A 64195-nucleotide genomic window follows, 5' to 3' on the forward strand; every position below is an offset into this window, starting at 1 on the left:
AAAACCTAAGAAAAAACCACTTTCTAATAATCGTAGTGGGAAGATTGTTAACATGGGAATGATTTTTCATTACAACCAGCAGATGGCAGTAGTAGTATCTGTGGTCTCAGTGTAGGGAATTTTTGCAAAAATCAGTTCAGTTCAGTTCAGTCACTCAGTCGTGTCTTTTTGACCCCATGGACTGCAGCACACCAGGCTTCCCTGTCTATCACCAACTCCCAGAGCTTGCTCAAACTCATGTCCATCGAGTTGGTGATACCATCCAACCAACCCATCCTCTGTCGTACCCTTCTCCCTCCTTCAATCTTGCTCAGCATCAGGGTCTTTTCCAATAAAACGTCAGTTCTTCGCATCAGGTGACCAAAGTATTAGAGCTTCAGCTTCAGCATCAGTCCTTCCAATGAATATTCAGGACTGATTTCCTTTAGGATGGACTGGTTTGATCTTGCAGTCCAAGGGACTCTCAAGAGTCTCCTCCAACACCACAGTTCAAAAGCATCAATTCTTCGGCGCTCAAAGTCCAGCTCTCACATCCACACATGACTACTTGAAAAACCATAACTGACTAGATGGACCTTTGTCGGCAAAGTAATGTCTCTGCTTTTTAATATGCTGTCTAGGTTGCTCATAGCTTTTCGTCCAAGGAGCAAGCATCTTTTAGTTTCATGGCTGCAGTCACCATCTGCAGTGATTTTGGAGCCCAAAAAACCCAAAAAACTCACTGTTTCCCATCTACTTTCCACGAAGTGATGGGACTGGATGCCATGATCTTAGTATTTTGAATATTGAGTTTTAAGCCAACTTTTTCACTCTCCTCTTTCACTTTGATCAAGAGGCTCTTTGGTTCTTCTTTGCTTTCTGCCATAAGAGTGGTGTCATCTGCATATCTGAGGTTATTGATATTTCTCCCGGCAATCTTGATTCCAGATTGTGCTTCATCCAGCCTGGCATTTCGCATGATGTACTCTGCATATAAGTTGAATAAGCAGGGTGACGATATACAGCCTTGACATACTCCTTTCCCGATTTGGAACCAGTCTGTTGTTCTATGACTAGTTCTAACTGTTGCTTCTTGACTTGCATACAGATTTCTCAGGAGGCAGGTCAGGTGGTCTGATATTCCCATCTCTAAGAATTTTCCACAGTTTGTTGTGATCCACATAGTCAAAGGCTTTGGCCTAGTCAATAAAAATAGCAAAAGGGAAATTTTAATCTCAAACCATCATTTCCTCATATCCTGCCCAGCCCTACTTTAGCATAATCTTTAGCCTGCCTTCCATTATTCCTATGAACTGTGTATGTAAATACTGCAGTACAATTTTTATCTTAGATCATACAAAATGAAATTAGAGGAAATCTGTTTTTAAAAAACAAAGCCAGGGACTTCCCTGGAGGTACTCTGGTTAGGCCTCCACACTTCCCCTGCAGGTTCAATCTCTGTCAGGGAACTAACGTCCCACAAACCCTGTGGCACAGCCAAAAAATAAAAGACAAAGCCCGTAATCCAGAATTTCACTGCTCAGAAGCCCAAAGGAGTTCTTTTCTGAGATTCATATCTTTCTAGAGAGGAACAGTTCATTTATAGACAGGCAACTTGGATTTTAGACTTAATTCTACTAATTAGCTGCTTTTGACTTGGAGCAGTTGACTTAACCCTGCTTTAGGGAAATCCTTTGGAGAATTATTGTGAAGGTTAAGTGGGAAAATTTATGTGAATCTTAATAGGTTTAACTCGTGACTTCTTGAAGGGAGAGTGGTAAGGGAAACTCTGGCATCCTTGTTGAAGGAATGAAAAGTGAAAATGTTAATTGCTCAGTCATATCTGTTTTTCAACCCCACGGACTGTAGTTTGCCAGGCTCCTCTGTCCATGGAATTCTCCAGGCAAGAATACCAGAGTAGGTAGCCATTCCCTTTTCCAGGGGATCTGCCTGACCCAGGGATCAAACCCATGTCTCCTACATTGCAGGCAGATTCTTTACCATCTGAGCCACCAGGGAAGTCCACCTGTAACTAAATACAGGAATGTGGACATGTTGGTCTCCACTCTGGAATCAGCTTCAAGAGCCTGCCATTTGAGTTTGCAATGAGCCCACCAGTGCCATTTGACCTACAGTAAAGCTGTGTCAAGCTCATGAAACACAAACACAAAACAGAGAAAGGGAGTCATTCCGTCTGTCTCCAGACTCAGTGGGTGTACTGATCTGTATTGTACTTTGAGGGAAATTTTTAGTAATTTTTTTCAGTATGTAATTTTAGTCTGGCACACTGACTTTAGAACTTAAAATCCTCCCCACCCCAATAAGATTCAATTCTATTTGTACTGAGTTCACTTTGATGTCTTTTCATGTTTTATCCAGTGTGTTATACTCGGCCATTCCATTTAGTCTGTGTTAAATAATAAAATTCTTAATAATATCTTCATAAAACCTATCACTTTGATATAAAGATAACATTTAATTCACTTTGAATTTATTCAGTTCAGTTCAGTTCAGTCACTTAGTCATATCTGACTCTGCGACCCCATGAATTGCAGCACGCCAGGCCTCCCTGTCCATTACCAACTCCCGGAGTTCATCCAAACTCATGTGCATCGAGTCGGTGATGCCATCCAGCCATCTCATCCTCTGTCGTCCTTTCTCCTCCTGCTCCCAATCCCTTCCCAGCATCAGGGTCTTTTCCAATGAGTCAGCTCTTCGCACAAGGTGGCCAAATTATTGGAGTTTCAGCCCCAGCATCAGTCCTTCCAGTGAACACCCAGGACTGGTCTCCTTTAGGATGGACTGCATATATGCATCTTTAAAGAACTGGTATAGTTAAAAATAAGATGCAGTAAAGTAGGTAACAGGATTCATGCCAGTTTTTTCAGTATTGAACCATTTTGTGATTTGGGGGACAAGTCCCTTTTCTCTAGGCCTTGATTTTCTAGACATCTAAATTTTTCAATTCTTATATGACAGGTTCTTGCTCTTAATTTATAATTTACAATGCATTCAAAATGATATAATTACATGCTAGATAAAAAGAAGTCCCAAAACAAAATGCATGTTATAACAAGTGAGGAAGAAGTAGGCTCTATAAGATCCTGATACCTGTTAATTAACTCTGTATTTAATACACAATGGAATATTACTCAGCTATTAAAAAGAATGCATTTGAATCAGTTCTAATGAGGTGGATGAAACTGGAGCCTATTATAACAGAGTTAAGTGAGTCAGAAAGAAAAACACCAATACAGTATAATAATACATATATGTGGAATTTAGAAAGACGGTAATGGTGACCCTATATGAGAGACAGCAAAAGAGAAACAGATGTAAAGAACAGACTTTTGGACTCTGTGGGAGAAGGTGAGGTTGGGATGATTTGAGAGAACAGCACTGAAACATGTATACTACCATATGTGAAACAGATCACCAGTCCGGGTTCGATGCATGAGACAGGGCACTCAGGGCCGGTGCACTGGGATGACCCTGAGGGATGGGATGGGGAGGGAGGTGGTAGGGGGGTTCAGGATGGGGAACACATGTACAATGATGGCTGATTCATGTCAATGTATGGCAAAAACCAATATTATAAAGTAATTAGCCTCCAATTAAATAGGTTAATTTAAAAAATATATACAGTAATGTATATGCACTGGCAATGACAATTTTCAGTGCAGACTCAAACTGCTGAGCTTTTGTTACTGCTAAGTTTAGTTTTTAATGCCTTATGGGTCATTTCACGCTGATAGATTGCCACTTCTTGGGAAGTAGAATTGGAAACTAGATAACTGCATTTGTGAAAATTCCATGTTAAAAATAAAGACAAATGGAATAACTTGTGCACACATAGCTTGGGTTGATCTCAAGGGAATTAACCTTAAGTGAAAAAGCCAAACTAAAAGGTTACATTGTGTAATTCATTTATATTGCATTCTTGAAATGAAAAAATTACATACATGGGGACCAGGTTAATAGTATCCAGGGGTTAAGGAGGGAAGGGACAGTGATGGAAAGATGATAGGAGGGAGATTTGTAATGGAATTATTAGTGGTGATCATATGAATCTTAGCTTGATATAATTGCCCAGAACTAAATACACAATGAGTACATGTAAAACTGGTAAAATATGAATGAGGACTGAATTGTATCAATGTCAATTTCCTGGATTTGATATTGTACTATAGCTATACAAGATTTTCTTTTTTTTTTTTTTTTTTTACAATTGGAAGAATGGAAAAACAGACTGGTTCCAAATAGGAAAAGTACGTCAAGGCTGTATATTGTCACCCTGCTTATTCAACTTATATGCAGAGTACATCATGAGAAACGCTGGACTGGAAGAAACACAAGCTGGAATCAAGATTGCCGGGAGAAATATCAATAACCTCAGATATGCAGATGACACCACCCTTATGGCAGAAAGTGAAGAGGAACTAAAAAGCCTCTTGATGAAAGTGAAAGAGGAGAGTGAAAAAGTTGGCTTAATGCTCAACATTCAGAAAACGAAGATCATGGCATCTGGTCCCATCACTTCATGGGAAATAGATGGGGAAACAGTGGAAACAGTGTCAGACTTTATCTTTTTGGGCTGCAGTCACAATCACTGCAGATGGTTATTGCAGCCATGAAATTAAAAGACGCTTACTCCTTGGAAGAAAAGTTATGACCAACCTAGATAGCATATTCAAAAGCAGAGACATTACTTTGCTGACTAAGGTCCATCTAGTCAAGGCTATGGTTTTTCCAGTGGTCATGTATGGATGTGAGAGTTGGACTGTGAAGAAGGCTGAGCGCCGAAGAATTGATGCTTTTGAACTGTGGTGTTGGAGAAGACTCTTGAGAGTCCCTTGGACTGCAAGGAGATCCAACCAGTCCCTTCTGAAGGAGATCAGCCCTGGGATTTCTTTGGAAGGAATGATGCCAAAGCTGAAACTCCAGTACTTTGGCCACCTCATGAGAAGAGTTGACTCATTGGAAAAGACTTTGATGCTGGGAGGGATTGGGGGCAGGAGGAGAAGGGGACGACCGAGGATGAGATGGCTGGATGGCATCACTGACTCGATGGACGTGAGTCTGAGTGAACTCTGGGAGTTGGTGATGGACAGGAAGGCCTGGCGTGCTGCGATTCATGGGGTCGCAAAGAAATCAGACACGACTGAGCGACTGAACTGAACTGAGGTGAAGAATATACGGGATCTCAAGAAAAAGAGTTTTAATAAAATGAATGATGGGTTTGAGGAGCACGTGGCTTTTGTGATATATTTTGGGTTATCAAAGAATTTACTTTTGTCTGATGGTTCTAGAAAGAACAAACCTCAAAATATCTGGATTCTGGATAGAGAAGCACTGTTTGTGTTCTATCTCCCAGAGGTGAGCCTGTTTATGTTAGGTTCTGTCAGGTCTCTTTGTATTCACAATATTTTGCTTAAGGCCTCAAAGAAGTTTTTATTATTAATGATTGGTCAGAAAATCTTCCTGTGGGGGGTGAGTGGGAGGTGGGAGGGGTGAGAATGTGGAAACTTAAATGTGCAAAATCGGAGGTACTATGGCTGATTGTAGCTGTAACAGGTCTTTGGAAACAGGTAAAATGCTTTAAAAGAGTGACTGTCAGTCTCCCTTTATGCATAAAAAAATTTAATCTAGGTTCTTCTAAAGGATCATGAAAGGGACCGTTACTAAACAAAGACCAGAAATCAAAACCAGTGCGACTTTGATGTTCAAGCAACTCCAGCCTAACCGCAGAGGCAGAGGCGTTAAGAACTGAAATGGATCTTCATACAACTAGTGTCTCTTGGAAGCACTGAAGTTATTTCCTCAAATTGTATTTAGTTACTTTCCCAGTTTATTCGTGGGTGAGCTAGAAAAGGGATTCCAGCTCCCAGGATAGCATTCTTTCCCACTAGGCCATCAGTCCTGTGAAATGTTCTTGAGTCCAAGCACTCCCTCTCCTCCATTGGCTGCTGTGGAGTTTCTGGCAGAAAATACAATTTCTAAGTAGTGTTTAAATGACCTCAACGCCTAATTCAGGCTTGCAGGGAAAACTTAGCTTGTGTTTCCAGTGTCCTCTTCGGCCTAAAGCAGCCGACGATAACAAAACAGGAAGAGGCTTTTAAAGTTCCTTTGGAACCAGAAATGCTTGCGACGTACTCGGAGCGCGCAGGCGCAGGACGGAGAGGGCTTGTCCTCTCTGAGTTGCCGTAGGGTCTAGGTGGCTGCGGCCTGGGTCGGCTCCCCACCCCCTTCCACGTCAGCGGAGGACTCTGCGGGTCCGCCGCCGCCGCTGTGGGTTGAGCCGGAGTTTACGGTTCCGCGGTTGCCCCAGCTGCTGCCCCTCATAGTCAGGTAACGGCCTACAAGCCCCCTTATCTTGGAGGAGCTCCCTGGGCTGGGCAGAGTCGGAGGAACCGGGCTCTAGCGGGGAGATGAGGAAGGGGAGCGACTAGGCCGCTAGCGTCCGGGCCTGGCGAAGTGGAGTGCAGGGTTGGGAAGCTCTGAGCGGGCCGCCCCATCCTGGCCTGCCTACTGGCCGGGGGTCTTCTCCCTTCCAGGCCCCCGGGGCTCGCCATTCCCGGCCGGGGCTTCCTTTGCAGGAGGGAAGGAACGGGGAAGGGGCGTGGGGGTGCAGAGCACCAGTTGAGGGACTCCTGGTCCACAGAGTCGGGTCGCATAGGTGAACGTATTAAAGCGCTGTAAGGGTTTTAAGCAGAGTATTTTTGCATGGGATCTTTTTAACTTCAGAAGTTCAGATTGTGTATTATGTTTAAAAATCACTTTTATATCGTGATGGGGTGAGGCTGGGGGACTTGTCACTGTATTGTGGGCTTTAATTCTGCAGTACAGCTTTCTAGACTCTGGGCGGGGTTGTGGGGTGAGAGATAATGTAACTTAGGCTAAGGCTGACAAGTGTGTGTTTTAATACATCAGGATTTATTTCTATGCAACGTAATATAGATGGACCCTCCCCGTCTAATGCTGTAAAATTCATAAGCCAAGCTGAATGAACTTTAGACAGAAAAGATCACGATAGTTGCTGGTTCTGTTTTTGTTTTTTCGGTTGTAATATCTTTATATTTCTTTTTCTAGGTTTTTTTTTTTTTTGTATCTGTTATCTTTAAATCTTGTATCGAGAGTAGGCTGTGACCGGGAACCATGACGGCTGCCGAGAACGTATGCTATACGTTAATTAACGTGCCAATGGATTCAGAACCACCGTCTGAAATTAGCTTAAAAAATGATCTAGGTAAATGTTGGTAATATTTTGAAAATGAAAGTAAAAAGTTCACTTGCATTTCAAGTTCCTTTATAATTAGAAATACTTAATTTTTTTTAAGATCTCTTCAATAAAACTTTGTCTTGCTAAAAATGGAAATGTGTTACTTTAGGCCTGCAGTATTGGTTTTTGGAAAGAAAAGAACATCTCAGCTTAGCTTATATCACGGTGGGGTGGGGCTAAATAAATATAATGGTTTAGTTTTTAGCTATTCCTCAAGATAACATAATGGCTTGTTTAAATGTAGCTGACAGTTCTTTGTAGATAACAGATTAAGAGTGAGTATTAGAATGTTTTAATTTCTTTGTGCACTTAGCTTCATATTACTTAGCTTGTTCTTTTTGTTTTACTGCCTGTTGAACAAATGAAGTCAACACTGGAACATATATATGTTTTCTCAGAAACATTTATGCTTTTGATTTTTAAAGCATTTATGCAAAGAAGAAAACAAAAACTTTATTTCTGAATTTTAAAAGTATGTACTGTATCTCCTTTTTGTGAGTAATTCTGCCAAAATTTTTTTAAAGTAATGCACGTTCCGAGATAATAATTCTTGCTTAATTGAACTAATAAAAATAAGTTTTACTTGAAGTGATAACTGCTGTTTAAAACAGACTAAAGGGAAATTTATGCTTCAAATCTTGATAGTGTCTTTTAGAATATAGTTTACAGTTTGAAAGGAGATGATATTTTAGTTGCATGTTCCTGCTGTTAATCAGCAGTAATGGAATACCTTGTGATTTTAGGTTACATAATATTCGGTTTCTATTGAGGCCTATTTCTAGAAAAGGAAAAATAAATTTTTTTTATGGCATTTAAGCTGATCTTGTTCGTTTACAAAAACCACACATACTGTATTTCCTTTTTCCCCCCATATTCATGTAAGAGTAGAATGGAATACAAATTGAATAAACTTTCATTACTTTTTTTTTCTAATGTCAAAATCTTCAAATTTTCATAATTTAAAGGTTTTCACTTTTAAACCCCCCAAATACTTAAGTTTATTGGTGGGTGATAAGGTAAAGGACAAACTTGTCCTTAACTGTAAAAATACTCTTTTCTTAACTATACTTTACCTACTAAGTAAATAAATAAGTAGTGTTGAATTTTACGTTTATTTTTGACTGTATTTCAATAGAGTTGAGGTGAAAAAATTTAGAAATAGTTTTCAATTTGAATAACAAATAGTTTTGTTTGGTGAAACACTGATATGGTTTAATTTCACTTTACCTTTGATCACTGGATATGAGCCCTGATGACTATACATTTCCTGGAGTATATTTTGGTGAATTAAATTGATATTTAAAACTATTTTTCATAAAGGAGAAGAACCTCTGAAAATTTTGAGGATGTGAAAAGAAGCATTCTTCACCTCAATTTGAATTGTTAGAATAAAGGGAAATAAGGATTGAGGAACTTGAAATGAATGGTGTTGATTTTTTACAAGTTTACTGATAAACTTACTTTTAAAACTTCATAACCTTTAGTTACAAGTGGATTTTTCAGTGGCTAAGATTGCATGCTCACAATGCAGTAGGGGCTGGGTTTGATCCCAATCAGGGGACTAGATCCCATGCTGCCGCTAAGACTCAGAGCAGCCAAATGAATAAATACATATTTAAAAAAAAGAAAAATACTGAAGATCTGCCCAGATTAATGCTTAACTTCATCCTTTTACGTTTGTTCATTTCTTGATTTGATATGGCACACAGGTTCTTGGGTTTTTTTCCCATGTGTAGCTACTGTGAAGCATGGAGAGATGCATAAGAAGTTAGTCTGTTTTAAACAAAAACATTGACACTTAAAAGGCTTCCCTGGTGGCTCAGACGGTGAAGAATCTGCCTGCAATGTGGGAAACCTGGCTTTAATTCCTGGGTCGGGAGGATCCCCTAGAAAAGGGAATGGCAACCCACGCCAGTATTCTTGCCTGGAGAAGTCCATGGACACAGGAGCCTGGCGAGCTGCCATCCATGGGGTGCAAAGAGTTGGGCAGTCGGGCACAACTGAGCATAACACTTTTTCACCTCACATTGACACTTACGGTATAACTTTGGCAGTAACCCTCACTGTGTTCGATTCTTTTAAAGAGGTTATTTATTTATTTATTTTTGGTTGCGCTGGGTCTCTGTTGCTTCTCACAGGCTTTCTCTGGCTGCAGGGAGATTGGGCTGGCGGCTGCTCTTGGTTGCTGTGCGCTGGCTTTTCACCGAGGTGGCTTCTCTTAACAAGCATGGACTCTAGCCACCCTGGCTTCAGTAGTTGTGGCTCACAAGCCCTAGAACTTGGGCTCAGTAGTTGTGGCTCAGGCTTAGTTGCTCAGAGACTTGTGGAATCTTCCTGGACCAGGGTTTGAACCTGTGTCCCCTGCATTGGCAGGCGAATTCTTATCCATTGTAGAATTCCCACAGGACCAGGAAGTCCTGTGTTGCATTTTTAATGCGTACCTTAAATTCGTTAGTATTCAGCATACTTGTCTCTTAAGTTTCTGCCTTCAAATTTTGGATCCAAAAGATTTTAACCATAAATTCTTCAGTATGCAATAATGATGTGAAATTATAGATTGTTTTGCATAACATAGAGCGCTTATTTTTAGGTTAAGTAACAGTAAACTAGCATCTTATCTTAAATGTGTCATCCTTAATTATAAATAATGGTTGCTGATTCAGTACATTTTAACTTTCCTCCAATTTTTTAGGTAATTTCTCAAGAAAGATTCTGAAGTTTTATAATCTGTGGGAATATGATGAGATTTTGGAGTTAATTTAGTCTGTTAATTCCCAACTTTTTTGAGTTTGAGGTTCTTCCTAATGTTGAAAAAAGGTCACTTATCCCCATCCCCACCCTTCATAATAGTGGCTGTAACTTTGGTTTAGAAAATAGGTACTGACTAAAAGCTACTTTGAATTCCAAAGCATATAACGTATCTGTTTACATTTTGAAAAATAGCTACAGGTGTGTTTGAGATACACGTTTTTTGGTATACCTATAGATTCATGGCTTCCACATTAACTCCATTGGTTTGGGGTCAAAGATCTAATCCAGTGCTTTTCTATTATATGTAAAGAATCATGAGGTTCAGAGATAAATGACTCTAAAATCATACAGCTTGTTTTTGGCAGAGCCAGGTGGAAAACCCTTGTCACTTGGGTTGGTACCTTTATTACTATTGCCTCTGATAAAGTGAGAACATGTTTTATTTTGTTAATTGCTTTTAAAATTATCTGAGGAATTTTCTTTTAAAATAATTGTGCTTAAAAAAAATTTTTTTTTTTAAAATCAGAAAAAGGAGATGTGAAGTCAAAGACTGAAGCTTTGAAGAAAGTAATCATTATGATTCTGAATGGTGAAAAACTTCCTGGACTTCTGATGACCATCATTCGCTTTGTACTGCCTCTTCAGGATCATACCATCAAAAAATTACTTCTGGTATTTTGGGAAATTGTTCCTAAAACAACTCCAGATGGGAGGCTTTTACATGAAATGATCCTTGTTTGTGATGCATATAGAAAGGTAAACTAAACCGTAATTATTTCCAAATATTGCTTAGATTTTTAAATAATTGTAAAGTTGGTGGTGTGGGCTCTGTTTTAATTTTTTAAATTAAATCTCAGAAATGTAAGTTTTAGATATTTGAAGCAGAAGTTGTAAAAAGTTATTGTGAAAAGTTTTATTGTTGCTTTTTTCCAGATACTTTCCATGCATTTTTATGTGTTATTAATAAAAAACAGTGACACATAGAATACAAGACATTGATGTGATAAGTAAAAATTGCTTTTATCTATAGGAATCTGATGGAAATTGTGTAATAATCTAGGTATTTGTCCTGAAACCTACTTCCTAGTTTTTTTTAATTGAAAAATTTTGTATATAAACATTGTGGTTTTTTGTAAAATACTGGGACTCATCATTTCATATTTGATTTTTATATCAGGATCTTCAGCATCCTAATGAATTTATTCGAGGATCTACTCTTCGTTTTCTTTGCAAGTTGAAAGAGGCAGAATTGCTGGAACCTTTAATGCCAGCTATCCGTGCTTGTTTGGAGCATCGACACAGCTATGTTAGAAGAAATGCTGTTTTGGCCATCTATACTATCTATAGGTAAATAAAGGTCCTCCTTTGGCTTACTTCTCTATGGACTGTTTAGTCTTTCAGACCAGAAGAAGTTTCAGAGTGGTTCCTTACAGATTTTATGTACCTTGCAAATATGTTTTGATTAGCCTGAACATTTTTCCTTATTAAGTTGTTAACATTTAAAAGTCAAAAAGATCTGGCAACACCAGGTCCTGGTTTCTACATGACAGTAATCTGCTGGAAGTGAATGGCAGGGGCCCCATTTAAACAGGTTGTATGCTTTCCAGTTTACGTCACTACCTGTCTTTCTCAATTTTAGTACTCCAGCCCAGTTAATTAATTTATTAACTTGCTTAGCCCATAACTTTGAGGTTTTGGCCTTATTTTAGAATTCTCTTTTTGCAGGATGTGGGTCTTGTCTTTTTATACTTAGAGGTCTTAAGGAGGAAACTTTTTAATAGGAAGGGTTGCAGTTCTCAGCTGATTCCTGTTCTTAGAAAACTAAAAATTTTGGACTTTAGGCTGGAATGCTTGGTTTTTACAGTCACTGGTGTCAGTCTATTTAGAATTAGGATGTAATTTATATAAACATCTTTGTACTTTAATAGTCAATAATTTAGTAATTTCACAGTTATATTGGATTTTGTATCTGTTCAGGAAGGTGGTAATCTGGTTAATAATGTAGAGTTCTTTGGAAGTTATTACAGATTACACAGGTTTCAGAATTTAAACTTAGAGTACACACAAAGAAATTATTATGATTATAGGACAACTGGAAATTTGAACAGTCTGTATGATGATAGTAAGAAATTACTAGTTTTTACTACATGATAATGTTAGTTTGAAAAGAAAGTTCTTAATTTTAGAGACGCATACTGATACATTTACAGAAGAAATGTTAAATGGTCTTGGATTTGTTTCAGAATAATATGGGAGGAGAGGAAGTGAGACAGGTGAAACCAAAATGACTATGAATTAATTATTGTTAAAGTTAGGGGGGAAAAAGGGCTAGGGGATGGTTTTTATTAAACAGGTGTTCATTGTTCTGTATATAATACAAACACTTCTAAGTTTTCAAAGTAAGAAATTAGTAGATAAATACAGTGCATAAATAGTAAAATTGAAGGGACTATTTCTTCTCCAATAATTCTTTTTTTTTTTTAATATTTAAAAAATTTATATGGCTGCAAGGGATCTTAGCCGCAGCATGCGGAATCTTTAGTTGTAGCATGTGGGATCTAGCTCCCTGACCTGGGATTGAGTACTGGCCCCCCTCCATTGCACAGAGACTTAGCCACTGGGCCACCAGGGAAGTCCCTCCAATAATCCTTAATGTAGGATCTTTCAGTACCTCAAAGTTGTCATTATGAGCATCAATATTATAGCCCTAAAGTATATGAAAGAGAAATTAGAGCTGTCCAGTTGATAGATAGCATGTTGAGTAAATCAGCTTTCTCTAATTTGAACTAAAAAACACAATTTGATAAATAGATGAATATGTAAATTTCTGATTCATACTCACAATTTTCTAATTGATTTAAAGTTTAAAAAAGCAAAACAATTAATAATGGTATAAGGTTTGATAAAGGTTAATTTTAGTAGAGTCCAGAGAGTTACTAAATATGAATATTACCTGTTTTATTTGAAGAAACTTTGAACATCTTATACCGGATGCTCCTGAATTAATACATGATTTTCTGGTGAATGAGAAGGATGCAAGTTGCAAAAGAAATGCATTTATGATGCTAATTCATGCAGATCAGGTGAAGTATTTTTTAAAAAATACTTTTATGACTATTTAAGTGAGAATTAAAGATATTACACAAGTTTTTAGTAATTTTGTTTGTAGTACATATGATTTGTATTATTTTGATTTTTTTTAGATTTTTGATTTAATTTATATAAAAATAGACTTTAAAAATTCATTTTGTGGTATATTGCTTATGTATGTGTTCTTTTCTTTTTTTAAGTACACATCAGACAGACATTTTTAATAACAGCCATTTTACAGTTCTTCTGGATTGAAATTATTGTGGCCATATGCTTTGGCACCCAGGTTTGGGGCTTTATTTTTCCTTCTGTTGGTAAAGATCTAAAATTGTTTAATAGAGAAAAACAGAAGTTCTTTATAGGGTCTGTCCCAAGCCATAGCTTTGAAAGAGGGTGGAGTTCAGTGTAGATGTATGTTTTTGTTAGGCTTTTCAAACTTCATATGTAAATGTCAGCCCTATATCCAGCTCTGCTGGTGATTAAAGTTTATTCTTCTGCTGGTTAGCAGAGATTCTGCACACATTGGTGGCATTTAATCTTAGAACTTTTGCCATCCAGTATTTATTATCAAAATATGCATGAAGGCTGAAAAAATAATGGAATCTGTCCATTCTTCTGAAATCTAGATGCTATCATTTTATCTTTGTAAACAAAATTATAAGAATGCTGCTTATTTGGGCCACAGAGCTTTGTCCTTTTGTACAGTTGGTTTTATTGACCTGTGTTTTTGGTGTTATGCTATTTACCTACATAATTAGAATTTCAATAGAATTTATTGATACTTTTACTATAGAGATGTTGATGAGACCATAGTTCTCTATGTTACAGTGTTAAGGGTGTGAGAATCAGTGAGATTTTTATTTTAGGTCTCAGAAACAGAAATAACTGTATTCATAGGCAATTGGTTTGTTTAGGTTGTGTAGATACCCTGAATCAGGTAATACATAGTGTTTTTCTCCTTAGTTTAGCTGCTAGAAAATTCTAATGCTGGATTTGTGGCCCATTTCTATTAATAGAAAATATATTTGACTTTGTATCTTATATTTATGTGTTAACCTGTATTTTTTTCCTCAGTTAGTTTTTCTTTGCCCTGATTTCCTCATTTGTTTTAGGTTTAGTTATGTATGCTTTTTTTTTTTCTTTAAGTCCTTTTATTGAATGAGGTTGAGTTTGATAAATATATTCTTTTTTTTTTTAGGATAGAGCTTTGGATTACCTAAGTACTTGTATTGATCAAGTTCAGACATTTGGAGACATTCTTCAGTTGGTTATCGTTGAACTAATTTATAAGGTAAAACTAATCTATAATGGGTAAAATTAAGAGTTTGAGATAAGGTTAAACAGTCTTGAGGGCACAACTTAATTGGTGTGGTAATATGTTTTAACAGTAGAAATATTTTGCAGCATGGCCTATTCAAGTCTTCCCTACTCCCTTTGGTTTGTCATATTTTCCAGATTCTTCCATTCTTTCTAAATCTCCATAAAGAATTCTGTAAAAATTCATGGTTTGACCCAACACATATGTGAAGAAATTGTTGTATACTGCTCAGTCACTGAATTGACTATGAATTAGGCTTTGAACTAAAAGTCAAGATCTTTTTTTGAATACATAGCCAACTACTTTGGAAATCTAAAGACAAATGAGAAAAAGTCTTAAATATATTTTTGTTCCTTGTTTGTAAAAGAGAATAGAAAGATTTTAAATATGTTAAAATGACATTTTATGCCATTGACTCACAGGAATTTTAAGACGATCAGAGATTTGGGTTTTAAAATGAAGTACTTTATTGACAACATTTTAATTCAATATATCCTTCAAAAAATTGATTATATCTTAATATTCTGAGAAAATAAAAGATGCAGTAACATCCAGTTTTGCTATTAATACCATTGGAGGCCAACAAAAATATATGTTAGGAATGGATTCTATTGCATAGAATGGCATGAACAGAATACATAGCGGACCCTGCTAACTCATTACATCCTCTTTGCTTCTGCAGGAAAGAGGCCCCTTTCAACACAGGTTATCCAGTCATTTTGAATTGACATTTAAGATGAAGCCAGAACTATGAATATTACATATGTAAATATAAAAATGTAATTCATCTGTATGGTGCAGGGATGCCACTGAGATTCTCAAAAGTAGGAGTTCTCTGCTGTCGAATGACTTCTTTGTCTAGTAGGGTCCAGGTTATAGTGAGAGGAAAGAGGTCTTGAGTCTTAATGGAGTAATAGAGATTTGACTAAACATTTTAGAAAAATCTAACATAAATGCTAATTTCAAGAGAGAAAAAATAAGAACTATTTACTTCACAGGTAAAAATATTAAGATGCATTTAGAATGGAATAGAAAATGTTATTTGTCTTCTCAACATTGAATATGGTCCCAAATTATAAGTGCAGTAGTAGTATTTGAAAAAGAAGTGCTCTTGCTTTATTAAAAAACTAGTATTTTTCTATTATTATTTATTGAAATTCATGTAATCCATCATGTTTACCTTTTTGATGTGACATCCAGTATAGAATGTAGGACAAACTTTAATACCTATTACAGTACGAATGTTAGTTACTTGGTTAATGTCTTGTGTATAGTGTGCATGTCTTTAATTATAAGCCATCTGAAAACCTTTTATGAAAGAGTGGAAATATAAATTATTATTGAATGAATAAATGAATGAGTAGCTGTAACAGTTAGTTATTTGAAGTAAAATCTATTTCTTCCGGAAATTACCGGTGTTGTATCATGGTGTCTCATCCTGCATTGGCCAACATCTCTTAGCTTTCAAATGAAGAAAACTATGGCAGCCCACTCCAGTGTTCTTGCCTGGAGAATCCCAGGGACGGGGAAGCCTGGTGGGCTGCCGTCTGTGGGGTTGCACAGAGTTGGACACGACTGATGTGACTTAGCAGCAGCAGCGTATCCCATAAGCTGACATCTGTCTTTAAGAATTTGTTTGAAAGCAAGTGTTCCTGAATTCAGTTGAAACCTAAATGTTTTCTTCTCCAGGTTTGTCATGCTAATCCATCAGAAAGGGCTCGTTTCATTCGCTGCATCTATAACTTACTACAGTCATCTAGCCCTGCTGTAAAGTACGAAGCTGCTGGAACATTAGTAACCCTCTCTAGTGCACCCACTGCCATCAAGGTACTGTCCTTTTTTGTGTGTCTGTGTGCCAGTTAGATGATAGACATGCTGTCTTCTCACTTGATGTAGTAACCTTACAATCAACTACAAATTTTAGAAAATTCTTTGATTTCCAGTGTAGTCCAACCTTCTTTTCTTACTTTCTGCTTTCATATGTATATAAAGAGTAAAAGTGACAGAATAGCAGTATTTGTAGTTTCTGGAGCATGATACTGGTATTTTAAGATCTCCACCCCATACTTCAGTTACATTAAGAACTAGATCTGGGGAAATGGATGCTGAATCCTAAATAATGTACCCTAAAACAGTTCCAGTGAATGTTTTTGATAATGAAATATTTTAATATACTGTCAAGACTATGTGAGGAACCCTACTCTATTCATAGAATGAATTATTGTAGAAAACCAGATTGTATAAATAGGGGAATTTAGTGCTTTTACCACCAATACTTAAAAAATTCTTTTTTAATGTGTTATTTTGAAATAATTTTAAACTTACAGAAAAGTTGCAAAAATAGGTCAAAGTTCCCATTACCCTTCACCCAGCTTCCCATGATGTTCATGTCTTGCATAACAATTGTGTAGCTGTCAAAGTTAAAATTGTCGTTGGAACAATATTGTTAACTAAACTATAGACTTTATTCAGATTTCATCAGTTATCCTACTAAAGTTCATTCTCTGTCCCAGAATTCAGTCTAGGATCCCATGTAACACTAAGTTATCATGTGTCCGTGTCCTTCTAGTCTGGGATAGTTCCTCAGCCTTTCCTTGTTTTTCATGACATTGATACTTGTGAAGAGTACTGGGTCAGTTTGTTTGTAAAATATCTCTTAATTTTGGTTTGTCTGACATTTTCTCCTCATTAGTTTAATGTGCAAATATTTTAGGGAAGTACCACAGAAGTGGTACACCATTCTCAGTGTATCCTATCCTACATGATGCTGATATACCTTATTACTGGTGATGTTAAACTTGATCATTCAGTTAAGGTGGTCTCTGTCAGATTTCTCTACTGTTGACTTATGATTTTTCCTTTTGTAATCAATAAATATTTTGAGAACATACCTAGAAACTCTGCAAATATCCTATTTCTCCTCAGACTTATACCCAGCTAATTTAGGCACATATCAGTAGATCTTTTCTATAGCAGTTTCTATTATGATATCCTAATGGTGATTTTTTGTTACCCTCATTCTACACTTACTATTTGGAGTTCTGCAGGGAGGAGCTGTCCCTTCTCCTTCATTCTTTCTTCCCTTCCTCCCTCTCTCCTTTCCTTCTTTCCTTCCTTCTTTATATCAGTATGGATGTTTTATGCTATGGATTATAGTCCAGTATTATTATTTTGTTGATCAAATTGTCCTAGCTTTAGTCATTAGGAGCTCTTTCAGATTTGCTTCTTTGCCCTTTACTTTTAATGACTCAGAGCCATCTTTATATTCTTGATTTTTTCTGTTCTGTAATGCAAGTGGGTTAGGGTTTGTACCTAAACTTAAAAGTTGCTTAGTAGCCAAACTGTTTGGGATTCTCTATCTGCTTTTTTCTGCCTTGTTCCTTAGGTTCAGCCCTTAATTTTTGGCTGTTATTGAGGGTTTCTGGCTGTAACAACCTCTTCTCATCCTTTTAATTTGTGATGCTTCCAATTTTTTGTAATTAAAAAAAAAAAGAAATTTGTTAGAACTTGGGTAGTAGAGGGACACATTCCTCTGAGAAAAATGCATAAATTTTCAGTGTAGGATAGTGAATGTATTTTGGCTTCTTGGAGGCTTTACTTACTTTCAGATTCTATGTTTAAGATAGATGAATGTGTTCTTAAAATATATTTCTTTTTTTTACATAGGCTGCTGCTCAGTGTTACATTGATTTAATTATTAAGGAGAGTGACAACAATGTAAAGCTTATAGTTCTAGATCGATTGATAGAATTAAAAGAACATCCTGCTCATGAACGAGTACTACAGGTAAATATTTCTGAAACAGAGAAATCCTAAATAGAATCTTCTTTCAAATTGAAATAATTCCCAATACTTTTCATCTTGGTTAGCTTAAATGCTTGGAGATATGGTGGTTTAAATTTTGATCAACTAAGGTATAACTCCTGAAGCACTGTAGCCTTTTGGGGTATTGTCTTTGTTATTAAAAATAATTTCTAACATGAATTAATGTGTTACATTTTATCTTTTCTGTTTGTACTGCACTTGGTGTTCTTACAAGTAGAGATATATTTGTTTTAGTTTTAATTTACATTTTTTGCAAAGTAATTAACACCAACGGAGAATGAAAGATTATTAGATTCTAGAAAATTATCAATATACCTGTTTAATCTGTGACAATGATTATTATAAAACTAAAGCCCCATGATAAAAATAAAGCTACGTTCAATGCTGATCCTGGATCAGTAACAACAAAAACATTTTCTATAAAGGACATTATTGGGAAAGTTGGGGAAATGTGAATGCAAACTCTGTATTAGTTAATAGTATCATTAATCAGTGTTAAGTTCTCTAAATTTGATAATTGTGTTATATAGGAAATTTTTCTTACTCTTGGGTATACAGTGAAACATTTCGGAGTATAGAGAATAAGACACAGCAAATGTGGTGAGATATTAACAACTGGTATATATAAGTAATGGTTATAGAGGAGTTTATCCTTAAAAATTTTAGAACATTTTTATCAGAATTTTAAAAAAAAATAAAGTTTTAAAGAAGTGAAATATTTTGTTTTGCTATATTTAAAAACACTTGCTATAGAATTTTAAGTATGCTTCTTTAAAATATTAGTTTCCTGCAGAGCCAAAATAACATTATCGCACTTAACAAAATTGTTAATGAATCATCAAATTTCCCAGATATTCCTAAAACACTCTTTTGGTTTGATTTTTCCTATTTATAGCCATACATCACACTTGGTTGTGATGTATGTAATTGTGATGTGTGGTTCCTTGAGTCTCTTAATTTGAACAGTATCATTTTTTCAGAACACTGACTTGTTTGAGAGACTCCTCCTGGATGTATCTGGTTACTTTTTTTGGTGTCATTTAGCTTGTTGCTCTGATTTCTGTATTTCCTATAAACTGCACGTTTGAGCTAAAGCTTGACAGAGTAAACATGTTCAGTTTGAATGCATCATATGTGATACTACATACTTCATGTTGCCTTACATCAGGCAACTCAAATTATCTGTTTTGTCTGACAGTAGTGATTTTATTATTGATCAGAGAATTAAGGTCATGATAGAACCCTCTATTCTGCAGTTAAGATTTTCTTCTTGTGACCAGAAATACTGATATTAATTCTAGATTATTTCTATTCTTTTTTAGGATCTGGTTATGGACATCCTAAGAGTATTGAGCACACCAGACTTAGAAGTACGCAAGAAGACTCTGCAGTTAGCACTGGATCTTGTCTCCTCTAGGAATGTTGAAGAGGTAAAACAAAATTCTGACAGCACTTTGTAAGCTGTCAAGTCAAACATGATGTCATTCTCACTTATTTTTGCTTTGTTCTACAGCTGGTTATTGTCCTTAAGAAGGAAGTAATTAAAACAAATAATGTGTCAGAGCATGAAGATACTGACAAATACAGACAACTACTTGTGCGAACATTGCATTCCTGTTCTGTCCGATTTCCAGATATGGCTGCAAATGTTATTCCTGTGGTATGTAATCCCAGTGATCTTAATCTTGAAATTCTCTAAAAATAAAAATTAGGAAATTTTAGTTATTTGACAGTTAAATTCTGGAAATCTCAGCTCTTTGTAATCACTAAATCTCACGGTAAGAAGAGATCTTTATGTCTGCTACTAAGCTCAAAAGGATAAGGACTTTGACTTCTTTCTCTCATATCTTCACTGAAAAAACAACAACAAAAATAATGACAAATATACCTCCATATACTATTATAACTAATGTTTGTTGGTGGTGGTTTAGTTGATAAGTCGTGTCCGACTCTTGTGACCCCATGGACTGTCTGCCAGGTTCCTTTGTCTATGGGATTCTCCAGGTAAGAGTACTGAAGTGGGTTGCTGTTTCCTTCTCTAGGGGATCTTCCCAACCCAGGGATCAAACCCAGGTCTCCTGCATTGTAGGCAGATTCTTAACCAGCTGAGCTATGAGTGAAACCCTTAATGTTTGTTACTATTACCTATAGTAAAATATTCTGTGTATATAAATCAATCAGTAGGGCAAATAAGTTTCTTTCAGATAATCAATAATTTTATCTCTTAAATTTGAAGGATTTAGTTAGAGGAAAAATTAGCATACCAAGAATGTTTTGCTTTCTGTCATTGTCAGACAAATGAGGTATGTTATTGTAATTTGAAATTTTGACTTTGAGCTCTAAATTTTCTCTGAAATGATTTTACTTTTGGTAAATCTTTGTGTCTCCAGTTAATTTATTTTGAATTGTGGGTTTCCAGCTTCAGTTTTTGTTTTTTTTTTGCCTATGCTGGGCCTTTGTTGCTGCACATGGGTTTTCTCTAGTTGCAGCGAGCAGGGGCTACTCTAGTCGTAGTGTGCAGGCTTCTCATTGCAGTGGCTTCTCTTGTCGCAGCACAGACTCTAGGGTGATGGGCCTCAGTAGTTGCGGGGCACGGGCTTGGTTGCTCCAAGGCATGTGGATCTTCCTGGACCCCTGGACCAGGAATCAAACCTGTGTCTCCTATGTGGGCAGGTGGATTCTTATCCACTATACTAGCAGGGAAGTCCTCTAGCTTCAATTTTATTATGTGTTTTGTAATAAACTTCGCTGCATGTAAACTGAAAAGTCATCATCCCTTTGTTTACATAATGGTACTTGTCTCTCAACTTATATTTTGCTGTGTATTTGGAAAGTATTAATTATTTTCTTTGTAAACTTGTTCAGTTTACTTATTAACCTTAGGTAATAGGTAATTTTCTTTCTGAAAATGTGTAATTGTTATCCCTTCTTTTTTTTTTTTTCTTTTAGTTAATGGAATTTCTCAGTGACAGTAATGAAGCAGCAGCTGCAGATGTCTTGGAGTTTGTTCGTGAAGCCATTCAGCGCTTTGATAATCTGAGAATGCTTATTGTTGAGAAGATGCTTGAAGTCTTTCATGCTATCAAATCTGTCAAGTAGGTTTGAAATCTGTTTAAATGTAAAGTTAAGTAAGCATTTTACCAATTTCTGTCTTTAAGGGTAAGTTGATAGAAAATATGACAGGAGAGCTGTCTTAAAACAGTTAAGACAAAATGAAACAAAATAAATGTCAGAAACATGTCACCCCTACTCTCACCTTTAGTGAATCCATAATCTATCAGCAAAAAAATTTTTGGTAGGTAGGTATGATTTAGGTAGGTTTCTCCATTCTCATCTCCTCTAAAGCATCATAAATTCTAAAGTGACTAAGAAACATATTTTTATTTATTTTTTTTTTATGTACCTTGACCAAGTGGGTTTATTACAGAGATGCAAGACTAGTTAAAAAAATTCAATCTACGTAATCCGCCATATTAACAAGGGAAAGAATTACCCCCACCCTGTACCCCATGCACATACAAGCAAAACTATTAGAGCTAATAAATGAGCTCAAGATTGCAGCTTACAAAATCAGTATTAAGTATCAACTGCATTTTATACACTTGCAAGGAATAATCTGATAAGGCAAATATTTTTAAAAGGTACTATTTTGGGATACCATCATTATTTATATTCCCTCTTTAGCATTTACTGAAGTGGAGCATTGAAAATAACAGCCTAAATCTGTAATGTTTCCCTTCAGATAGTCTTTGCTAGTGAGAAAGGACTATTGCAGCTGAGTTTGCTTCATTTAAATCATCTGATGGATTGTAGTAGACTTGCCTTACATCTGCCTGTATAGAAAAGAAGGGAGTACAATATTGGTTTTATGATATGAAAATGTATTGAGATTTATGGAAGTGAGAAAGATTTGTTTCTTTCTGGAAAAATAAAAATCATGTCAAAGTTTAGCTTTTGGCAGCCATAACCTCTTAGGGTTTCAATTTCTAGAATTTTTTTTGAAATAAATTTAATGAAAATCTTAGGGAAAATCTTAGGGAAAAGACTTAATTTACTACAACATTTTTAACTAGAAAATTGTTGCTTGCTTTATTTGAGGTTTTTTTCTGTAGTTTTGATTCTCTGCATTCCTTCCTTTTTCACTGGTCTATTTGGCACCCCTGCCTCTTCAGTGAATTACTTGTTATATAAAAATAATACATACTTTTAATAGTGGTAGGTTATAAAATCAAATTTACTTGAAATTCTGTCCAAAATAAAAGACAACACATTTCTGGGAAACATTTGGGTATTTTATTTTTTAACCTCCTGGGTTTACCAGTTGTAGAATGTTCCTAAATAAAGAACACTTACTTTCCTTTTAATTCTTGTGACTTCAGGAGAGAATCAAAGAAACTTAGTGTCTTGTTATATTCTTTCTTAACATTTCATCCATAGTCCCTTGGAACTGCAGAATATTTTTTTCTTCCTTAAGCTTAAACTCACAAAAAAAGACCACTGCTTCAAGATTTGTTGGCCGAGTCAGTTCTTCATAGCTTGTATTCTTGCCTTAGGATTTACCGAGGAGCATTGTGGATCTTGGGAGAATACTGTAGTACCAAGGAAGACATTCAGAGTGTGATGACTGAGGTCCGCAGGTCCCTTGGGGAGGTATGTTTTACTTTAATATATGCTACTTTATGCAGTGATTTTTATTTTAGTAAATCTGACTTTTATGTGGTGATTTACTTTTGTGTTTTTATTTAATAGTGTTTGGGCTAAAGAACATTGAAAAAAATTTTAATTACTCAGATAATTAAGCCTCTGGTCAATGGGAAATTAAGGGAGTTGCCCTCCTCTGCATTGATAACACGTGTTCTTTTATCTGTATTATTTACCATTCTGGGTAAGATTTTATTTGAACAAAAGGTTATATATTTTAAAAAGGAAAAAGAATTGTAAAACTGCTTAATCCTCTGTATTATAAAAAAAGAATTCTTGTAAGAACAGGGCAAACTTTAGAACACCTATTTATATACTAAAACTGGCAGCATTTTCCTCATCTAAACAAGCCCATATAGTAGAATAGAAAGAATAGTTCTTGTTAGAAACCTGGATTCCAGTCTTGCTTCTACCAGTAATAACTCCAGGACTTTGGATATAATTTCCTTAACCTGACTGGACATCAGGTTTTTCATCCATATAATAAAGGAGTCGGTAGATAATGATTGATGACTCTTGGAGCTCATAAATTAGATGATAGACTGGTATTAAGAAATAAATACATAGTATCTACTTGGTTTAAAAGAGAGGAAGGAAGTTGGGTGACTTCCTTGGCAGTCCAGTGGTTAAGACTCCACAGTTCCTATGCAGGGAGTGCAGGTTTGATCCCTGATGGGGAAACCAAGATCCCATATGCCATGTGGCCAAAAAAAAAAAAATTAAAAGAGGAGGTTGGTAAATCTGACTACATACACATAAGTCAGATTTATTTCATTTTGTGGAAGAATGGGTGCTGGTTTTGATTAGTATTTCAACGAAAGTGAGGGAGAAGAGGAATAAGGCTTAGTTACTGTCCTAAGTGTTTTCCTTTTCAGTAACTTATATGTAGAGAATTAAGATTTCTGTTTAACAGATTAAGAAACTGAGGTTTCAAAGTAGTTTTAATTAATTTGCCCTGAAGCCTTAGACAGTGAAGAATCTGTCTGCACTGTGGAAGACCTGAGTTGGATCCCTGGTTTGAGAAGATCCCCTGGAGAAGGGAGTGGCTACCCGCTTCAGTATTCTTGCCCAGAGAATTCCATGGACAGAGGAGCCTGGCAGGCTACATACAGTCCATGGAGTCGCAAAGGGTTGGACATGGCTGAGTGACTAATACATTCAACACATACAAACTAAAAGTAGCATCCAACTCCAAAGCCCCTTTCCTCACTACATTATTCTGAGGAGGAAGGAAAATTGGAAGCAGAGTCCCAAGTTCCAAAAAACCCCATTGAGGAAATAGTTCTGTAGAGAACTATAGAAATTATTGAATATTTAAGTATGTTTGGCTTCCTACTGGTATTTGATATTTCCATTTGATTTTTAGATCCCAATTGTAGAGTCAGAGATTAAAAAAGAAGCTGGTGAATTGAAACCTGAAGAAGAAATAACTGTGGGACCAGTTCAGAAGTTGGTAACTGAGATGGGCACCTATGCAACTCAGAGTGCCCTTAGCAGTTCTAGACCAACCAAGAAAGAGGAAGAAAGGTAATTTGTAGCACCTGGGACCTGCGAGCTGTACTGCTGTGTATAAAACAGTCAGAGGATTTCTTTCTCTTATTAGTTTACTCTTTTGACCCAGATAGAAATCTTCACTATTTAGGATACTTGGACGGAAAAGGATGTTTAAGTTTCTTCCAGAAATTATGTTAATAGTTTTAATTCTCTGCTCCTAATAAATATTCTCATTGAACTGTGTTCTATTTAAGATTACTTTACTCACATAGAAAATACTAAGTGGAGGTAACTAATGACATTTGAGTTTTATTTCCAAATAACATTTGGAAATTACGTTACCACTATCCCGCTCCAGAACTTTTTCATCATCCCAAACTGAAATTTCAAGATTTTGCACTTCTAATTGATGGAATAAAATTTTGATGTTTTCCTCCATATTTGCTCTCTAATTATATAGTAAAGATGATGAAAATTTTGATGATGTCTAAAATTTTAATGGTTACTATATATTAGGCATTGTACTAAATAAATAGCTTGTCCCTGATAGTCTTTGACAGTATCCTGTTGATTAGCCACATTTCATACAGGAGGAATTTGAGGTTTAAAGAGGTTTGGAACTGCCCAAAGGGACGCAGTAAATGAATATACACCTTTAACTGTTTTCTCTTTATTTATTTAGCTCTTTTAACATTGCAGATGTGTTACAGCCGTGTATTTTTTTAAATCTTTTTCCTTTTTTATTCTGAGAGGTAAAGAGGGAGCTAGTTGAGATCTTTATCATCGAAGGGTGGCAGTGAGAGTATGAAATAGGCTTCCTTGAGTCATTTATACAAAAGCTACATGCTGCTTAAGAAGTTGGTGGGTTTCATTTGCCTTGATTGCTTTGCAGACCTCCCCTAAGAGGATTCCTTCTGGATGGAGATTTCTTTGTTGCTGCCTCCCTTGCCACAACTCTGACCAAGATTGCCTTGCGCTATGTGGCTTTGGTTCAGGAGAAGAAAAAGCAAAATGTAAGTTCATTTATTCTACATTTACCTAACATGAATATTGAGTGCCTGCTATATGCATTGAATAGTGAGGACCCAAAAGTGAATGAATGCTAAATTCCTGTCATAAAAGAGCTTATGCTTTAATTGGGGAAATGAACACAGTAATATAATGAAATATATGTATATAATATAATGATTGTAAAATTGACATAGTAATGTAATAACAACACAGTATGATTAGCCCATTGGAAGTGATACACGGGTTTATGAAGTTATTTCTGATTGCTGGGATTAGTCAAAGCCCAGTGAAGGAAATGCCTGTCTCTCCAGCATCTTCTTCCTGCTAGTCATTGTCTGTTTTATCCTAGAAATGCCTCTTAAATATATTCCCATTTTTGCAGTTCATACCTTTTTCATGGCTTCTGACTATTCTGACTGTATACTCATTTACAATAATGTACTGTCGTTCTACCCAACCCCTACTGCCATCCTTTATGTTACTGTCCTGTATTTTATTTCTGTGTGTCATTTAATCAGCCCTGTGATGCATAATTATTATTTTTGCTTTAAATAGTCAATTATCTTTTATGTATATATGTACTATTTCTTTCCCTTTTCTTATTTACCTAGTGACCAAACTCATGCTGGGAAGGGATATATTTAGCAAGTTTTAAGTAGTTGAGAGTTGGAAACAGGGCACAGTTCAAGTACCTCTTTGGGTGGTTTTTTTTTTTTTTTTCATTTTTGCTTTGTTTGCTTTCATATTTTTCTTTCTGGTAAAATACATGTAACACAAAGTTTACCATTTAAACTATTTTTAAGTGTACTGTTCAGTGTTGTGAGTCATTCAAATTGTTAGCCATTACCACTATCCCTCTCCAGAACTTTTTCATCATCCCAAACTGAGAATAACCAGCAAACCATAACCCCATATTCCCTCCGCTAGTCCATGGCTACCACCATTCTGCTTTTCTGCCTCTATAGATTTGCCTGTTCTACACACCTAGTATAAATGGAAGTATACAATATTTGTCCTTCAGCGACAGGCTTATTTCATTTAGCATAATGTTTTCAAGGTTCATTTGAATGATAGCGTTGTCAGAACTTCTTTCTTTTTTCAGGCCGTCTAATATTCTGCTGTTACTGTTTATCCATTCATTCATTATTAATAGTCAATTTTCTTCTAAATATTTTTTAATGAGAAAAAAGTTATACTTAAGTGTTTTTAATTTTTTGTATACATGCAGATTTCTATCTGATATTTTCTTCCTGCCTGAAGGAGTTGATTATTCTTATAATGCAGGTCTGCTGATGATGAATTCTCTCAGCTTTCATTTGCCTGAAAAAAAATCTTTGCTTTCATTAAAAAAAATCACTTTGTGGTAAAACTGAGTGTTTTTTATTTTATTTTTAGTCATATCTTTTTTCACATTGCTAAAATAAGGAGTGATGTAATGAAGATTAGTGAGAAAAAAATCAGTCATGGTTAAAACACTGAAGTACAAATCTTATTAATATTGTAGTGGAGATAGAAACATCAAAAAATAGGATTACATTGAGTTTAGTTCAGGTCAACGAAAACCTTTCGTCAGAGTTTATTATGACTTTTATCTTTGAAACACTTTTTCCCTAGTGGAGATCATTTTGTGTATTACCATATTGTAGTTTCATTTAACTTTATAACATTTTCCCTATGCTCTTCTAAACCCTTCCTAATCATAATAATATTCAATAGCTCCATAATAATCCATTAGATTCTTTCATGTAGTCAGACCTGCATATAAGATGACACTTTATTTTTAGATTAGGGATTTTTGAAGGATTTTTAAAAAAATGTCCATCATATAGCTTTCCTCATAAATCCATAAATAAGATTCAGAAGATCAGGTAAATTATAAGATGTTTTATCTCTTATTAATCAATTACTTTTATTTATGAGGAGTAACTTACTTTGTAATTCTCTGAGGGCCCTTATTTATTTATTTAGGTCTCGTCTGTTCTTTAAATTATGCTTCTTAAAAATCTCCAACATTTTATGTCTTGGTTCTGCAAGTTGGGAGAGCATTTGCTGGAATCTGTTTTAAGAGAACCAGCTTTCTGGTAACATACTAGTTCAAGAAATTTGCCACCTTTGGTACAAAGCAGAAGGAAGTTTGGTTGTTCATCACCGTGCTGTCTTGGCTTTCCTTCATTTATGCCTTTTCCAACACACTTCATTTCTTAATGTAGATCTGACTTTCTCTCTGGTATCATACACCTTTTGTCTAAAGAATTTGCTTTAACTTCTCTTGTAGTGCAGATCTGTTGACAGTTAATTCTTTAGGTTTTTGTTTGTCTGAAAAAGCCCTTATTTCTCCTTCAGTTTTGAAAGATATCTTTGTAGGTACAGCATTCTAGGTTGACAGTTTTTTCTTTTAGCACTGTAAAGATGTTGCTTCATTGTCCTCTGGCTTTCCATACTATCAAGATGTTGCTCTTGTGCCTCTTCGTGGAGTGTGTCCTGTTTTCCTCCAGCTGGTTTTGGGTTTTCTCTTTATCACTATAATTAGAATTTCAGGTTTCAGTCATTTGATTAGGATATGCTTTAGTGTGCTTTTCTTTATGTTTCCTTTGCTTATGGTTCATTGAGCTTCTTGAATATGTAGTTTTATAATTTTTATCAAATGTGAGAAATTTTTGGTTATTATTTCTTTAGCTACTTTTCTCTGTCTCCCCTTCTCTTTCCTTCTGGAGACCATATCTGGACACAAAGGATTATTAGATTTATTCTTCCCCAGGCTTCTGATAATTTTTTCATATATGTATGCTGATCACAATGTGTAGATACATTTACATCACAATGGTGGAAAACAATATGGAAAACCAAGGGACTGGTCTAGATTAAAAGGAGCTAAAGAGAATAATAATCAAAATGCATGAACCTGATCCTGGATTTAAAAAAAAAAAAAATCTTGTGACAATTAGTAAGATTTAGTTGAATTTGGAGTGTAGTAGATATAGTTGGGAATTGTTACATTTTTTAGGTGAGATAATGATATTATGATTATCCAGGAAACTGTCCTAAATCAAGAGATGTTTGCTAAAGCACTTATGAAGTAAAGATTCTTGCTTTCATATGTTAAGCCAAAAAAATTGTTGTTGTTGTTTAGTTGCTAAGTCAGAAGTCTGACTCTTTGTGATACCGTGGACCACCAGGCTCCTGGGATTTCCCAGACTAAAATACTGGAATGGGTTGCCATTTCCTTCTCCAGGGGAACTTCCCAACCCAGAGATTGAATCCACACTCGTGCATTGCAGGCAGATTCTTTACCACTGAGCCACCTCAGAAGCCCAAGTCAAAAAAATAAATGTACATATATGGTTAGAGTAAGAACACAGTTTTGGCAGAATATTAACAATTGGTGAAGTGTATCATTCTTGGGCTCCAAAATCAATGCAGACCGTGACTGCAGCCACGAGATTAGAAAGACACTTGCTCCTGAAGAATAGCTATGACACACCTAAACAGTGTCAACAAAGGTCCATATAGTCAAAGCTATGATTTTCTGGTAGTTGTGTATAGATGTGAAAGTTGAACCATGAAGAAGACTAAGAGTTGAAGAATTGATGTTTTCGAACTGTGGTGCTGGAGAAGACTCTTGAGAGTCCCTTGGACTGCAAGGAGATCAAACCAGTCAATCCTAAAGGCAATCAACTCAGAATATTCGTTGGAAGGACTGATGCCAAAGCTGAAGCTCCAATACTTTGACCACCTGATGCAAAGAACAAATTGGAAAAGACCCTGATGCTAGGAAAGATTGAGGCAAGAGGAGAAGGGGGCAACAGAGGATGAGATGGTTGGATGGCATCACTGACTCAATGGATATGAGTGAGCAAACTCAGGGAAATAGTGAAAGACAGGGAAGCCTGGCAGGCTGCAGTTCATGGGGTCACACAGAGTCAGACATGACTTGGAGACTGAACAGTAACAAAAAATCATTCTTTTATCTTTCTGAAGTTGGAAAGTATAAGAGAAAATAGAGGAAGAGAAAAAAGTTTTTAAATCTCTGCTCTCTATTAGTTGAGGGTTAATGAAGGTTTTAGAGGGTGGCAGGAAGGAAAAGGGTATAAAAAATAAAATCTAAAATATTCAGGTTAAGTGATATTAGGTTTAATTTCTTGAATTTTGAGTTATATTAAAGTGACATTATTGCATTTGGAGAAGGCTGACAATAAATAAACCGTTTCTCTCCTTGTCTAGTCTTTTGTTGCTGAAGCAATGTTGCTCATGGCCACTATCCTACATTTGGGAAAATCCTCTCTTCCTAAGAAGCCGATTACAGACGATGATGTAGATCGAATCTCCTTGTGCCTCAAGGTCTTATCTGAATGTTCACCTTTAATGAATGACATTTTCAATAAGGAATGCAGACAGTCCCTTTCTCACATGTTATCTGCTAAACTTGAAGAAGAAAAATTATCCCAAAAGGTAAGGTATATATATGATAAAGGCATAAAAGTGCTTTGTGTTCTTTGTTGTTGAATTTTCAGTTCTCATATGTGAGGAGTGTCTGTGTTGAAGGCCTCCAAAAATTATCGTTTTTTCCAAATTAAAGAGAGTTGGTATATTGTTTTTGCAACACAGAAAGAATCTGAAAAAAGGAATGTGACAGTACAGCCTGATGACCCAATTTCCTTCATGCAACTAACTGCAAAGAATGAAATGAACTGCAAGGAAGATCAGTTTCAGCTGAGTTTGCTGGCAGCAATGGGTAACACACAGAGAAAAGAAGCCGCAGATCCCCTAGCATCTAAACTTAACAAGGTAACGATATACCAAATACACCAGTGGGTTATTTAACTTGGCTGCTTTTGAAAGTAATAATCAAGAATTTGTTGGTCCTACTGTTTATTGTAAAAGAAAAATAACTAGTACAGCATATTTTTTTGTCCTTACTGTGATTGATAGGTTCATTAAACATGAATTGAAACTCGGTGGAACCTGATACTTTTCTATATGCTAGTACTATTAGTCCCATGGCTGATTTCATAACTTGTTCCAGTTGTGTGTCAAATTACCGTAAACTAAAACATAGAGCCAAGGGATCCTGAGAGGTTAACTAGAGCTTTTAAAAGGTAAAACACTAGCCTCCTCCCTGACACCCTGCCCTCAGTTTCTCCTGTCCCCTGCTACTTTAAACAGGGCAACTCCACTTTTATATTCTTAGTGTATTGAGTTCCATATAGGATTTCATTAGGAAAAGTATTCTCATCTCTCTCTTTTCTCAAATATTAAATTTACACACCCATGACCTAGTTTAATCCTTCCTCTGTTAGATAAGTAAACAGTCTCAGATTGATTTTGTTGCCCAAGGTAAGATCAGTGGCAGAATAGGAACTACTAAAACACTTTCTCCCTTAAAATTGGTAATTGATATTGACAGTATTACAGTTATAAAATTTTTTCACTTTTGTTTTTTTAAATTGTAAAATTTACATAAAATCAAATTTACCCTCTTAACTTACTTAAAAAAATATATACATACATATATATATATATATCAGTTGATTTGGCTGCGTCAGGTCTTAGTTATGACACTTGCTTAGTTGCCCTGCAACATAAGAGATCTTAGTTGCCTGACCAGGGATCAAACCTTCATCTCCTGCATTGCAGGGTGGATTCTTGACCACTGGACTACCAGAGAAATCCCCTCTTAACCGTTTTTAAGTGTCCAGTTCAGTGGCATTAAGTGCATTCACATTATTATGTAACCTCTGTACCATCTATCCCCTGAACTATTTTCATTTTTCAAAACTGAAACTCTGTGCCCATGAAACAATATCTCCCCATTCCCATCTTGCCTCAGCCCTTGGTAGTCACATTCTACTTTTTATCCCAGTAAATTTGATTATGCCAGGTACCTTATATTAGTGGAATCACAATTTCATCCTTTTGTTACTGGTTTCTTAGTTCATTTAGCCTAATGTTTTCAGGGTGCATCCATTTTGTAACATTTGTCAGAATTTCCTTTCCTTTCAAGGCTAAATATATACCACATTTTGTTTATCTATTCATCTGCTGATGGACACTTAGGTTGCTTCCACCTTTTGGTTGTTGTGAGTAATGCTGCCGTGAAGGTGGATGTTTGGATATCTCTTTGAGGTCTACTTTCGTTCGTGTTAAACCCAGAAGTGGAATTGCTGGATAGTATAGTGATTCTGCTTTAGTTTTTTGAGGACCGCTGTACTGTTTTACATAGTAGCTGCACTGTTTTACATTCCAGCCTTCAATGCAGAAGGGATTCTGATTTCTCCATATTCTTGCCAACACTTACTTTTTATTTCTATTACAGTAACCATCCTAATGGATATGAAGTGACATCTTGTTTTAGTTTTGATTTGCATTTCCCTAGTGATTAGTGATGTTGGGTGTAATGTCTACTCAAGTCCTTTGCGAGTGATTTTAATCTGGTTGATTGTTTTCTGTATGTTGAGTTGTAGGATTTCTTTTTCTATTCTGGATACAGGTCACTTATCAGATGTATGATTTGCAAATATTTTCTTCCATTCTGTGGCTTGCCTTTTCACTGTGTTAATAATGTTCTTTGATGCACAAAAGTTTGTGATTTTTAATGTAGTCTCATTTACCTATTTTTTTTCTTTTGCTGCCTATGTTTTTGGTGAAATGTTATGTTTTACATTTTTAAAATATTTACTCTGGATTTTTCTTTTCTTTTTTTTATGGAGTCGCAAAGAGTCGAACACAACTGAGCAACTGAATGGAACTGGATGTTTTTTTAAAAGTTTTGGTAGGGGTACATCTAAAAATTTGTCTTCATGGAATTACAAGAATTTCTTGCTTGTAATTATTTTTCCCGAGTTTGAGTAACAACCAGTGAGTGTATGTGCTGAGGGATTTAACTGAAAATCTATTCAAATCTGTTCAGTTCCTAAGTTGAGATAGTGTTTAATGTACTTGCTGAACATATTTAACATGGTAATGTGTAAGTTTCAGTCACCATGTCTAAATTATAAAACAATTTTATTATACCCATTTCGAATGACTGGTTTAATCTAAGTACATCTGTTAATCACCTAACATTCCTAGTCATTTGGCTAGGCTATATCTGATTGTCTCAGTCATTTGATTGTTTTTGTTTGACAGGTTACCCAGTTGACAGGTTTCTCAGACCCTGTGTATGCAGAAGCCTATGTTCATGTCAACCAGTATGATATCGTCCTGGATGTACTTGTTGTGAACCAAACCAGTGACACCTTGCAGAACTGCACGTTAGAGTTAGCTACTCTGGGTAAGGAAATTTACCATAAAGGGAGTTTTATTATATGGTAAATCTTGATGACAGGTTGTTACGAGAAGTGTACAAGTTTTAGTGTAAGGATTCTCTTGAGCCCTTCGTGACATTTTGAATCAAGTCTTAGTTTCTGAGCCTCTGTGATACTTTCTTATGCTTACGTTCTTTGGTACTCCTAGATAGGTTCATTCAATGAGCTTGAGCTAACATATGTCAATTTTTAAAAATATACATAAGAACTGTTTATATTACAGATTTACCAGATAGCTTAGTTAGTTTCAATTGCCTTAGTTTAGAACAAGGTATTTTCTGAGTTCATAACTCAATACATACCCCATGTGTGGCCAAAGTAATACATTATCACATTTAGCAATGTGAGTTTTTTTTCCTTCTTAATAAAGACACATGAATTAGACTTTTTTTGATCATTTACGTATCTGGCTTTGAAGTTGGAAAATTCAAATTGTATATAGGAACAGTGCACTTTCCCTACAAAATTCTATATGACTTAAGCAAGAGTTAAGAGGCTTTAAGAAATCAAAGGAGAACATAGTTCTGTCCTGTCTTCCTCAGCATAGCTTGAGTCCTACATAAAGAACTAATTCTTTCTTCAGGTTGTTTTATCTTTCTTTATAATGGAGTGTATAGTTTAAGACTTAAGCTTTTTGAAAAGTTCGTATCCATTCACTGAAATAAAATGGTATGCCTAAAACACACCCCCTACATAAGTGAATTTAAATATAGGATTATTCTGAGAAGCCTATTACCTTTTAAAAGAAAATGTGCATATTGATGTGCATAATAGTGCTAAATGATTTTTTTATCCTCATATTTGAATCGTAATCCTTATTTTATTCCTTCTTTTGCCAAAAACTATTGAGCTGTATTTTAAGGTTTTATGATTGGAGAGGTTAATATGTATGTCTTTTTAGCCACATCTAAATTTTTTTTCAGGGGACTTGAAACTTGTGGAAAAGCCATCTCCTTTGACTCTTGCTCCTCATGATTTTGCAAATATTAAAGCTAATGTCAAAGTAGCATCAACAGAAAATGGAATAATTTTTGGTAATATAGGTAAGGAATTGTTTTATAGCCTGTGATGTTTGGATGTTTTTATTAAAGAATTTCTGTAATGAGTAGCTGTGTGACATTTCTTGAGGACAGGACTTGAATCCATTCATTTATTGATTTATGGGGCATCTGCTGTGCTATTCAGGGTTGTACTATGTTCTGGATGTACAGAAATGAGAGTCACTGTCCTCAAACTGTCAAGCAAGAGAAGAATAAGTAATATAAAGTTACAATACAGTATGCCAACAGCTAGGTTATATACTATGTGCTTTGGGATCATAGGGGGAAGATGCTAACTATGGAAGGCTTTATAAAGGAGGAAGGAATGTTATTAACCGTTGAACTAAGTCTAGAACTGTGCACAGGTGTTTGTTGCCAGGCCACCTAGGGATTAGCTTGCACAAAGGTATTTAGTCAATAAGCTCTCTTTTTTAAAAAAGCAGTTTGTGTGGTAGGAACAAAAAAAATCTCTGTTCTCAGATAGCTTCTAGTTCAGTAAGGGAAAACAAATGCATGAAATAGGTAATGTGCAGTACAGAATGTTAAGCGCTGTGACAGAATCCTGTGCTGGGTGAAGTGGAAGTCTATGCAGAGATTCGGTTATTTCTCGCAGAGTGATGGGGGGTTGGGAGGAAAGGCTTCGTGGAGGAGCTGAAGCTCAAGTGGGGTTTTGAAAGATCAGTAAGTGATCTACAGACAGAGATTCAGTTGAATCAAATGCAAGTAGTTTGATAGACCTGGAGTTGAGAGTGGGCTGGAGCCTGATGGTAGAAAAGAATGAGCTTGAGAAGGTTAGTGACAGCTGCACTATATTTGTCATGCTAAGAATGTCAGACTTGATCCTGGATATAAAGAGGAGCCATTGAGGACTTACTGGTGAATCACATGATTAAATATTTCTGTGGCAGCACTAAAGAAGACTGATTGGAAGAGGCAGGAAGGTTAGCTAGTAGACTTGAAGTAGCCCAGGTGAGAGATGACGGAGAGTTTGAACCAGCACAGTAATGGCCAAGATGAAGAGAAGGGCTGAATATAATAGATATTAAGGGGGTAGAATGTCCAGGACATGGTCACTGATTTAATAGTAAGTGGCTAGAGCAACCCTCAGATTTCCTTCTTGGGTGTGTTGGGTTGGTGTTTATGTTAATCACTGAAATGGAATACAGGAGAGAAGGACAAATTTGAGAGAGAGAATAAATTAAACGATCTTTAAGTTACTGAAGTGCAGTTCGAGATGACCCTGGAACTTGAACAGAAGGTCTAAAGTAGAGATGAATATTCGGTTTTAAACCATAGAAATGGAAGAAATTACCTAGAAGGGGCATAAAGAGTTAGAGAGGGGAGATTTGAAAACTGAATCCAAGAGAATAAGAATATTAAAAGCTGTTCAGAGTTTTTTATTCAGAGCAATATTAAAAGAAGGAGAAGCCTGTAAGGGAAATGTGGTTAGAGAAGGAAGGAAAAATCTTGAAGACGTGTCCAAAGCTACAGATGATCTACAAGAAGCGTCCTTTAGATTGACTATCAGTGATACTAAAACATTGCTTATGGTATGTCTTGGGCAGTGGTGGTAGGTTCAGGGCTACATTGGACTTGGAGAAATAAAGATGGTGAGTGTAGATCACTCTGAGCGTAGGACCTTGGTTTTGATAAGATTGAGAGGGGGCAGTAGCCAGAAAAGAAGTAAAGGATGAGGGAAGATTTTTTTTGAAGATGAGAGAGCCTTGACTATGTTCATAAACTCTAATGGAAGAAAGTCAGTGTGAAGGTAAAGACATTAAGAGTGAAAGGTGATGACTGATGGGAGTGAGCTCCTCAACCAAAGCAGGCATCACGGATGGCAGCAAGTATTAACCTTGAAGACAAGAGGCAGCAAAAGTGAGGTGGTGAAAGTTGATAAGTTGATCCAGAGAAAAATACATTTATTTTTAGACGTGGGGCTGAAAATTAAAGGAACTTATTCTTGGTAAGCTTAGTTTTCTCTAAAAGTAGATACCGTGGGGGAGTGTCAAGAGGAGAGGCTAAAAGGAGGAAAGGTAGGCTCCAGTCAGATTATGACTTTCTACTATGGCAGAAACATATATAGAATCAAACAGTATTGTGTCATTAAGTACTATAACTCAGCAGTATTCAGAAATGTTTGTTAGGCACCTGTTACTACTGTGGGAACACTATTACCTGTATATCTTTCCACAGTGTCTATAACACATTGCAACTTCTGTGTAAGCACTCATTGACTGAATCCTGGCCTCTACCACTTAACCAGTTGAGTGACCTTGAGCAGCTTAACTTTTCTGTCTTTATTTCTCTGTAAGATGGAAAGTAATAATACTGTATTGATGGGAATATTAAGTAGGTAATTAATTTGTAAAACAGATAGAATAGAGCCCAGTATATAGTAAGCAAAACTATTTGCTAATATCTTAGTTGTTTTTTAGAAATACGAAAACTTTTAAATTAAAATTTGCCTTTGGTGATTAGGAATCTTTTTAAATTGCAGTTTATGATGTCTCTGGAGCAGCAAGTGACAGAAATTGTGTGGTCCTCAGTGATATTCACATTGACATCATGGACTATATCCAGCCTGCAACTTGCACTGATGCCGAATTCCGTCAGATGTGGGCTGAATTTGAATGGGAAAACAAAGTTAGTCCTTAGATGATTTTCTTAAACTCCTTATCTTTCTTTTTGGCTAGTGTTGAGGGATTCTTTGATAAAATTAATCTCAGATGTGAAAAGCAAACACTTTCAGGATCTGTGCTTACAAATTAGCCTTAACTGGAAAGCATGCAACTGGTGTGGTTAATTTACTGTTGTAAATTGGTGAGAGTAACAGTTCTGTAAGTAATCTAATTGTTCAAGACATTATAAACAATGTTCCATCCCTGGTGTGTATGAATAGAAACTTAACATTGAATCAGTATCCAATAGAAGCTTTGCAGAGTCAGTGGCTTGCTAGCGAACTTTGTTCCTGTGACCCTTGATTTTTATTAGAGCTGTTTTGTATACAACATGTTGACTGTCTATGAAGTTATCTCTACTTGTAAGTTCTGATACCAGCCTACAGTTTGTTGGGTTTTGTAGATGTTGTTTACTTTTCGTTGCCCACCCTTTCCCCTTAAGTGCTTGGAAGGAGGTTTTAATATGACACATAAGTGATTGTTTTATCAGCCCTAAGATAAGAAATTCACAACTTTCTCTTTGTTAAAAGTATAATCTCTTGACTTTTTTTTCTCTTCCTCTCTACAGGTGACGGTTAACACAAATATAGTTGATTTAAACGACTATTTACAGCACATATTAAAGTCAACCAACATGAAATGCCTCACTCCAGAGAAGGTAAGATTTGCCTGGGTACTTCTTAAATTTGATACAGAGTAATGATAGATTCTTGGCTTTCTTGTATTTCCTGTAGTATATTGTGTTTTTACTTAGCCTGAGAAAAGCAGTGTCATTCTGGACTAGTTAGAAAAAAACTATCCTGTAGAATGTGTGAATCTGCTTACTGCTTTCTACTGAAATAAGAACAGTATCTGCTTGTCCCTAGAGCAGTGTCCCAACTAAATAGTCAGATTGACTTTTCTTTTCAGTCTTCTCCCTTTCAACTAAAGACTTATTCCAAAGTGTACTAGATTATCAAATGTCCATGACCTCTTCTTTTGATTCTGATTTTGGGTCAGAGTATATCTGATCAAGTATGGAATTGTTAATATACTCTGATTTTCTGCTCTGTTTGTATATGTATGTAAAAAAAAAAGACTAGAGAGAAAGACCAAAAACTGAAACTGAGAATGTAAGGAAGTTTTCTTTATAAAATGTCTGCTAATGTTGCGGTACTGATTTAATCAGTGAAAGAATACTGCCAGACCAAATCAAGTAGGCTTTAATTCATGTTAGTCTATTCAACAGATATTGAGTCTGATAAATATTATATGCCGATACTCTGTGAGCTGCTGGATATACAATAATGAAGACAATAAAAATAGTCTCGTTCTTTATAGAGCTTAAGGTCTGGTGTAGGAGGCAGTCACACAACTCTAAACAAAGAATATAGAAATGCAAATTAGGATGAGTGCTATTTCTTTGATCAGGTTTATCGAGATACAGACACAGTAAAGCTCACACATTTTATGTGTATAGTTCTGTGAGTATCAACAAGTTCATACAGTCATATATGAGTAAATGGTGAATAAGCTGCTTTAAGTGGTGATAATTGACCTGTGCTGTTTAGTCTTGCTTAAGTGTAGTTCTCTAGTATTGAGTTTCTCACAAATTTCTTTCAGGCACTTTCTGGTTACTGTGGCTTTATGGCAGCCAACCTCTATGCTCGTTCCATATTTGGAGAAGATGCACTTGCAAATGTTAGCATTGAGAAGCCAATACAGCAGGGACCAGAGGCCCCTGTTACTGGCCACATAAGAATCCGTGCAAAGAGTCAGGTAACAGATAAATAAATATAATAAATATTTTATATTTATGATATTAATTTTATATTTATAACAATATATTATTTTATATCTATAATATATACTATTTTAATATTTCTAATAATTATATATAATATATATGCATCTAATGCAACGTCAGTCTGGCTCAGACAGTAAAGAATCTGCCTGCAATACAGGAGACCTGGGTTCGATCCCTGAGTCAGGAAGATCCCCTACAGGAGGGTATGGCAGCCCACTCCAGTATTCTTGCCTGGAGAATCCCCATGGACAGATGAGCCTGGTGGGCCACAATCCATGGGGTCACAAAGAGTTGGACACAACTGAGCAGCTAAGCACACACACATATTTATAATAATCATACTTGGTAAAGAATCCACCTGCAATGCAGGAAACCCTGGTTCGATTCCTGGGTTGAGAAGATCTGCTAGAGAAGGGATAGGCTACCCACTTCAGTATTCTTGGGCTTCCCTGGTGACTCAGCTGGTAAAGAAGCTGCCTGTAGTGCAGGAGACCTGGATTTGATCCCTGGATTGGGAAGATGAGAAGGGAAAGGCTACCCACTCCCGTATTCTGGCTGGGAGAATTCCATGGACCATATAGTCCATGGGGTCACAAAGAGTCAGACATGACTGAGCAGCTTTCGCTTTCACTTTTCACTCTTGAAATATAACTCCTTCCTTTAATAAATGGCCCACCTTTTGGGTCTGTCATTCTGGTTTATTTGCAATCAGATTAATTCCTATGGAGTGTTTCTGAATGTATTCTGTAGTTTTTTGAAATCTAGTGACTCTATAAATCTAGCGCTACAAGTACTTAACCAAGTAAAGTTTTGTTGAGTCTGTTTTGTACGTCTTAGTGTCAGTGTTGATGTGGTATCTTTGAATGGGGGCTTGGTAAGATGGAATAACCTACTGATTACATATAGTTTTAATAATTATGTATAAACATCTTCATTCTTTCTTACAGGGAATGGCCTTAAGTCTTGGAGATAAAATCAACTTGTCTCAGAAGAAAAATAGTATATAAGAATAAACAAAAGTCTTTGCAGCTTTACAGTTAAAATTTAGGTATGGGCTTACTGGACTCCAACATCTTTTGTACTCTTTTTGTGCTTTGTGTTATATAGAATCTGAGTTCATGCTGAATGCATTCCAGCCAATAATTTATAGCCTTTCCCTTAAATCAAGATTGATTTTAAAATTATAGTTTGTCTTTTGTCTTAACAGTTTTGAATGCTGTCCTCAAAGTATATAATGTTTCTCACATGTATCAAGACCATTTTCACAGTACAATAAACAGATCTATTCCTAAGTCTTTTGTTGTTTTATGAATAAATGTGTAATTACATAATTTTAGGTAACAATGAATTTCTTTTAGTTGCATTATAGATCTCTATTATAAATTTAAATTGCTGTTTGAGTTGTGAATATATGTGATATGAAATGAGATAGACCTTGATTTACTTGATTAATGGTTACTGATTTAACATTCTGACATCATTGTATCCAAAAATGCCTCATCATGTTCTAAAGGGCTTTTCTTTGAAATTTAGGTCCTAGAAGAAAGTATCAAATACCTTGAGAAAACAGATCCATGTTCATTTTATCTTTTAATTAATTTTATTGGCGTATAATTGATTTACAATGTTGTGTTAGTTTCTGCTGTACAACAAAGTGAATCAGCTGTATGTGTACATATATCCCCTTTTTCTTAAGATTTCCTTCCCATTTAAGTCACCACAGAGCATTGAATAGTTTCTTGTGCTATACAGTAGGTACTCGTTAGTTGTCTATTTATACATAGTAGTCTATATATATATATATTCTAATCTCTCCATACTCCCACTCCCCTCTTCCCCCTTGGTATCCATATGTTTGTTCTTTACATCTGTATGTCTATTTCTGCTTTGCAAATAAGTTCATCTGTAAAAATTTTTCTAGACTCCACATATAAGTGACGTTATATGATATTTATTTTTCTGGCATCACTATATATGACAGTCTCTGGGTCCATCCATGTCTCTGAAAGTGGCACAGTTCTGTTCCTTTTTATGGCTCATGTTCCATTGTATATATGTATCACATATTTTTTATCCGTTCCTCTGTTGATGAACGTTTAGGTTGCTTCCATGTCCTGGCTGTTGTAAATGGTGCTGTAGTGAACTTTAGGGTGCGTATATAGTTCTAAATTATTGTTTTCTCCTGGTATATGTCCAGGAGTGGGATTGCTGGGTCATGTAGTAGTTCTGTTTTTAGTTTTTTAAGGAATGTCCATACTGTTCTCCGAAGTGGCTGTGCCAACCTACACTGCCACCAACAGTGTGGGAGGGTTCCCTTTTCGCCATACCCTCTGCAGCATTTATTGCTTGTGGATTTTTTGATAATGGCCATTCTGAGCAGATGAGGCGATGACCTCACTGTAGTTTTGATTTGCATTTCTTTAATGATTAGTGATGTTGAGTGGACCTTTTTTTCATGTGTTTGGTGTCCATCTGTATCCATCTTCATCTTAAACAGTTTTATAAACTAGACATACTATTCTTAATTATTCTGAATCATAATGAAAAGTAGATAATCCAAAATAGAGTTTTAATCTTCACATTTAGCTTTGGGTGTTCCTTTATGTTTGTTAGGAATTAAGTTGATTCCAGCCAGCCAATTACTGAAGGTGCACTGGGAGCATCCAGCTCCAGAGGATTCAGAAAGCTGTCCTGTTTCCATGTTGCCTCTGTGTCTCACCGTCTCCTCCCCTTTTCCTCACTTTATGCCAGGGCTGGGCACCATCCCCAGGATGATTCTAAATGCCTTTGTGAGCTGAGCTGAGTTCCCTCAGGTCAGATTGTGCTGTTCTTTTGGCCATTGCTTTCCTTGGGGATGACTGAGGTAGTCTGCTCTTTTACCTAAGTCTGAACATTAAACTATTACACTTTGTCTTCCAGCTAAGATTCAGGCTGCATTCAAGATGAGTCCATAGATAAGGTCTGTGAAAGAGTGAAAGCGGCATCTCCTGTTTCAGCACTTGAGTAAGAATGAAATGGTTTATTTGGAGTGTGAAGGAGACGGATACATAGTATGATGTCAGAAACTTTGAAGCTGCTTGCTTTTTTAATCAGATGAACCTGGGGATCATAGGGCATTTGAGATTCCAGAATACCAAGATCTCAAAGCAGAGTCAGTGGCTACCAAATAAGAAAGATACTGGGGATGCTGAAAAGGAATCAGGTGGGTGCAGTGTCCAGCGTTGGAGATTTGTGATGAGAGCAGCAGAACTGATGCAGTTTTGGATTAGATCATTTCCCAGGCTCTGTTCCAATGAATATTAGTTTCCTTGATGCCATTAGATATTATGAGAGAAAAGGGATTCCACAGTCAAGTCAGTTTGGAAAAGCTTTATATTGTTCTGTATTGGCGTTTCACCACCCACACTAGCATACTGAAAATATTGAGAGGTCCTTCAGTAAAGTTTGGTTTAACCCAGCATATCTTAATCTTACATAACCAGGGAATCCTTTTTCTATAGAACACCTATTGATGATAACAGGACAGGAAAAGTGGCTTAGCACATTAGAGATTTTGGTTTTGCGTTCACAACCATGATTTCATGTTAAATCTCAAAGGTTTATCTTTCTGTATGTCCAAGAATATATCTCTGTTGATACTCAGAAAATTGCCTAACACTCTGGTCACTTTTGTTGGGCTAAAATTGGCTCCCATGGCCATTTTCTTAAATTCATAAATAAGGAGAACAAAAGAGAAAAAAGTTAAAACAGTTGTCAGATACCTATACTACATTAAGATATTTACTTTATTAGCATTTTATTGGTTTTGTGCCTTTACTAAATGTAAATTGAGTGGGATAGCACTGTTTAGAAAAGCTGTTAACACTGTGCTCTCTTAATTGGGATTTAAAATACACTTTATATGCCCACATTTCTTTGCATTGTTCATGTAAGAAGGCTTTTTCAATAGAATGGGAAAGACTAGAGATCTCTTCAAGAAAACTGGAGATATCAAGGGAATTTTTCATGCAAAGATGGGCAGAATAAAAGACAGAAATGGTAAGGACCTAGCAAAAAAAGATCTTACAAAGAGATGGCAGGAATGCGCAGAAGAACTATACAAAAAAAAGGCCTTAATGATAACCACGATGGTACGGTTAGTCACTTACAGTAAACATCCTGAAATGTGAAGTCAAATGGGCCTTAGGACGCATCACTACAAGCAAAGCTAGTGGAGGTGATGGAATTCCAGTTGAGCTATTTCAAATCCTAAAAGATGATGCTGTTAAATTGCTGGATTTAATTAATGTGTCAGCAAATTTGGAAAATTCAGCATATAGCCCAGAGGTAAAGAATCTGCCTGCAGTGCAGAAGATGCAGATGTGGGTTCGATTCCTGGGTAGGGAAGATCCCCTGGAGGAGGACATGGCAACCCACTCCAATATTCTTTCCTGGAGAAACCAAAGGTAAGAGGAGCCTGGCATTCTACAGTCCAAGGGGTTGGAAGGAATCAGACACGACTTAAGTAACTGAGCATGCACAGCAGTGGCTATAGGACTGGAAAAGGTCAGTTTTCATTCCAATCCCAAAGGGCAATACCAAAGAATGTTCAAACTACCATATAATTCGCTCATTTCACATGCTAGCAAAGAGTATTCAAAGTCCTTCAAGGTAGGCTCTTCAATAGTACATGAACCAAGAACTTCTAGATATACAAGCTGGGTTTAGAAAAGATAGGAACCAGAGATCAAATTGACAACATCCCATTGGCTCATAGAAGAAGCTAGAGAATTCCAGAAAAACATCTGCTTGATTGACTGTGCTCAAGCCTTTGACTGTGTGGATAACAACAAACTGGGAAACTCTTCAAGAGATGGAAGTACCAGACCACCTTACCTGTCTCCTGAGAATCCTGTATGCAGGACAAGAAGCAACAGTTAGAACCAGAAATGAACAATGGACTTGTTCAAAATTGGGAAAGGAGTATGTCAAGGCTGTATATTGTCACCCTGCTTATTATCTTACATGCAGAGTACATCATCCAGCCGGGTTGGATGAGGTACAATCTGGAGTCAGGATTGCCGGGAGAAATATCAACATCCTGAGATATGCAAATGATACCACCCTAATGGCAGAAAGCAAAGCGGAACTTAAGAGCCTCTTGAGGGTGAAAGAAGAGTGAAAAAGCTGGCTTAAAACTCAGCATTCAGAAATCTAAGATCATGGCATCCAGTTCCATCACTTGATGGCAAGTAGATGGGGGAAAAGTGGGAAAAGTGACAGATTTTCTTTACTTGGGCTCAAAAATCACTGTGGACAGTGCCTGCATCCATGAAATTAAAAGGTGCTCCTTGGAAGGAAAGCTATAACAAACCTAGATAGCGTATTAAAAAGCAGAGACATCACTTTGCTGACAAAGGTCCATATGGTTTTTCCAGTAGTCATGTACAGATGTGAGAGTTGGACCATAAAGAAGGCTGAGTGCCAAAGAATTGTTTTTGAGCTGTGCTGTTGGAGAAGACTCTTGAGAGTCCCTTGGACAGCAAGGAGATCCAACCAGTCCATCCTAAAGGAAATCAGTCCTGAATATTCATTGGAAGGACTGATTCTGAAGCTGAATCTCCAGTACTTTGGCCACCTGATGCGAAGAGCCAGCTCATTAGAAAAGACATTTATGCTGGAAAGATTGAGGGCAGGAGGAGAAGGGAGCGACAGCGGGTGAGATGGTTAGATAGCATTATCTACTCAATGGACATGAGTTTGAAGAAAGTCCAGGCGATGGTGAAGGACAGGGAAGCCTGGTGTGCTGCAGTCCATGGGGTCTCAGAGTGGGGCAAGACTTAAGGACTGAGCAACAACAGCAATGCTCACATTATAAAATATCATATAATTAGGACCATAATATCTAGTAAGAGGATAAGCAAAGTATCGGACACCAGCTAAGAGCTTAATGTATAAATGTATTGAATAAGTGTGTAAATCTTACAGGAAAATTAAATGGCCTTGATATTTTGCTGTCTTGACACTAGAGGGAGCCATATGCAGTTACTTTCATTTTGGGATTAGAAGAGATTGGAGTTTAGAGTTGTTTTTATACAAAGAAAAACCAATATAATTTTTTATTAGCAAGGAGATTGATATTAGTGATATTTTGCTAGCTGTGAAGAAATTTTCCATTTGATTTGTAAATAATACAGAAAACAGGAATTTGTTTTAGGATGCCTAAAGTGACAGAACAAAAATTATTTTTTAAATATGTATTAATTTATTTGGCTGTAGTGGGTCTTAGTTGCAGCAAATGGGATGTAGTTCCCTGAAAGGAAGAAGTGGAAGTGATAGTCGCTCAGTTGTATCCGACTCTTCACGACTCCATGAATTGTAGCCCCTCACACCCAGGCCCCTGGGCCTGGGAGCACAGAGTCCCGGCCACTGGACCACCAGGGAGGTCCCCAAAATATTTTTGAAAACTCAAATATCATCAAGTATGAAGTATCTGTGCTATATATTGGATAAAATAAGTAGTTCTAATGGTGACAAAATCTTCCACACTGGAGAATGTCCCTTAGCTCATAATATTCTTTCCCTCAAACCAAGATCAAGTTTACAATTATAGTCTTTTGTCCTAATAGTTCTGAACACTGTCCTCAAAGTAGGGTCAGGCATATCATCTTCCTGCCTTACAGTCCTCTCCAGACTCTGTGTTATCTTTTCCCATCCTTGAACATCACTCTCCACCCTCAGGAATCTCAGGAACCTGAAGTGGTAACCAGCTACAGTGCAGAAGTTCAGTTTAGAATCAGAAGAAGTGTGGAATCCTGTCTGAATGTACTTGTTTTGTGGTCTTAGACAATCGTGAATAGCTGATTTATTGAGTGCTTACATGTGTCAGGCATAGCACTGAGTGCTTTTTCAGTGGCATATAGAACCCCTCAGTGACCCTTATCAGGCACATATTATTAAAATCATCATTTACAGATGATGATCACAGTCATAAGAGAGGGTGTTACTTCCTATCAATTAAGGCTTAATTTCAAGAGTCGAACTCAGGGATGAAGCCTGGGTTTTGTATCTGACACAAGAACCTTGCAACTAGTCATACATTGACACTACTGCCTCATCTCTTTGTGCTTCAGTGTCCTCATCTGTGAGATGCTTATACTATCTGGGGCTTCCCTGGTGGCTCAGACGGTAAAGAATCTGCCTGCAGTGCAAGAGACCTGGGTTTGATTCCTGAATCTGGAAGATTGCCTAGGGAAGGGAATGGCTACCCACTCCAGTATTCTTGCCTAGAGGATTTCATGGACAGGAGCCTGGCAGGCTACAAAGAGGAGCCTAGCAGTTCACAAAGACTCGGATACAACTGAATGACTAAAACTTTCAAACTTTCACTATAATGTCTATTTCATAGAATTGATGTGAGGGATGAAATGATATAATGTATTATACATTGGCACATAGTAGATGTTAATAAGTATCCACTCATTTCTTTCCCCATTCACCTTCCTTACACTACAGAAAAGACAGAAACCTATTCTTCAAACTATCTTCATACCTCCCTCAGAATTTAAATCCTAATTTTATGCTCTGTTTGAATGCTTTTTTTCTTTTTTTTCTTAACACCAGAAACTTACTTAGAAGAAGCTTCATTTCTCAAGAATTCTTTACAGTAGTATTCATCATGTCAGTTTTTTAATTAGCTTTAGCACTTTTGCGTATAAACTCTTGTTTTCACAGTTAAATGAAACTGTCACAACCCATACACCTCATGTGATGATAGATGATCTTTGATGAACATACTGGTTTTATTTGTTTTCAGGATGATAGTAGAATCCTGAGGCCACAAGAGCGGGTCCCTGAGGTCCCCGTCGTAACTCGAGAGGCACCTGCCGCAACTCGAGAAAATCCAGGAGGTTCTCCCCTCCAGGCGAGATGAGGACCATTTCCACTGAGGCGTCTCGAGGCTAATCACACCTTCCCTCTTGAACTTCGAAAGGGTCCTTCACACCCTTGCTGCAACTCAAGAAGTTCCCCGACATACCCGTCTCCACTCGAGAGGAAGAACGAGGGTCCTGATTCTTTAACAACTGAGTACAGAAATACGTGGATCCATATCACAGTAACAATTATTTAGAATTGCTTACTTGGATCAAAAGTCACTTCTGATAATTGACCACTTTCTCTTGTTTTCTCTATCTAGCAAGGCAGAATCTCTTTGATTAAGAAGTTATGCGGTGACAAAAGCAAGTGGGATTGTGCCTTTTATCTGATTCTATATATAATTGTGGGATTCTCAGAAAACTGTGTATTTTTGATTAATTGTAAAACCAACAAAATACACAAATGAAATGCAGCATGGTGGGCTGAAACACCCCTAAATGAGATTCTTCCCAAATTGAATCTCAGTTCTCTAACTCTTTGCAGCCCCATGAATCGCAGCACAGCAGGCCTCCCTGTCCATCACCAACTCCTGGAGTCTTCCCAAACCCATGTCCATCGAGTCGATGCCAAGTCGAGTCCCATTCTCCTCTTACCCCCAATCCTTCCCAGCATTAGGGTCTTTTCCAGTGAGTCAACTCTTCGCATGAGGTGGCCAGAGTGTTGGAGTTTCAGCTTCAACATCAGTCCTTCCAATGAACACCCAGGACTGATCTCATTTAGAATGGACTGGTTGGATCTCCTTGCAGTCCAAGGGACTCTGAAGAGTCTTCTCCAACACCACAGTTCAAAAACATCAATTCTTCTCGGCGCTTAGCTTTCTTTATAGTCCAACTCTACATCCATACATGACCACTGGAAAAACCATAGCCTTGACTAGATGCACCTGTGTTGGCAAAGTAATGTCTCTGCTGTTTAATATGCTGTCTAGGTTGGTCATAAATTTTCTTCCAAAGGGTAAGTGTCTTTTAATTTCATGTCTTCAGTCACCATCTGCAGTGATTTTGGAGCCCAAAAGCATAAAGTCTGTCACTGTTTCCCCATCTATTTGCCATGAAGTGATGGGACCAGATGCCATGATCTTAGTTTTCTGAATGCTGAGTTTTAAACCAACTTTTTCACTCTCTTTCACTTTTATCAAGAGGCTCTTTAGTTCTTCTTTGCTTTCTGCCATAAGGGTGGTGTCATCTGCATATCTCAGGTTATTGATATTTCTCCCGGCAATCTTGATTCCAGCTTGTGCTTCATCCAGCCCAGCATTTCTCATGATGTACTCTGCATATAAGTTAAATAAGCAGGGTGACAATATACAGCCTTGATGTACTCCTTTTCCTATTTGGAACCAGTCTGTTGTTCCATGTCCAGTTCTAACTGTTGCTTCCTGACCTGCATACAGATTTCTCAAGAGGCAGGTCAGGTGGCCTGGTATTCCCATCTCTTTAAGAATTATCCACAGTTTATTGTGATCCACACAGTCAAAGGCTTTGGCATAGTCAATAAAGCAGAAATAGATGTTTTTCTGGAACTCTCTTGCTTTTTCAATGATCCAGTGGATGTTGGCAATTTGATCTCCAGTTCCTCTGCCTTTTCTAAATCCAGCTTGAACATCTGAAAGTTCACGGTTCACATACTGTTGAAACCTGACTTGGAGAATTTTGCGCATTACTCTACTAGCATGTGAGATGAGTGTAGTTGTGCAGTAGTTTGAGCATTCTTTGGCATTGGAATGAAAACTGACCTTTTCCAGTCCTGTGGCCACTGGTAAGTTTTCCAAATTTGCTGGCATATTGAATGCAGCACTTTCACAGCATCATCTTTTAGGATTTGAAATAGCTCGACTAGAATTCCATCACTAGCTTTGTTCATAGTGATGCTTCCTAAGGCCCATTTGACTTCACATTTCAGGATATCTGCCTCTAGGTGAGTGATCATACCATCATGATTATCTGGGTCATGAAGATCTTTTTTTGTATATATAGTTCTGTATATTCTTGCCACCTCTTCTTAACATCTTCTGCTTCTGTTAGGTCCATACAATTTCTGCCCTTTACTGTGCCCATCTTTGCATGAAATGTTTCGTTGGTATCTCTAATTTTCTTGAAGAGATCTCTAGTCTTTCCCATTCTATTGTTTTCTTCTTTCTTTGCGCTGATCGCTGAGGAAGGCTTTCTTATCTCTCCTTGCTACCTTTGGAGCTCTGCATTCAAATGGCTATATCTTTTCTTTTCTCCTTTGCTTTTCGCTTCTCTTCTTTTCTCAGCCATTTGTAAGGCCTCCTCAGACAGCCATTTTGCTTTTTTTGCGTTTCTTTTTCTTGGGGATGATCTTGATCCCTGTCTCCTGTACAATGTCAGGAACCTCTGTCCATAGTTCTTCAGGCACTGTGTCTATCAGATCTAATCCCTTGAATCCATTTCTCTCCTCCACTGTATAATTATAAGGGATTTGATTTAGGTCATACCTGAATGGTCTGGTGGTTTTCCCTACTTTCTTCAATTTAAGTCTGAATTTGGTAATAAGGAGTTCATGATCTGAACCACGGTGTAGAGCTTCTCCATCTTTGGCTGCAAAGAATATAATCAATCTGATTTCAGTGTTGACTATCTGGTGATGTCCACGTGTAGAGTCTTCTCTTGTGTTGTTGGAAGAGGGTGTTTGCTATGACCAGTGCATTCTCTTGGCAAAACTCTGTTAGCCTTTGCCCTGCTTTATTTGTACTCTAAGACCAAATTTGCCTGTTACACAAGGTGTTTCTTGACTCCCTACTTTTGCATTCCAGTCCCCTATAATGAAAAGGACATCTCTTTTGGTGTTAGCTCTAGAAAGTCTTGTAGATCTTCCTAGAGCCGTTCGGCTTCTTCAGCGTTCCTGGTCAGGCTGTAGGCTTGGATTACTGTGACAGTGAATGGTTTGCCTTGGAAATGAACAGAGACCATTCTGTCGTTTTTGAGATTGCATCCAAGTACTGCGTTTCAGACTCTTTTGTTAGCTATGATGAATACTCCATTTCTTCTAAGGGATTCTTGCCCACAGTAGTAAATATAATGGTCATCTGAGTTAAATGCACCCATTTAAGTGAATGGGTGAATCCATTTTAGTTCGCTGATTCCTAAAATATCGACGTTCACTCTTGCCATCTCCTGTTTGACCACTTCCAGTTTGCTCTGATTCATGGTCCTAACATTCCAGGTTCCTATGCTCTTAACAGCATTAGACTTTGCTTCTATCCCCAGTCACATCCACAACAGGGTTTTGTTTTTGCTTTGGCTTCTTCTCTTCATTCTTTCTGGAGTTATTTCTCCACTGATCTCCAGTAGCATATTGGGCACCTACCAACCTGGGGAGTTCATCTTTCAGTGTCCTATCTTTTTGCCTTTTCCTACCGTTCATGGGGTTCTCAAGGCAAGAATACTGAAGTGGTTTGCCGCTCCCTTCTCCAGTGGACCACATTTTGTCAGAACTCTCCACCATGACCTGTCTGTCTTGGGTGGCCCTTCAGGGCATGTCTCATAGTTTCATTGAGTTAGACAAGGGTGTGGTCCATGTGATCAGATTGATTAGTTTCCTGTGATTGTGGTTTTCAGTCTGTCTGCATGGTGATGAAAGATGAAGAAAAACAACCAGTGGGATGACAGCCATGAAGTTTGGATGTCAAGGAGACCCAGGGGTCTCTTGAATCTGGGAGCTCTTCTGAGTTGTGGGGCTTCACATGAAGAAACTTCACGTTCTGCTTGTCTCACACTAGAATGCTCTCTTCTAGAATATCAGGAGCATTGGTGTCAGAACACATTTCCCAGGAAAGTGAGAGGCATAGATTCAAAACCAAGTCTTTTGGCTTGCTTTCTCATGTGGTACTCAAAGATGACCCTGTATCTATGAACGCTCTCTGTGCTCTGCCACATAAATTGCTTCTGCTGCGTGTTATCCACTTATCTTGCTCTTAAGAAAATAATTGAGTACTTCCCTCTCTGTGATCACCAGAGAGAAATTTAGAAGTAAGCCAATAACCCTCCCTTCATTACTGGTAGTTGAACATCTTTTATAGTTACTGTGTTTTTAAAGTCAAGTTTAAAATAAACATATACAAGCATCATGGTTTAGTAAAGGTGACATACTTGGATTCAAAAGGCTTGGTTTTGAGTCTAGATAAAGCTGAAGGTCTTTTTAGGCACCATGGGACAGTTACAGAGATGGAACCCTGAAGAGGTCACCTGCTCACTGGGGCAGGAATCTGATGTAATATAGATGCATGTGTGTATGGCCATCAAGATTAGATGGTTGCTGCAGAGGAGAGCATTTTAGAGGAGAACTTTTAATGAAAAGTTGAATGTCACTGAAGGCTGGAACAGTCATATTAATCTGCTTTTACATATGCTTCAGGGAGAAGGCAATGGCACCCCACTCCAATAGTCTTGCCTGGAAAATCCCATGGACAGAGGAGCCTGGGAGGCTGCAGTCCATGGGGTCGCTGAGGATCAGACACGATTGAACATCTTCACTTTCACTTTTTACTTTCATGCATTGGAGAAGGAAATGGCAACCCACTCCAGTGTTCTTGCCTGGAGAATCCCAGGGACGGGGGAGCCTGGTGGGCTGCCATCTATGGGGTCGCACAGAGTCAGACACGACTGAAGTGACTTAGCAGCAGCAGCAGCAGCCCTATAATGGAGAAGGATAAGAGGCTTATGGAAGCTTCCTAATGGAAGAGACTGACTAAGGGGGAAACTGGGTCTTGTTCTGATGGGGGGGAGGGAGGCATGCTCAGTAAATTTTTAATCCAATTTTCTGTTGATGGGTGGAGCTGTGTTCCCTCCCTGTTATTTACCTGGGGCCAAACTATGATGGAGGTAATGAAGATAATGGTGACCTCCTTCAAAAGGTCCCATACAGGCACTGCTACACTCAGTGCCCCCAACCCTGCAGCAGGCCACCACTGACCCACACCTCTGCTGGAGACTGCTGGGCAAGTCTGGGTCAGTCTCTTGTGGGGCCACTGCTCCTTTCCCCTGGGTCCTGGTGCACACGAGGTTCTGTTTGTGCCTTCCAAGAGTCTATTTCCCAGTTCTGTGTACGTTCTGGCAGCTCTTTGGTGGGGTTAATGGTGACCTCCTCCAAGAGGGCTTATGCCATACCCAGGTCTGCTGCCCCCAGAGCCCCTGCCCCTGCAGTAGTCCACTGCTGACCGTACCTCCTCAGGAGATACTGAAACACAGTTCTGTCTCAGTCTCTGTGGGGTCTCTGGGTCCTGGAGCACGCAAGGTTTGTTTGAGCCCTCTGAGCGTCTCTGGTGGAATGGGGTTTGATTCTAAATGCGAATTCGTCCCTGCTACCATCTTGGGGCTTCTCCTTTGCCCTTATACGTGGCGTATCTCCTCGCAGTCACTCCAGCGACGCGCAGCTACCACTCCAGCACCTACCGCTTGCTGGCTATTATCCAGAGACACCTCAAAATGCACATTATGAAGTGAAACTTATGTTACCGCTCAGACTTGTTCCTCTGCTGAGTCTCTGTCTGGTTAGTTATGCTAGAAACCCAGTAGTCACTGTTAGCTCTGTCGTCACCCCTATATCTCATCAGACACCAAGCCCAGTGTTCTCCCTTCCTCAGTATTTTTCTCATCTCTTTTCCCCACTCCTATTGCCATTGCTCTGGTTTAGACTTTCGTCATCTTTATTGTGTTCTGTTACAGTGGCCCATCTATAAACTTCACAAATGATTCTAAACTTAAAGCAGACACTGCAGTCCTGACCACACGCAACAGCAGCTATGTGACTCCTTGACCTGGTCAGACTTTTCCCTGGTAATACCATTTTGGAAGACATAACTTAAAAAAGAAAAAAATAAGTCCAAAAACTTTGACATTATAATAAACATTATAAATAATGAAAATTTAAAATGTTAAGACACCCTAAAATGAATATTGATAAGCAAATGGTGTTAAGTATATGATGTGTACCAGAGTACCCAGTAGATAAATATTTATTAAGTAACCAAATGAGTGAAGCCTGTAGCTATAGAGATAACAGTAGCCATAAGAGATAGCAGGTTGTGGATATGAAGTGTTAGGTGGGGTAGGAAGGGGTAAATTAAGAGTTTGGGATTAACGTATACACCCTATTATATATAAAATAGATAATCAACAGGTACCTACTGTATAGCACAGAGAATTCTACTGAGTATTTTGTAATAACTTGAAAGGGAAAAGACTCTGAAAAAGAATCCTTAATATATATTCATATCTTTCTGACCCAGGGATCAAACCCAGGTCTTCCACATTGTAGGCAGATGCTTTACCATCTGAGCTACCAGGGAAGCCTACATATTCATATATTTATGTATAACTGAATCATTGTGTTATACACCTGAAACTAACACAATATTGTAAGTCAACTATGCTTCAGTTAAAAAAAAGAATGTTAGATGAGAAAAAAGACCCCACTCTGTAAGAATGTCTCCCATATTGAGACGAATCAGGGCGTGTTATGGATATACTACCTGTCTCTCTCTGAAGGTGAATAAAAAGTCAAAATATCACATCAGTCATGTCACTGGTACCTCTTGAAAATAAATGCTGTTTACTGCCTCAAATCACTGGGTGTGCCTAAGGTATTTCATTAGCTGGAGTCCCCTATTCTAGCTCTTGTGATTTTTACATCTGTAATCTTGATGTCTTAAACCCACCTGGAGAGTTAGCATCTCCTTGTAAGTGAGCACTGCATTCTCCTATAAAGAGAGTGGGGACTGAATCTTACCACATGGGGCTTCACCAGCCAGAATGTGGGGAAAATGCTATGTGGCTCAAAAAGTCTGTCCAGGAAATTTTCTGAACTCTGCTAAGCTATGCGTATAGTTTCTTAAAGCCCAACAACATAAAGTGAATTTAATTAGTTGTAATCAAAATGTTCTTTCTGTGAAGTTATTTAAGGTCATACTTTTTTTTCCCTAATGACCCCATGCTTTGAGTAAAAGTATGATTATTACTCATGCTTTGAGTAAAGGTTTGACTGTTAAGAGCTTATTTTCAAACATATCTGCTAGTACACTATAATTCACAAGCTGGACCAGTGTATTCCCACAGCTAATATTAAATAATGGTGGTCTTTTTTTTCTCGGCCCAAGAAAATTTAATAGAATTTTGTCAATTTTATGTTTCTTCTCCATAAATGTTAAAACCGGCTCCCAAATTTTAAAAGTAATAAAGAAGCATTAGGAGAGTGTTTGAGCTTCCCTGGTGGCTCAGATGGTAAAGAATCTGTCTGCAACGTGGGAGACCTGGGTTCGGTCCCTGGGTTGGGAAGACCCCCTAGAGAAGGGAAAGGCTATCTACTCCAGGGTTCTGGCCTAGAGCATTCCATGGACTGTATAGTCTATGGGGTTGCAAAGAGTTTGACACAACTGAGTCACTTTCACTTTCACTTTTCACTTTCAGGGGAGTGTTTGGCTAGCTGAATGTTCTTGATCTAATAACTTGTCTTTGTGACCATTTACACTCATGGTGGTTTTTGTTTTCTGCTAGTAAATTGTTTCTTGTTCGTCAAATTGAATTAAATGTGTCACCATCATGGTGGCAACAAAGGACAACTTGATTCCTAGTTGCTCCAGACACTGGCCTAGGTGTCTTTGTGAAATGTAACTTATAAACTTGAGATATTCTTAGGTAACTCATGCAGATTGTATACTCATAGGCGCTATTTAATGAAAATAAGTCTTGGTAATGGAAGAATAAACCTAAGCTCAGGTAGTCCCTGGCTTATGCCTTTACCATAAAGAACTTTGGAAAAGCCATGGAAGAATGTGCCCTGGTTTGGGGCACCCAACCTGAAGTAAGATTTTCCTCTTATTTTCCCAGCCTAAGGCATAATGCAGGCTTCCCTGGTGGCTCAGAGGTTAAAGCGTCTGCCTGCAATGCGGGAGACCCAGGTTCAATCCCTGGGTCAGGAAGATCCCCTGGAGAAGGAAATGGTAACCCACTCCAGTATTCTTGCCTAGAGAATCCCACGGACGGAGAAGCCTGGTAAGCTACAGTCCACAGGGTCGCAAAGAGTCATATGGCAGAAAGTGAAGAGGAGCTAAAGAGCCTCTTGATGAAAGTGAAAGAGGAGAGCGAAAAAGTTGGCTTAAAGCTCAACATTCAGAAAATGAAGATCATGGCATCCGGTCCCTTCACTTCATGGGAAATAGATGGGGAAACAGTGGAAACAGTGTCAGACTTTATTTTTGGGGCTCCAAAATCACTGCAGATGGTGACTGCAGCCATGAAATTAAAAGACGCTTACTCTTTGGAAGAAAAGTTATGACCAACCTAGATAGTATATTCAAAAGCAGAGACATTACTTTGCCGACTAAGGTCCGTCCAGTCAAGGCTATGGTTTTTCCTGTGGCCATGTATGGATGTGAGAACTGGACTGTGAAGAAGGCTGAGTACCGAAGAATTGATGCTTTTGAACTGTGATGTTGGAGAAGACTCTTGAGAGTCCCTCGGACTGCAAGGAGATCCAACCAGTCCCTTCTGAAGGAGATCAGCCCTGGGATTTCTTTGGAAGGAATGATGCTAAAGCTGAAGCTCCAGTACTTCGGCCATCTCATGTGAAGAGTTGACTCATTGGAAAAGACTTTGATGCTGGGAGGGATTGGGGGCAGGAGGAGAAGGGGACGACCGAGGATGAGTTGGCTGGATGGCATCACGGACTCGATGGACGTGGGTCTGAGTGAACTCCGGGAGATGGTGATGGACAGGGAAGCCTGGCGTGCTGCGATTCATGGGGTCGCAAAGAGTCGGACGCGACTGAACTGAACTGAACTAAAGGCATAATGCAGGGCCTTACCAAGACCCTTGGGTTCTGACTGTAATACCTGTTGTAAGTGCTGTGCATTATCTTGAAGTTACTGAGATGAGATACAATTTGGTGAGTATTTTAAGAATACCCAATCAAGGACGATGTGATAAGCTATGAGAACACAGAAAACTATCAGAGGAAAGTCAAGAAAATTTTCACAAAGAGATGACATTTGAACTAAGCCTTGAAAAGCATAAATTTGCCTGCTGAATGTCAGGTGAGGGATGGGAAGAAAGTATGGGGAAACCATCCAGCCACAGAACAACTGGATAAGTCACAGACATGCATAGCACAGAAAGGCAACTTCTACTCAACATAAAGTGTATTGGGGGCAGGTGGTGAGACTGGAGATGGTAGACAAGGATCCAGTTGTGAAGGCTGAGGCCTTTGAATTTCATCTTGCAGGGAATGAAGTACTGAGAATTTTAAGAAAGCAACTGAAATGATCAGATTTGCATTTAGGAAGACCTCTGACTACTGTTTGGAGAATAGGTTAGGGGTGTGGGAGACCAGTTAGGAGCCTGTCATACGAGTCAAATTAAATTATTTTGACAGAATGAGAGGTGGAGAGTGGGATAGTGGTGGAGGCAGGTAGAAGCCTTTAAAAAAAAAAAATTACAAGTTTGCCTAAGGGCAAATGCTGCTTTGGTAAGTCAAGTTGGGTTGCCAAACCTGCTTTTCCTCATATATAAAATGAAAATGATTATCGTTACCCTTCCCATTCAAAAGGGTTACTGAAATTGCAATGAAATATAATATATAAAGGTGTGGACAAATGAGTGATGGAGTGGTTATCAGTAGTATTTTGTCTCTTTAAAAAAAATGATTTATTTATTTTTGGCTGCATCGGGTCTTAGCTGTTGCATGCGGGCTCAGTAGTTGCAGTGCATGGGCTTAGTCACCCCACGGCATTTGGGATCTTAGTTCCCCAACCAGGGATTGAACCTGTGTCACCTGCATTGGAAGTCAAATTCTTAACCACTAGGCCACCAGGGGAGTCCCTGTTAAATAGTATTTTCATTGTGATCTTCATCCACAGCACATATACCATGGGGCTGAATGATGTGAAATTGCCTCTTTTATGGGCTTTAAAAAAATCTAATAGTGATGTCATGTGATTCAGCCTAATAGTTTGTGGATTACTTAGTCTTTCCTGGTACTTCCTGCCTGCTTTTAGGCCATATTATTGCCTTCTCTCTCTGTCTCTCTCTTTTTTTTTAAAAGATGAGCAATACATTTCATCAAGGGGATTTCCAGGAATGCTAGGGAGGCAAGTGTGGTAGAAAGAGTGCAGCCTTTGGAGTCAAGTAAACCTGGAATCAGATTTTCCTCTGTAATTTATTAACTGTGGTCTTGGGCAAGTCAGTCTGCTTCAGCCTATTTTTTTTTCTTCTGGAAATGGAAATAAATAATGCCTGCCTTGTAGGGTTATTAAGTGAGAAAATTCATTCTTTGTTAGTATGTGGCATGTAAAAAGTGTTGAATAAAAGTCTCAGCTCTTTCCTCTATATATATACCCTCTCTTCATTGGTCCTACTTGTTTGCAGAGAGTGTGGCATAGAACTCTAGTTACCTGCTTCTTTGTGTCCCAGAAAAGCTGAGTTACAGCTGTCTACCAGGAATTTTGGTGTGTGTGAAAATTTTTCAGTTGTCATAACGTCAGGCCAAAACCTTTTAAATGAAGTGACCATTTAAACTATCAAACATCATTCCATGGGATTACTTTAGTGCATAATTTGTGTCAAATTTTTCCGGAATGCCACAAGCCTCATCACTTTTCACATCATTCAGGAAATTACTCATTTAGCCCATACTTCCAATAAACTCATACATACAGGCTGTGTCATATTCCCCCGGAAGTGTCACCTTTTTTTTTTTTCTTTTAATATGATAACTGCTGTTGCAAAGGAAGTAGTATTTATTTCCTTATATTCCTAACTCTGAATCCAACCCCAAAAGGTAAACTCACAATTGCTGACCCTCCATATTTCTGGGTTCCAGTAGCACAACTAGATTTCTGCCTCAGTTTCCTTGCTTAATATTTTTGTTCCCTGATGAGTTTTGATTTTGCATTAATTGAGTTTTTTTTAGTTGAGCTTCTTCTTTATGCAAGACTATTCTTGTCACAGCTTGTATATGGTGAACAAGACAGAAAAATCTTTGCATTGATGAGTTTACATTTTTTTGTGCCAAAAATCAAATAAGATGTTTTCAAAGTGGATGAGTGTTACCAAGGAAATAAATAGGCTAATGGGGTTGATAGAGCCTGGTAGATGGAGAATAAATTAGAAAGTTTGTCAGAGAAGTAAGGAGGTAAGAAGACCCTGAGGTGGAAATGAATTTGGCATATTTTGAGGAACCAAATGGCTGCTTTTTTTTTTTTGCTTTTTTGCATTAGAGGAATGAAATGGTAGAAGATGCGGTAGGAAAGATAGACAGGGAAGAGACAAAAATTATTTTTTAAGCTCTGGCCTCCAGTCCCCTGGAGGGTTGGATTCTGCATCTAGACACTCCCAAGATCTTCCTTTAAACCAGAAGTATGCTATCTGGGAGTATGCTGTGACTGCCAACCTGGGTCCATCTCTATTGCATAGATTCTGGCTGCCTTGCCCGACTCCCTTAAATTTGCCCCTGGCTTGAATCAATCCAGAGTCCTTGATTCTCTACTATGTGATGGCCTTTTTTGAACTTACAAATTAATTACTGTTAAATAATGTCTGCTCACTGAAGACAGAAACTGAATAAAGGCAAATTTTTTTTTTTGATTGTCCACAATCTCACCATCCAGAGATAAATACTGGTTAGCACTTTGAGACATAGCATTTCAGATATGTATTTATTTTATATATTTATTCAAAAAGTGGTCATAATGTGATCTTTTTATATGAATGATATAAATTTCTATATCAGCAAGTCAATGTCTGTATCTGCATCACACTAATTTCAGTCACTACTGTGATGATCTACCACAATTGATTCAACTCATTCACTGTTTTAAGAACTAATTAAGTTATAATTATGACAATCATAGTAGTTAATACACATTAGGAATGCTGGTAAATTTTACACACATCATTTTTGAGTTAAAGAATGTGAAGTGACTTGTCTCACACCGCACAGATAAAAAGTGGCAGTGCTGAAGAAGAGGTGACATCTGCTAGCAGGTACTGCTGGCTAGGCGTGGTGCTAGTCTCAGCGGGAGACAGCTTCTGCTATTTTCCTTCAACCTCACAGAGTAAAACTCTAACCGTTCAGCGACCATAGTGGGGGATACTCACCTGGATGCCCATTCCCACCAAGACTGCACGTAATCAAGGTGTTGTTAGGAGGATGGATGCTGGACAGCCAAAATTTGGCAGTCCTTATTCCCATGCCTTATGATGGAGTCCAGTCCCATGTTCTGCTGCCCCTCCAAGAGGGCTCCCCCACCCTAAGGCCCTCATCTCTTACCTTCTCTGAGGCTCTGAGGCTCTTACCTTCTCTATAAAATAGATAGAGACCATGGTCTCTATAAAAATAGACCACGGCTTAATACTGTTGACTATTAAATAGGAATAGGACCCACGTTTCCAAGAATGAGGCTGGTCCTCATCAGTGCCCTTTGAAAAAGTGAGAAGGGGACCAGCAGAGTTTGGGAACTAAAGGACTGAGGAGGAAGGGAACCAGGCAAGATCTGGTTTTTCCTCAAGGTTATTGAAGGAAATAGTGAAGGAAGACGGGATGTGCTTGACAAGTCATGATTCCTTTAATGCCCTGCTGGTTTCCTGGGGAAACTACTCATGATTTGACCTCCTGGTCTCTCATTGGTTCCCACATCAGGGCAGGGCAATCAGCCAGTAACAGGCATCATCAGGCAATTGAGAAGAAGATAGGAGGTGGAAACAAGCAGGATGCCTTATGTCTGGAGGATCTGAGCTGTACCTTTGTACCCTAACAGCACATTGCAAAGGGACTAAGCAAAGACGGTGTTGTTCCCATGGCAGCCAGGCCCTTGGCAAAACAGAGAATAAGCTCCTGGATGAAACCAAAGAGGCTTTTTTCCCTGGGAGGTAGCACATAACTGCTTGTCTGTGGCCCTGGGTTCTGGTGGGGTCTCCATCACCAACTTACTGGGCATGGCATATCCTCTTCCCTAGCTTAATCTTCAAGACCCAGCTCACATGCCACTTCTACTATAAAACTCTCTCAGGCTCTCCCTAGTTCTTTTTTATTTTTTCTGTGCTCACAAAATACTCTCTATTCCACTATTATACCAGGTAGCACAACTTAACATGTTACTGTGTCTGTCTTCTCCATTAGTCTGTGAACTCCAGCAGTATGGATTGTGTCTGATTCATCTTACTATTGCTTTTCTAGCTCAGTAACTGACATAGGATTAGTGCTCAGTGAGGTTTCTTGAATAAATGAACCTGTAAAATGGAGATAGCCTTTGTCCTGCCTTCCTTCCATGATGTTCTAAAAGTTAAGAATTACAAACTTTTGTCCACATGCCACCATTAACTCACTGGGCAATAATGATAATAATAGCTCGTAAGTGGACAGCGCTTTACAGGTTACAGTGCGGCTTTGCATCCAATCATGTATTCAATCCTCATAGTAAGCCAGTTATGACATTATCATTTCACTAGTGGAAAAACTGAGCTCCAAGAGGTGAAATAACTAGCTAAGGTTGAACAACTAGCAAGCAGTGGGGCCATAAATGGAACTCTGATCTCTAATCCAGAGCTTGCCTTCTCTTTATTACACATTGCTACTTTTACTTTCACTGTTGGAAGAACCCTTGATCCATTGTAAAACAGACAACCTCTCCTGTAAACTATAAGTTCATGGCAGTTTACTTGGCTCTCAAGACCATGCCTCCCCAATGTCCTCTTCCAATCTCTTGATTAAAAACTGCTTATTCTCTCAGATTCCACTGGAGCCTCCATTCTCCATTGATACTACCCTACCACCACGCTTCTGTCGCATGCAAAAGTTTATTTCCTTTTGCCATCCAGTTCAGTCCATCAGACACTCTGTCCTGGGACCTCAACTCTTGAATGAATAATCCAAGAATGGAAGGAATGAGGGGAGGACCTGTCTTTGAGGCTCATGCCATTTATGCTATCTTTGCGGTGGTTATCTTTTGACCACTTCTGTCCCTAAATTCTCTACTTCAAGTCCTGCCATCACCCAGATGACTTCACTATGTGAAGATATTTAACACTCTAGCCTCTTTCTTTCTTAATATTGGCAACAATAACCACCACTTCACAGCCACAGTTATATCTTGGGCCTTCTCTGGACCTGGAGCCACTCCACTTTAGCTATCTTAAGGTCTAGTATACTATCATCTCCTGGCTCCCCAGCTCTCTCACTTTCACTCCCACCGTACCTCCCCCTTGATGTCCAGAATACCACCAGGCGTCCCTGGTGGCTCAGAGATTAAAGCATCTGCCTGCAATGCAAGAGATCTGGGTTCGATCCCTTGGTTGGGAAGATCCCCTGGAGAAGGAAGTGGCAACCCACTCCAGTATTCTTGCCTGGAGAATCCCATGGACAGAGGAGCCTGGTGGGCTACAGTCCACCGGGTCGCAAAGAGTTGGACACGACTGAGCGACTTCATTTCACTTCACTTTGTCCTCACAATCTTCTCCCTAGTCCACCACTCCCCTTAATATTTCCTTTTCTTCCCTATGCTGCCTAGATCTGATAATGCTGCATGAAAACTAGCCTTATTTTCCTCCTGTCAACACACCGATTCTGAAAACTCTAAACTTGTGTCAGCCCAACCATCCACCCCTACATGTGGGCTGCTAAGTTCAACCAGGCAGGTAGGCTCTAAAACAATTCTGTGCTCTTCACCCTTGATGGGGCTTTCAGAGGTATTGTAATCTTGGTTATCTCTTCACAGTTGTTTTTGTCTCTTGTGCACCAGGCAATGTGCTGCATGTTAAACACATAACAGTAGCTAGATACAACAGACGCAGTGTCTGCCTTCATAGAATTATAGTGTAGAGGAGAGACACTTTGTTCTCTATATATAAACATATAATTATGGTTGCGAAGAGTGCTGCAAAGGAAAAAACTCCAAACAACTCCAAACATGTACTACAGGAAGAGCTTACCCTAGTCTGAAGGGTCAGGAAAGACCTTCCTGAGAAAGTAACATTTAATTTCAGACCTCAAGGAAGGGCTCAAACTAGCATAGTGAAAGGAGCAGAAGCAGAATGGAAGGGCTTTCAGGTAGAAGGAGGGGAATCTGTGAAGGACCTGAGACAGAAAGAGGAAGTTAATGAAAGGGGACCTTGTAAGGATATATGGAGGGAATTGAGGGCAAGGTTGAAAAAGTCAAGGTGAGCCATATCTTTGGGCCATTTTAAGGATTTTTGAAACAGTGGGGTTTTATGGGTTTTCAGGGCCTTATGCAGAAGACAGCACTATCTGATTTCCCTTGTCTATTAAAAAAGGTCAACCCACTACTAGTATGTTAAAAGGGTTGAGTGCAGGTAAGTAAACCAGATAAGAAGCTATCATAGTGTCCATGAGAGGGCTGCTGGCTTATTGGAGATAGATTTGAGAACCTTCTCCAAACTCCAAAGTGCTCACAACCTGCCTTTGATTCCTCCCACCAGCACCACCACTAGTACCACTTTTATCAGTTGACTTGCTTCCTACTTCTTCAGTTCAGTTCAGTTCAGTTCAGTTCAGTTGCTCAGTTAGGAAACTCAAAGTATCAGGTGTGAGCTTCCTCAGTTTCCTGCCTGTACACCCACATATTAGCTATCTACACTTCCTTCTCTTCCTTCCTGCCAGTCTCAAAGAAAGAGGGCCACGTGTTCTTTCTGAAGCCGATCGTTCCCTCTTCCACCTTCTCTAGGACCGATAACAGGCTCGGTTGCTTATCTACACCTGTCCTGTAAACAAACTCAATTCTCTGGCAATCAGAAGAACAAAATGCACTCATTGCCTGCCACCCAAGCTAGTACCTTATCTCTTTCCTTCCCTTTATAACAAATTTTATATAGTCCACACTGCCCGTATCAGGGATAGCGGTGCTCTCCCCACATTCCAGCTCCTTTGACTGGGACTAGTATCTCATTCTGGACCAAAGCAGAGAGCAGCTGGCATGTGACCTTCCAAGTGACGCTTCAATGACTGAGACAATTGTGGAGGGGGTTCTGTCTTCTAAAAGTTAAAACTTCAAGATGATGGAGCCTTCATCACTCTGAGCTCCTAAGTGACTGTGTGGAGCATTCCACCCAGGACATGGAGCATAAGAAGGAAGCAATGTAAGGCACTGAAATTTGAGGGTGGTTTCTTGCTGCCACAGAGCCTAGCCTGACAAATACATTTACTGCCTCTACCTCCTCATTTCCCTCATGTGTTTTTTTTTTAATTATGTTATTTGTGACATATACTTTCAGCTCTCAGACTCCTCCTGTCCATTGATATTTTACTCAGATGAATGCCACCACAACTCTTTTATTGCTTAACTGTGTAATTTGATTTCTCTGTATCGTATGACCTAGTTGGCTATACCCTTCTTGAAGCTTCTACTCTTCTGGCTATGGTACTAGCATCCCTTGGTTTTCCTCCAGTTTCTCTAGAACATACGTTATAGAAGTCAGCTTTTTTCTCACATTATCAAAGGGAGTAGAATGGCTCTTATCAAGTCAAAACCCCACTTAAAAGCCTTCTATGGCTTTCCAAATCTACATTTATTAAGCTGACAGTTGAGACCCTCAGTGATTTAGCCATAGTCTTGTCTTTCCAGCCTTAGCTCCAAGTCTTCTTTGCATAACTTATACTTTATCCAATGAGAGCTTAATGAGCTCTCTTCCTCTTTGACTTTCATCATGCATCTGTCCTATGTCTCAGTCCTGGTTTCTTCTGTCAAAAAACCTAGGTATGTATGCAAAGATGCCGGTACAAGGATTGCTTATAATGACAAAACATTGGACAAGACCTAAATGTCTGTCTCTAAGCAAATGTGTAAACAGGTTATGGTAAATTCATGCAGTGTATACTATGATGTTAGTAATGATATACAGTCATGGAAATTGTTCACACTTTATTAAATACATAAAAGCAATGAAGTGTACATCATCTGATATTTATTCAAATACATAGAAGATATGTATTTTCTATGGGAAAAATATGGGAACGTATCTGGAAATGTCAAAATGTTAATGATCACAAGTGACAAGAAAATCAATAAATTAGGCTTCTTTCAAATGTTAAAACTTTTGATTTCTATAGTCACCATGAAGAAAGTGAAAAGAAAAACCACAGAATGTGAGAAAATGTTTACAAATCATTTATCTGATAGGGGACTTGTAAGTAAGAAATATCAATAACCTCAGATATGCAGATGACACCACCCTTATGGCAGAAAGTGAAGAGGAACTCAAAAGCCTCTTGATGAAAGTGAAAGAGGAGAGTGAAAAAATTGGCTTAAAGCTCAACATTCAGAAAATGAAGATCGTGGCATCTGGTCCCATCACTTCATGGCAAATAGATGGGGAAACAGTGGAAACAGTGTCAGACTATTTTTTGGGCTCCAAAATCACTGCAGATGGTGACTGCAGCCATGAAATTAAAAGACGCTTACTCCTTGGAAGAAAGGTTATGACCAACCTAGATAGCATATTCAAAAGCAGAGGCATTACTTTGCTGACTAAGGTCCGTCTAGTCAAGGCTATGGTTTTTCCAGTAGTCATGTATGGATGTGAGAGCTGGACTGTGAAGAAGGCTGAGCGCCGAAAACTTGATGCTTTTGAAGTGTGGTGTTGGAGAAGACTCTTGAGAGTCCCTTGGACTGCAAGGAGATCCAACCAGTCCATCCTAGAGGAGATCAGTCCTGTGATTTCTTTGGAAGGAATGATGCTAAAGCTGAAACTCCAGTACTTAGGCCACCTCATGAGAAGAGTTGACTCATTGGAAAAGACTTTGATGCTGGGAGGGATTGGGGGCAGGAGAAGAAGGGGATGACAGAGGATGAGATGGCTGGATGGCATCACTGACTTGATGGATGTGTCTGAGTGAACTCCGGGAGTTGGTGATGGACAGGGAGGCCTGGAGTGCTGGGATTCATGGGGTTGCAAAGAGTCAGACATAACTGAGTGACTGAACTGAACTGAACTGAACTGAAGTAAAATATATAAAGAACTCTTACAACTCAGCAATAAAAAGACAACCCAAT

At 38.1% G+C, this 64195-nt stretch overlaps 1 protein-coding gene across 1 annotated transcript; it reads left to right on the forward strand.

The window, feature by feature from the left end:
• The first annotated feature begins 6014 nt into the window (after window positions 1-6014).
• COPB1 (COPI coat complex subunit beta 1) lies at window positions 6015-39551 on the forward strand. Its single transcript, XM_069554319.1, has 22 exons — window positions 6015-6327; window positions 7069-7225; window positions 10536-10765; window positions 11187-11356; window positions 12978-13092; window positions 14298-14390; window positions 16107-16244; window positions 18084-18203; window positions 19565-19672; window positions 19756-19902; window positions 21192-21337; window positions 22796-22892; window positions 24310-24470; window positions 25330-25450; window positions 29670-29897; window positions 30054-30233; window positions 32574-32718; window positions 33676-33795; window positions 36293-36438; window positions 37042-37131; window positions 38076-38231; window positions 39207-39551. The coding sequence occupies exons 2-22, from the start codon at window positions 7135-7137 to the stop codon at window positions 39264-39266; spliced, it is 2862 nt and encodes a 953-aa protein (XP_069410420.1). The 5' UTR covers window positions 6015-6327; window positions 7069-7134; the 3' UTR covers window positions 39267-39551.
• The last annotated feature ends 24644 nt before the right edge of the window (window positions 39552-64195 follow it).

This window comes from Ovis canadensis, chromosome 15 (assembly GCF_042477335.2).
Source record: "Ovis canadensis isolate MfBH-ARS-UI-01 breed Bighorn chromosome 15, ARS-UI_OviCan_v2, whole genome shotgun sequence".
NCBI classification, from domain to species: Eukaryota; Metazoa; Chordata; class Mammalia; order Artiodactyla; family Bovidae; genus Ovis; species Ovis canadensis.

Coding starts and splice junctions, on each gene's coding strand:
- COPB1 (XM_069554319.1), top strand. CDS start 7,135: ATGACGGCTGCCGAGAACGTATGCTATACGTTAATTAACGTGCCAATG. Junction 7,226..10,535: donor TAGCTTAAAAAATGATCTAG/GTAAATGTTGGT, acceptor TTTTAAAATCAG/AAAAAGGAGATGTGAAGTCA. Junction 32,719..33,675: donor GTTAGAGTTAGCTACTCTGG/GTAAGGAAATTT, acceptor ATTTTTTTTCAG/GGGACTTGAAACTTGTGGAA.